The sequence below is a fragment of the Lissotriton vulgaris genome, chromosome 10 (assembly GCF_964263255.1).
Source record: "Lissotriton vulgaris chromosome 10, aLisVul1.2, whole genome shotgun sequence".
In the NCBI taxonomy this organism is placed as follows: Eukaryota; Metazoa; Chordata; class Amphibia; order Caudata; family Salamandridae; genus Lissotriton; species Lissotriton vulgaris.
In genome coordinates, this window is record NC_141698.1 from 679,419,119 (window position 1) to 679,491,207 (window position 72,089).

The window sequence follows — 72,089 nt, forward strand, 5'->3', positions numbered from 1 at the left end:
GTATTGGGACCTGATCCCAAGAATTTAGATCACTTTTGGACAAACAAGAAGAAACCTTTGCTGAGGAGAGGAACCTGAAGAAATTGAGGAGAGACTATCCCTAAGCTGAAGTGCTTCTTGGGGGATTGACCTGCAGTGGTTGCCTGACTGCCAAAGAGAGGAGAAAGGGACTTTGTGTACTTTCATCAACTTGTAAGGATCTCCATGGGCTTGAGAAAAGAGCTTGCCTCCTGCTGAAGTCTCAGGGACAACAGACTTTAATCTCCAGTTCCCCAGAGTTCCCTGGAAAGTGTCTGCTGCTGTTTTGGGCCTTCTGAGGGACTGCGTGTTGCAAGGAGCTGGAAGCGCTACTCAGGAGGAAGAAATGTGTCGACGTCGCTGCTGCTGCTGCTGCTGTCGCTTCTTGGATGTCGCTACTGTAGCTGTCGTATTGCACCACATCGAGAGAAGCGTCTCGCGATGAAAAGGAAGCATGTCGCCGTCGCTGCTGCTGCCGTTGCATCTTGGATGTCGCCTCTGTAGCTGTCGTATTGCACTGCATCAAGAAAAGCGCCTCGCATTCACAGAGAAGCATGCCGCCGTCGGAGCTGTTGTCGTCGCATCACGAAACAAGGGTGTCGCGGCTGCAGTTGTTGCATTGCGCGGAAGCGTCTCACAATGTCGGAGAAGAGTGTCGCGACCAAAGCTGTTGTCGTTGCATCGCGGAACAAGGGTGTCGCCGCTGCAGCTGACACATCGAATCGAGACTTCTCACATCATCAGAGAAGCATTCCTCATCTGGAAGATCTTCACGTCTTTATTTCTTTGCACCGGAACTTTGCCGCATTTCCATCACTACAACACTTTTGTTGTGGAAGCGTAAAGCATAGTAAGGTACATTGACTCAAAGTGTTGCATTTTAATAACTCAAAAGAACTAAGCTAAAACTACCATTTTAAGTACAGTATTGTGGATTTATGTCGTTTATGGTCTTGAGTTAAATTTATATAAAGTATACGTATTTTTGATATAAAACCTGTGTGGTGTCTATCTGTAGTATTGTCACTTGATTACTGTATGTGGTCACACATGCTTTACACACTGCCTCTGAGATAAGCCTGTCTGTTCGTGTCAAGCTACCAAGGGGGTGAGCAGGGGTTATTTTAGGAGTGCACCCCCTTACCCTGACTAGAGGCAAGGGTCCCTATTTGTCACAAGTACCTACCTGTGCCGACTAGAGACCCCCAAATCTAACAGCCACTTAACAACTGCGACCAAAACACTCAATCTGGAAGTAGGCAAAGTATGGACCCAAAGGGCACATACTAACTGCAACCGTAGTAATGTTGTGTACTTGATAACCTGCCCTTGCGGACTGCGTTACGTGGGCATGACAGGGAGGAAAGTGAAACAAAGGATTTGCGAACATCGCAGTACAATCAGGTGCAGGAAAGTCACAAGGAAACTAACTGAACACTTCCTCCAAACCAACCATACCACTAATGACATGAGATGGACAGTGATAGAAGTATTGAAACCTGGCCAAAAAACAACACAAAGGCTGTTTGAAAAGGAACAACGTTAGGTCTATAGGTTAGCCACTAACATCTTTGGCATTAATGATAATATTCCTTGGAACACTGTTAGACAGAGGTGATCACCGTAGGTACACACTTACCTTTCAAACTCCCTGGTACTAACATGTTAGATTGACCTAGGTGCCACTACACCAGTAATCCCGCACTGGCAGTGTAGTGTTTTTTCATTAATTTTACTTAAATTCCAAGATGATCTATCCTCTCCTAGATGAGGCATAAAATTCGGCAAATAGACATACCAATTCACAAACATTCTAGGGAGGCATTGCCAGTGTCTACCTTGATTCTGCCACAAAAACAACACTTTATGCAATGCATCAGAATATCTCTCCTTTTCTTTTCTTTTATATACAGATGTGGTTATCTCCATACAACTTTCATTAAGTATGAGACTGTGTACATGATCCATTCCAAAGTAATTTCCAATTGTCTGACAAAGGCAAACTCTGTCTAATAAAACGTACTGCAGCACTTTCTTTACCAATTCACAGTATTCTATGAAACTCCTCTCTCCTCACCTAAATGGTTAAATAATAGACATGCATTTTACATTTTAAAACAGCGAGAAAGGGTTTGATAAAAGCCTCATGAAGGTAGATCTTAGTATCTTTAAAAATGATGAAAATTAATGTTGGAAACAAAAAATCAACATATGAAATCCAATAAGAAACTCAGTCAGTAGGGCTACACTTGAGAATAGATCTGAAACTGATCTGGAGCATAACCCTTTGTCCTGTGGCCTTGTCTGAGGCCAATTCTACTGATCAGCAAACCAAATAGAGGAAATTGGGGTGTACCCAAGGTCAAACAAAATAAATATAAAATGTCGCTGAACTTTTGTGTATCTATGGACATGCAAATTAATTGAATGAGGGTTTAGTGTTGCATATTCTGCATTCAAACTGCGAAGGCAGCAATGAAAATGCAATGGTGAGAGTCATTTTGGCATCTGAGCAAGACTCCAAATGTGAATGTGGAATTCAACTATGATAATAGTATACCATGTACGAGTAGAGGGTCTTTTAGCATCAAGGGCATCAAAAAACAATATCATATACAGTGATAACATTGCAGCTACCCCCAAATGACCAAGAGAACAACATATGTTAGATACTGATGATAAAGAGAAAACTGTCAATGGAAAACAGTGCACAGAAAACAAAAGTAGAAAATGGAAGACATGATGAATATATAAAGAAAATAAGAGAATTATATAACATTTTGGGAGGTCATCATAGTGAAATATCGGACTCATCTAACATTTCAATCTAAAGCTTCAGAAACCCCACTAAACAAGGTTCTCAGTCAACAATATTGACCGATCAAGTTAAAAAAAAATCCAATTCAGGTTTTGCCCTTAGAACAAGGATGGGTTTTCTGAGGCTTCGCTTAAGACAGCTACCACGACTTTATTCCTGGGATAACAATAGAATTTTTTCTTTTCTTATAATTTTACAACTGTTACAGTTAGTTGGTTACCTAACAAAATAGCAAAATCAATCCGGGTTAAACTACTGTGCATAGAAGCTGCTTTAACATAGGAAATATTTGAAGGAAATGTGCATTCTTTGAAGATACAGATTGTATTTTTTCAAATTTCTGAACCGATGGTTAAACAATAAAAAACCTTTCAGGTGACCAATATATAAACAGGCTGAATTTGATAACACAAAGGCATCCATGACTATGTAGATTAATGAAAAACCACTATGACCACTAAAACTGTTATGAACCTACCTATGTACTTATAGGTTGGTTCATAAAATTCCAAATCAGAGTGCATCGTAATCCAACTTATTTCATTAAAATCATAATTGGTCACAAATTTCGACTCACTCCAATGGAAGTCATCACATTGATGGTGGTCTACTAGGGTCAGCATACAACCTTGTCTGTGGTTGCATTTAAATAAAGTGAACTTTTCTTTCTTAAATGCAGCCCTTTTTGCCTGCTTTACTTGAACAAAACAAGGCAGCATTAAAAAAGCTTTCTTATTTTGTTTTAAAGATGTGACCTGGAAGCAGCCCCCTAGATAGCTGCCTACATCCCTACACATATTTTTATTACATTTACAAGGTGGAAGCAATCCAAACGGGAACGCTTCCGTCCCTTTGAGGATGGGTTATTGCTCTACCCTGGGAGTCAGTAATTTTTCAATACTTTGCAGCCCAATTTGAGCCACAAATCATTGATACATTGCATACTGAATTGTTTTTTAAGTGGGTCCCCAAAACACCCCACTTTCAAATGCCAAATCAGTATCCTTTTGCTATTCCATTGAAGAAACCATTCAAAGTTTTCAGACTCCTGAAATGGGATTTGTAATTTTCAATAATACTTTTGCTGTCGCAAACACATATTTGAGAGTTTGCAATCAAATCAATAGTTGATACATCTGTCCCTTAGCAATACACCCAATGCAAGCATGTGATTACTACATTGAATTAAATGAATGATGAAAATTGTGGCTGCCAAGTACTCGTACACCCTCCCATAGAAAATAATGGAGGCAGGGACTTACATTAAAACGATATAGGTAATAATGTTACATGAATTTAAATTATTGAAAATAGTTTAAAATTAAAAAAATATATATTAAATAGTGGATATTTATTGTTTAATTATACAATATTTATTAATATTTATTAAACTATTTTGAATTTAAAAAGTAATGTCTAACACTAAACGATTATTTTTTATAGCAGGTGGTGTAGTAGTAGTGGTCGGCCATGTGTGTTGCTGGACGTACTACAAATGTACAAGTTATTACAAAATTGTAAGTGACTACAAAAGTGCAGTTTGTGACTACCAAAAAGCAGTCAACTTAATCAAAAGTGAAAATCTTTTCAAACGTGCAGTCCCTGAATCAGGCCTAAAAGTTGGGAAGGGTGATCCATTCAAAAGTTATTTCCCACTGTCTGACAAAGGCAAACTCTGTCTAATAAAACGTACTGCAGCACTTTCTTTACCAATTCACAGTATTCTATGAAACTCCTCTCTCTTCATTTAAATGGTTAAATAATAGACATGCATTTTACATTTAAAAACAGCGAGAAAGGGTTTGATAAAAGCCTCATGAAGGTAGATCTTAGTATATCTAAAAATCATGTAAATTAATGTTGGAAACAAAAAATCAACATATGAAATCCAATAAGAAACTCAGTCAGTAGGGCTACACTTGAGATTAGATCTGAAACTGTCTGAGGGCAATTCTACTGATCTGCAAACCAAATAGAGGAAAGTTGGGGCGTACCCAAGGCCAAACAAAATAAATATAAATTAATGCTGAACTTTTGTGTATCTGTGGACATGCAAATACATTGAATGAGGGTTTAGTATTGCAGATTCTGCATTCAAACTGTGAAGGCAGCAATAGAAATGCAATGGTGAGAGCCATTTTGGCATCTGAGCTAGACTCCAAGTGTGAATCTGGAATTGAACTACAACAATAGTATAACACATAAGAGTAGAGGGTCTTTTAGCATCAAGGGCATCAAAAAACAATATCATATACAGTGATAACATTGCAGCTACCCCCAAATGACCAAGAGAACAACATATGTTAGATACTGATGATAAAGAGAAAACTGTCAATGGAAAACAGTGCACAGAAAACAAAAATAGAAAATGGAAGACATGATGAATATATAAAGAAAATAAGGGCATGATATAACATTTTGGGAGGTCATCAAAGTGAAATATCGGACTCATCTAACATTTCAATCTAAAGCTTCAGAATCCCCACTAAACAAGGTTCTCAGTCAACAATATTGACTGATCAAGTAAAAAAAATAATCCAATTCAGGTTTTGCCCTTAGAACAAGGATGGGTTTTCTGAGGCTTCGCTTAAGACAGCTACCATGACTTTATTCCTGGGATAACAATAGAATTTTCTCTTTTCTTATCATTTTACAACTGTTACAGTAAGTTGGTTACCTAACAAAAAAGCAAAATCAATCCGGGTTAAACTAGTGTGCATAGAAGCTGCTTTAACATAGGAAATATTTGAAGGAAATGTGCATTCTTTGAAGATACAGATTGTATTTTTTCAAATTTCTTAACCGATGGTTAAACAATAAAAAACCTTTCAGGTGACCACTATATAAACAGGTTGAATTTGATAACACAGAGGCATCCTTGACCATTTAGATTAATGAAGCAGAAAAACCACTATGACCACAAAAACTGTTATGAACTGACCTATGTACTTATAGGTTGGTTCATAAAATTCCAAATCAGAGTGCATCATAATCCAACTTACTTCATCAAAATCATAATAGGTCACAAATTTCGACTCACTCCAATTGGAAGTCATCACATTGATGGTGGTCTACTAGGGTCAGCATACAACCTTGTCTGTGGTTAAATTTAAATAAAGTGAACCTTTCTTTCTTAAATGCAGCCCTTTTTGCCTGCTTTACTTGAACAGAACAAGGCAGCATTAAAAAAGCTGTCTTATTTTGTTTTAAAGATGAGACCTGGCAGCAGCCCCTTAGATTGCTGGCTACAGCAACAAATACATTTACAAGGCGGAAGAGGCCCTAACGGGACATCGTATCTTTGTGGATGGGTTATCGCTCTATCCTGGGAGTCAGTAATTTCTTTTTTTATTATTCATACCCAGAAAATACCATTTACAAGAATACAAATCAACTAATCAGATCATATCATAAAACAGCAGTTGATATAGTTCACAAGAATAAATATTGGCTGAACAGATCATAAAACAGTTAATACAGTAGATAACTATTCAGAAAAACAAGAACATCATTTAGCAGCTAATCCATGTTAAGAAAAATTATTAAAATGACATTTGAGCAGTTTTGGAATTCTAAAAGTTAAAACCAAACATAAAAATCATGAAATCTTACAATTAATTCTTACAATACATGACTAATAGAATTGTGCAAAAATGCCATGACAGATACTACCCTTAAAGAAATATACAATTTGCGGTTTCTAAATTCCCCCGGGCAGCCTTTTAGGACCTAAAACTCTTGAAACCCTGTTCTTCTCACTAGGCTGGAACATTCTGACAAGGAAACCTTCCATCTCTTTGCTTACAATCCCCTGGATTCTCTGCAACATTCAGAAATAAATGTCATATGGCTGAGATACCCGCCACCCCCTCTCAACACAATCCCCAAAGGAGGGAAACCGGAAACAGTTCTTGAAGTTTTTGGAAGTGGGAGGGAGTGACCCTCCCGGCCGTATTTATTAAAACAAAAATTATAAACATTTAAACATTAATGTACAATTTCATACCACATTGCGATGTTTGGCTAACCTTAACAGATTCTCTAATACAGAGGTTCTCCTAGCCGAACTATCATCCTACAAAACATTTACTTGAAATATTGAAATTGTACATCCTAACGTTTAAGGGCCAACGGCAAGGTCGTAACCGGTGTCAAGATCCCTAACCAGACATACCCCCCCCCACTTGGAGGGGCGACAGCACTGAGGCGTACTCAAGTGCAACTACTACCAATTTCCCTTGACTTGACGGGGGCACTTATCAACTCGACGCCAGTTAAAGGTCGTTCGAAGACTCGTGTGAGGTATCTAGAAGGTATCGTAGACCTCCCCCCAACCCCACACAACTTACCGCATCTGCCGTCGCAGATGTCACTGGCCCCGGGAAATTCCCCAGGAGGGGGCTGTAACCCCTCCTACACAGGAAGGGGCCTTGACCGCCTTTCCTCTTCTTTCGGCGACCCATCCTTAGAAGGGACCGCCTCCCCGTTGAGGGGCCAAAGGCCACCTCCCCCGAGCTCTCCCATCCGTGTTGGGTGACGCCCACTCATAGGGATCTTCCAATTAGTGCTCACCGATCATGACCTTACCGCCCGACCGAAATAAATACGACAAATGCTAACTAAACGAAACTACATTGGCCACTATGACCGAAAAAACCTGTTTATAAATGGACCTTACATCCGAAGTTCTTTAATCGCAAACTTGTAAAATTAGACCAATCTTTATTACGCATTTCAACATCAACACAACACTACAATAACCTGTAAATGAAATAGAATAATTGATCAAATTTATTAAAACCACTGGCTGTCCTCAGGGGCTGGTGGGTGGGTCAAAATTGGCTCTTCGTTCCGTCTCGAGCTCACGTGCAGCGAGGAGGTGCAGCTTCAGAGCACAGGAACAAGAGGATGTCTTCTGGTCTTGCGTCCCTTTTTATCCATCTTCAGGGCGGGCGTAAACCCGCCCCTGCCTGCCCCGAGGGCGTGGCCAGCCGCGTCAGTGTCTAGGCCAGCCCACTCTAGGGCGGGAAAAAGCGCGCCCCGGCTACGCCGCTTCGGGCATACCAGCCGAGACGCGCCTCCCGCCCAAAATGGCTTCCCGGGGGGATCGAGGCACTCTGCCATACGTTCGGGGGGACCGAGTGGTCGCCCCTTTCCATATGGCTGAGATACCCGCCACCCCCTCTCAACACAATCCCCAAAGGAGGGAAACCGGAAACAGTTCTTGAAGTTTTTGGAAGTGGGAGGGAGTGACCCTCCCGGCCGTATTTATTAAAACAAAAATTATAAACATTTAAACATTAATGTACAATTTCATACCACATTGCGATGTTTGGCTAACCTTAACAGATTCTCTAATACAGAGGTTCTCCTAGCCGAACTATCATCCTACAAAACATTTACTTGAAATATTGAAATTGTACATCCTAACGTTTAAGGGCCAACGGCAAGGTCGTAACCGGTGTCAAGATCCCTAACCAGACATACCCCCCCCCACTTGGAGGGGCGACAGCACTGAGGCGTACTCAAGTGCAACTACTACCAATTTCCCTTGACTTGACGGGGGCACTTATCAACTCGACGCCAGTTAAAGGTCGTTCGAAGACTCGTGTGAGGTATCTAGAAGGTATCGTAGACCTCCCCCCAACCCCACACAACTTACCGCATCTGCAGTCGCAGATGTCACTGGCCCCGGGAAATTCCCCAGGAGGGGGCTGTAACCCCTCCTACACAGGAAGGGGCCTTGACCGCCTTTCCTCTTCTTTCGGCGACCCATCCTTAGAAGGGACCGCCTCCCCGTTGAGGGGCCAAAGGCCACCTCCCCCGAGCGCTCCCATCCGTGTTGGGTGACGCCCACTCATAGGGATCTTCCAATTAGTGCTCACCGATCATGACCTTACCGCCACAGGCCGGATAGTTGACCGGCTATCCGGACCCCCCACACAACTCCTACCTAAAGGTCATGTTTCAACGATTTTAACCATGCTAAGAAGTCTCCTAAGAGTAACTCATTCCCCACCCAAGACAAATGCACACCATCCCCCGAATACATACTGTCATCATTAATACAGCTATGAGAAATAGAATGCAATGCCCTGGAACGGAACAACCTACTCACTTTATTGTTAAGCTTTCTAACAGAATGGTTCAAAGCAGGAATAGAGATAGCCCCCCGCCACACCTTTCGTGGAATCAAATGGGACCATGCAATCGTGCACCCCGGAACTCTCCTCGCCAACCAACTTACGGTGGAAAGCATTGCCTCCAGGAGTAGTCGTCTACCGATGGTGACCAAATCATTACCCCCAACATGCACTATAACTATAGACGGCGGTGACCTTGTCCGCCCTAACAAACCCTCGAAAAATGTTTTAAACTGGTCAATACAGAGACCGCCCCTTCCGTAGAAGGACATCCTGTACCCGTATTCCCCAGCTACGTGAATCATGTCACCTGCTTTGAATACGTCTGCGGCACGCCTCACGTATGAGTGGCCCACGACCCACACCTCCTTTTTCACAGCCGGTGATGTCTGACCGCTGGCCCGGTGTAGGGTCGACTGCATAGTCCGCCCCGCCTCGTAGGCTTGCGTAACTGAAAACCAAACAAAAACAAGAAGCGTGAGTACATTATTACAGCTTCACAACATGTGCAACCGCACGTATCTTTTGTAACAATTGGAGGACCAACGCCCCACTCGTTTCACTTGCTCAACATTAAGACCCCTGGCTGTAGCTTCCGTAGCAGCCCCTATCCGAAAGGAATGGGTCCCAAATTCGCCCGGGTTCAAGCCCGCAGCGGCAATCGACATCGCAAGCACCCGCTGAAACTGAAATTTCGTCAGTGGGGTGGCGTCAGCGTGTCTTAACAAAGTCCCCCCCCATGATGCCACCCTTCGTGCTAGGTAATCCTCTAAACACTGTACCGGACACATGGAGGACCCAGGAATCCTGCGTATGATGACGCAGTCACCCATCCTATCTTGATCAGTCTTGGATTTTACAAAGGAGACAGTCATTGTTTCTCCCCTGATCTGAACGTGTTCCTGGCACAAACCCCCTGCCACATCCAGTTTGTTCCTTGCAACTAGTTCGCTTACCCGCATTGCTCCGTGAAATGCTAGCGTAAAAGCGGCTCGGAACAGCAACGCCTCAAACTGAGATGAACATGTGGCCGGGAGTGTGGCCAACAACTGGGACAATCTATCCAAACCTATCGGGCGCCTTTCATCTACTCTGCGACCCTCAAGGCGTTGCCACCCACGTAGCGCTTTCTGTACAACGAAAGACGCTGTTGGGTCCTGGATAGCGTGTGCTCTGGCAACAAAGGAAATGGCAGCACGATGCCTCTGGGCCGTAGCCACCGATTTCCCAGCCCTACGTAAGGACATCAGGAAATTCACTACCCATTCCTCGTGACCCCAAAGTCGCTCTCCATCACTCCCCAAAAAGGCTAAATAGGCCCGAAACGCCCCTTCGTATGCCTTCCTCGTCCTTGGTGCTAGACTCTCTCCCACGAGGTGACGAAGTTCGGGGCACCGAGAGACCAGAGAGCTTCGGGAAAGGGTGCCGGCTCTGGGTCCGCTGAGGGGAGGAAACCCGAAAAAGCCTGCATTTGAAAACGAGACAGTGCGTCAGCCGCCTGATTCATCACCCCCGGAACATGTTTTGCTCTGAATAGCACGTTCAATTGCATACATAGTAAAACAATTTCCTTAAGCAGTCTCAAAATCAGTTTACAACGTGCTGCCTGACTATTGATGCACTCGACCACGGTCATATTGTCAGACCAAAATATGACAGAGTGATCTTTGAACCCATCGGGCCATGTTCTCAAGGCCACCAAGATGGGAAACAGTTCCAGAAAAGCAATATTACTCGTCAGACCATTCTCATGCCACTATGTCGGCCATCTTTGTGCCGACCATTTCGTGCCGAAAATGGCGCCAAAACCTATGCTTCCTGCTGAATCTGTCCACAGCCCCAGCTCTTCAGAAGACACGGCTGGTTCATTCCAGACGATTCTACCATTGAAGTCCGCCAGAAATGCTAACCAAATACGCATGTCCTGGCGGATCTCGGCCGATAGTCTCGTGCGATGGTGGCACTCTTTAAGGCCGACCATCGCTTGGGCAATTGAACGGGAAAAGGGGCGGGCCATTGGTATTACCCTCAGGGCAAAATTCAACTGTCCCACCAACTGCTGTAATTGTTGCAGCGTAACTTTTGATGCATTCATACACACTTGCAGCGCAGCCCTGAACTTCAACACCTTCTCAGCTGGCAAACGGAAACACCCTTCAATGGAGTCCAACTCGATCCCCAGAAACTCGAGGCAAGTCGTAGGACCCACTGTTTTACCCGGCGCCAATGGCACACCAAACTGTTTCATTAACACACAAAATTCGGCCAAGGCCCGGGCACATTCAAGATCCCCGGCTGCCCCAAGAAACAGAAAATCATCAAGGTAGTGCATTACATCTTGGAAACCTGTTTTCTTTGTGAAGACCCATTGTAGAAAACTACTGAATTTCTCGAAATAAGCACAGGATATAGAGCACCCCATTGGCATACACCTATCCATGTAATAACAACCCTGAAACATGAATCCTAGGAGACGCTGGTCGTCTGGGTGTACCGGGAGCAATCGGAACGCTGACTCGATATCTGACTTCGCCATCAGCGCCCCGGGCCCCAGGCGATTTAAAATGGCTACGGCCTCATCGAAGGATGCGTACCGCACCGAACACACTTCTGGATCGATTGCATCATTTACGGAAAGACCTTGTGGAGCTGATAAATTATGAATCAGTCGGAACTCACCGGGGTCTTTCTTGGGGACTACCCCTAAGGGAGAACAAACAAAATTCTGGACCGGGGGTAAACTAAACGGGCCGGCGACCCGACCTCGAGTCACCTCTTTCCGGATCTTATCCTGTACTACGGTCGTATGCTGCAGGACGGAAAGTTGATTTTTACACTTTTCCACACCCTGAAAGTCCCCTACCGGGATGCGGAAACCATACGAAAAACCGTTCCGCAGCACCCCAGCAGAAGTACGATCCGGGTATTCACTGAGCCAGGGAATCATCGCCAGGGTATCAATTGGGGTAGGTAAAGGCGCCCCTCGGACTATATTAGACCTGTTTGGCACCTCCTCTCCCCCCGTTATCACCCGTTTTGGCTCTGCACGAGGACTCAGGATGGGACGACCCACAACCACTACATTCATGTTTGAATTTACACGATCCCTGGGGTCTAGTACATTTACCTCTGTTGTAATTAAAGCAGAAACCCCTTTTTCCGGTATTGCCGGCAGGTTTCGAGTAATCGTCGGCACCCGTACCTGATCGAAAGGGCGTCCCCGCATATTGCCGGGAGGATTCGCCAACATTACTTCCCACCAACGGCATTTTCAACATTCCTGACTCCTTCATTTTATCCCAAGTCAAGGAATCATAACAATCCCAGGTTAAACTTTTATTATGCTCCTTTTCCTTTCTGAACAGATTATCGTAACAGAACCAATGATTACCCTGGTGCGATGTCGAGTACCCCATGATTCGTGATTGATAGATTGGGAACTCGGAAAGCAACTCAGGTCTACGTTCCCCCAAGATTGATGTAAAGATTCCCCAAGCATTGCCCCAATTGCCGATATTCTCATTCACTTTAAAGGCGGCCATTTTTGCGCGCCAAACACTCGGATGCATGAGATCCTTCTGACTCTTCACATGCTCTACCTCATAATGATCAACAAGCAGTGAGAAAATGTTCACATACTCCCCCGCCCAAATCTTTTCCTTAATTGCCAAAGGAACATGTTGCCCCAACTTTTCTCTCCGAGAGGGTGTTGACTCATCCCTCGCGATCGGCAATGGCCGCTTACCTGCACCTGACGCTGCCTCTGTGGTCGCAATCGTCCCTGGTGTCTTGTCCCCTACTGCAGCCGGCACGGGCACCTTGGCTGCTTCCCGTTTCTCACGCAATTGCTTTATCAGCGCCTGCGCATCGACAGCCGTGGCGCCCTCGTTACCTTTACCCAACCACGCTGCCAATTGTGCCGCCAGCTCGGGCGGCATATCATCCTCGGACACGGGGGTGACCACAACGGGAATTGGATTCCCCTCCTTCGGCACGGGAGTTGGAGCCTCGAGCGGGGCACTGGGACCCGGGATGTCTTCACCCGCTGCCCCCCTCCTGGGCCTCTTGTTTTTCCCTCCCGGGGCTGCTCCCGCCAAAGGACGTTTTGGACCCCCTTCCTCATTCTTGTCCACCCGCTTCTTTAGCTCGGACATCTCCTTCATGAGAACGCGCAGCATCTGGTCAGTAGTCATGCGCTTTCCCACCTTCTTCGGCATTCTCCAACAAAGTAACTGTAAAACAAACAAGAACGATTAAAACGCTCAAAATTGGCTCTTCGTTCCGTCTCGAGCTCACGTGCAGCGAGGAGGTGCAGCTTCAGAGCACAGGAACAAGAGGATGTCTTCTGGTCTTGCGTCCCTTTTTATCCATCTTCAGGGCGGGCGTAAACCCGCCCCTGCCTGCCCCGAGGGCGTGGCCAGCCGCGTCAGTGTCTAGGCCAGCCCACTCTAGGGCGGGAAAAAGCGCGCCCCGGCTACGCCGCTTCGGGCATACCAGCCGAGACGCGCCTCCCGCCCAAAATGGCTTCCCGGGGGGATCGAGGCACTCTGCCATACGTTCGGGGGGACCGAGTGGTCGCCCCTTTCCATTATTTTCCTCCCTCGAATTCTAGCCTGCCAGCCCCTACATGTATACAGAGCCGTCTCTTGATTATATACTCCAAGAAGCCTAGCAAGCCACATCTGGAATGTCAGAGGTTCTACATCCTTCCACCTGGCGGCTAACATAATCCTTATTGTTGCTGTTATCAGAAATAGGCTATATTCTTGTGTGGTATTAAGCTCCAAGGAGCTTTCAAATCCTAAAATCAGCAGTGTAGGGGTCAGTTCAAATCTAATGCGAAACAATTCTTCCCAAAAGCCGAGCAGCTCTTTTTTTAATAGGGCCAGTTTATCACAATCATAAAACATATGAATCAATGTGGCCGGTCCTGCCCCGTATCTGGGACATTTATCATCAGGCCTTTTTCCCCAAATAAATAATTTAGAAGCTGTAAAATATAAATTAAATATCGTTTTATACAATTGTGCCTTTAAACTTGTGGATAGAAGTATTTTAGCAGTTAGAGATATGCTCATTTAAATATCTACATCTGTTATTTAGTTTCATTACCCAGGAGGGCTCAGTTTTTTCTAAATCATCTGGTAGTTTTTCTAATAATAAACTGTAGATGTTCCTAATTGTCCTTGATTTCCTAGAAAAAGCTTCTATCAGTGGTATCTTATCTAATTTAATCGTTGGTCTACATAGAGCAGGAATACTCCTAATCTGCACAAATTTAAAGTATTGATTATCTCGAATTCCAAAGTCCAGCTGGAGCCTGGAAAATTGAGAAGCTTGCTCTCCCCATTAAAAATCTCTGATTGGGCCCACACCTAGTTCTGCCCATCTTTTCCCCTTAACATCATAAACCTGAGGTGGGAATTTTCCAAGAGCTATATATGACTTTGAAACAGACCTTTTTATAATAGCTCTGCTCCATTTGTCTCAATACCAAACCAATCGCTTCCTTCCCTATAGCAAGTGCATATTCTGTAGGTATTCTCATATCCCGATCTGTTTTGCTGTCTCTAGCTACTACAAACAAGGAGATCATCTGGTGGAGATGGGCCGCCCAGTAATGTAATGTAATATTGGGGACTGTGAGCCCGCCTCTATCTTGTGGTAGGGTTAAATATTTTAAAGCCCTCCTCACTTTCCCATACTGCCATATACAATTAGAGAAGATAGAGTCCAAAATCTTCAATAGGTGGTCATCCACCGCAAGCGGAATTGAGCGAAACAGATACAATATTTTAGGTAACATAGTCATTTTCCCTCTCTCAATATAATAGACAGGTGTAGCCCATTTCCTCTCCGTAAATCCGTGGCTATTGACTTAACCAAAGGATCAAAATTACACTTAACAATCTCGTCCACTTTTGGACTAATTCGGACCCTGAGGTAGACTGCCGATTCTGCTAGTCTTGAATCGTTAAAATCAATATTATCTGTGAAAATAACAATTGTCTTCCCTTTATCCAATGCATAGCCTGAAAGGAGCCCAAATCTCTCAGCTATCTGGATAATTTCCTCAATTGCCTCTGTTGGATCAGTAGTTAACACTGCAACATCATCGGCATAAGCCAAAACTTTAATCTCATATCCCCTGGTTACTACTGGCTTAATTTCTAGGACTGCAGAAGCTTCACCAACAGGGGGTTAATATACGTACCAAATAATATGGGGGAACAGGGACGCCCATGCCTAGTCCCCCTAGATATTAAGATGTTGCCATACTCCTGCCCTATCAGTTGTAATTTCCTATTGTCTGACAAGGCATCCAAGATCCTCTGCTGTTCAAGAAAAAAATTAAACCGCTGTCTTTTAACCGGGTAAGTGTGCATTTATCTCCTTTCTGAAGTTAGCGCTGGGACACTCCCGAGTAGCTGTGCGCTCTATAAATTAAATATAACATAACATAACATAACAAGGGCAAACACTGTTTAATAAAATGTACTGCAGCACTTTCTTTACCAATTCACAGAATTCTATTAAACTCCTCCTTCTTCACATAAATGAATAAATAATAGACATTGTTTTACATTTTAATACAGTGAGAAAGGGTTTGATAAAAGCCTCATGAAGAGAGACATTAGTATCTCTCAAAATAATTTTCCATTAAAAGGTCAGCAGAAAGGCAGGTCGGAATGTGACCAGTGGTGTAAGAGCAGGGACTGCCTCCATTGGCCGCCTCTACCTCTCCCATCACCACGGCGTGAGTTGGAATGTTGGAAGTGGTGGAGGTCTTTAAGTGGTCTCCCTCCCTTGCTCATAATCCTGAAGTCTGACCACCAAGGAAGCAGGTGGTTGGACAGCCAAAAAGCAACGGCGGGTCACGAACCGCCAGGGTCATAATCGGGCCCTAAGTACAAAGGTAAAACCTCCAACTGGGTCGCACCTGGTTTCTGTATCAGACCCTCACTCCATTGAGGTCAGCCTTAACTTGCACCTAGCTATGGGTCAAGTGAACCAGATGACCGTGATCGGCACCAAATGCTTTTTTGGCAATATGTTTACATTTTAACTATAAAAATTCATAACTCTGGATTCCCATATTGGATGTTTTTTTCATTTTGCAGGCATTTTATTATTATAATTTACTCTATTTTTCTAAATTGTTTTGGGGGTTTTCTTGTGTTGTGTTTTGACTTTATTGCTGTTTTGGCACTGCAAATATTTAACATATGACCTCTAAATTTAGCCTGTCTGCTCTGCCATATATACCAGGATATTGATCTCAGGTTAATTTAGTGACTTTTGGGGCTTGATTACGAGTCTGGAAGTCCGAGGACCAGCAGTCGTGTGGTGGCGTGGTGCTGGCGGTCCAGCCACTACCGCCCCATTTTGAGTTGGGCGGTCGGACCACCCTAGGACCGCCGACACTGCCAGGGAGCCATCGTTCCCTGAAGGTGGCACAGTGGTCAGAGGCCGCAAAATGCTTGGGGGGACTGCTGCTTTTAAAAGGTTAATAATACATGACTGACTGTGTTCTTCCCTGACTTAAGACCATATTTCTCAGGTGAGAATAGTATTGGGACAAATCAAATGGCAAATTATTTAGCATAAGTGTCCTCATTATTATTCAATCACAAGGTAGACAGGGCTGCAGCTCTAATAAGCAGATGGTCTTCTTCTAGAATACAGCAGTACTGTGAAATGGTTCCATTATGACAGAATTCTATGGCTGCAAACTACATTCTGGAGTGTTTTCAATAATGATGTTTACGTAATATTGAAAAGGGACAGGGGCATATTCTCCTTGAACATTTTTCGAAATTTCAAAAATTACATTTGTGTAGGAACTAAATATCGGCATTTCCAAATGCAGAATGGTAATCTTGTCTTGATTTAGACCACCCAGTGTTAAACCTTTAATGTTTGGAATTCCCTTTGTTTAATATGAACCTCTTGTTATACAGCTGGAATGTCAGTGTCAAATACAGTGGTACTAGTGAAGATATATTTCAATGTTTTCCTCTCTGGAGGTTGCACATGTAGAGGTAAACACCACACACTCAACAGACTTCAACAGATTTGCTAGTGGATGAGATAAATTTAGGGATGTAATCAGCAAGGCAGCCGGCAATACAGTTATGATAGCTGCGATGTGCCTAGTAGTTCACATCAACTGATGAATTCTCTTCATTTAGCATAAACAGCTAAGGCAGCGTAGACAGCTTGGACAAATGGTACATTGCTGAATAGAAATTGCTTCATTGATGATATTTTTGGAGATACAGCTACATCTCGATGTCCATTTAATACCCTTCCATCTTTCCTTCCAAAGTAGAAAAACGCATTGTTGGGACTTGATCATTCCTGACAACTTTGCCATTCTTTACAATTACTCCCTTTGATGACCTTACTGGTGCATGAGTCATATCAGGACTCTCATGGCCTGGAATCCTCCTACTTATACAAATAATCTACTAAATGGTTATAGATTTCCCATTTTCTCTCTAACATCAACCACTCTTAATATGCTGTAATTCTCTGACTTTGTAGGTTATTGTTAGGATCCTGAGTTTCCAAGTGCAATGACATATAAATGTGAATGAGTCATCACACATGGATGAAGACATCACAACGCTATGGGGGCCCAAACTATTTACTCTCACAAGCGTAATTGCATATTCTCAAGCATGTGTTATGACCCTGAAATGGCAATTTTTTCTTAATAATTTCTCATTCAATGATAATGGATGCCCACCGTAGAGCTGATTAAAAAAATATTAAAAGCTTACATAATTTAGAAACGTGTAGCCAGCAGCCTATTGCAGCTGTAGGGCCTTCCAAGCAATAGAGTAAAATAAACATTTTTATAAAAGGAATGAGATGGGTGCAGTAGCAATGGTGGGGCAGATGGGGTAAGTATGAGATAACAACTAAGGGGCCGATTCCAATGTCCGACGGACCGGAGTCCATCCGACATCAGACAGGAAGTGAAACCGAACTACCTCTTGTTATCGAGTCGAGACCTGCAAGTAGGATGCAACCGAACCCTGTCGGAATGGCCGGCACAAAAAGGCAGTGGGAAACTGCCATCATACTCTCTCGGCTGGAAAAATCAGGAATGGGGGAGTACGGAAGGGTTTCTGGATGGTGTACGCGTCAGAACCCATCTGGGAAACCGAGTCGGATTCCTTTCTGACCGAGCCCATCAGAATGGCTCGGTCGGAAAGGAATCCAAACAGCAGATTCCGATGCGGGCAGGAGGGCTCCGACCGACAATCGGAGCCCTTCCTGCCCGCATTGGAATAGGCCCCTAAATGCTGTTGATAGGCAGGAGCAACTTGAAGCAGGGAGGGGCAGGAAAGCCACAGTGGAGCTGGATAATGGGTTAAAAAAGGCAAGCTAGAGAGCAAGGAGCAGGTAAAGCAATGGACGAGCTTAGAGGAGGAGGGGCTTGATATAGAGAGCGCGGGTGATGATTGGGAGAGGAAAGCAACACACACAGTAGAGAGCAAGAAAACCAATTCATTCTTAAGCAATGGGCTGACCGACAGCCCAAAATATTGGTATTGTACACAATCGGTGTTTAACAGCAGACAGCTAGAAGCTGTTGGTAGACAAGCCCTAAAAAAACAAATGGGCACATGCATCATTGTAGGAATTTGCATTTCCTAAATTGCGAAAATTAAGGAATCGCAATTTAGGAATTGCAAAATCCTATGCATCAAGAAATCCTAAATTTTTTTAGGATTTCTTAATTTTCTGAATTTGCGATTCCTTACTTGCGAATCGCAATTAAGGAATGGCATTACATTGATTCCTATGGGCCTAGAGGCCCATAGGAATCAATGCCGTTTTGAATTTCTATTTTTTGGAATTCCCAATTTGTTGATGCATTGCAAGGGTGCAGAGGGGGGTCCAAAGGACCCCCCCCCCCTGCACCCCTGAAATGTATTTTAAAGTGCATGTTTCACACACACACATGTCCTAAGGACATGTGTGTCTGTAACATGACACTTTCCAAAATGCATTTTTGTGCTTTTTTAAAGAATTTAGCAAATTAACACGAGGGTCAACCTCGTGTTAATTTGCACTTCCTATTTATAAATTCGCATTTTTAAAAAAATTGATGCATTGCATTTAAGGAATCACACAAATGCGATTCCTTTAATGCATTCGCATTTTTAGGAAATGCAAAAAAAAGCGAATTTTGTAAAATTGTTTCATGCATCCCAAAAACGTATTTAGGAAGCGCAAACGGCCGAATTTACCGATTCGCACCGTTGGCACTTCCTAAATAGGTTGATGCATGTGCCCCAAAGCTCCTAGAATGAATCAGGCTAATGTAAGAAATCATCCAGTTTTAAAAATTACCACATATCAATATCCACTTAGACAAAGAGGCCTGTATGAACTACCCCAGAAACTGTAGCAAAAGCAGTAAGCTAGCAAAGAATTAATTGCCAAGGCCGATATGTGGAAAGGTAAAATATGGAGATTGTAACCTTTATTACAAAATCGCAATCCCGCTAGACATAACAGAAATGTTCCTCACATTCACTACATGCCTAGACCCCTCTTTAGATATTATTACACTTCAGCTGATGTTAGCACACCACATTTGTGTTTGCATGGTGTATCTTTAGAAGGAATCTCAGAAGCTCTCCGAGTAAGTATCCCAGTTGAAATAAGAGTTTCATTGGGTAGGGAGCTCTCTTTTAACAGCACAAAAGTAGAATACCCGCAAAAAAAAAAGTTGTAAACTGGAAAAAAGCCCGGTGATTTAGATGTAAGCCAAAACATTGTTGTTTTTCTAAGCATTGTCCCAGGATCAGCTGTATTGTTTATGCTTTCTCATAGTTTTTAAGTTGTCTTTTTTAGTACCAGGGCACACTTTGATAAACATGGGCTTATTTTGGAAAAATTACCCCCACATAAAATAACACAGGTTGACTGATCATAACGTACTGTAGTGAAGCATAACCTAACAGAACTAGAGAAAACATAACATGATAAAACATAAAACTACAGTACACAACATAGTACGCATAAACAAAGCACGGAACAACACAACATAAAATAACATCAAATGATACACCATAACTTAGAAGCTTTAAACAAAACTGATGACTTTTTTTCTTTTTGTGGACACAGTAAGGAAGAACAGCTGCAAATTAAACCAGCAGCCATGTGTACATGTTTTTGATGTGAACAAGGTATTATCTTAAGGTATGCTTTTCTAGAATCTTATTCCAATGATTGTTCGCTTATATATTTTATTTTTCCCACTTTCATCTGAGACAACACGTTACCTTCATTGATCCTATACTTCATTTCAAAGTCCACACTTTCCTGCGATTTTCTTCTGGCATTTGGATTAAATGACTGCAATCATTTTGTAAAACCACGGGTCTTGATGCCTTTTGTCTGAGTCCTATTTATTGGTTTAAAGATTAAATTTAGCATTTGTACTTGATAAAAACAAAAGAGCCACCTCTCAGCACTCTGTGAATTTAGTAGATATTTCATTACTTCAGATCAATACGTTCTGCCATGTTCTTTTTCGGGAAATGTCATGTTATGAAATGTATGATTTCCTTTTCCTAGCTTTCAAATTTACGTTTTATTTATGTTAAAAAATCATTAGAAATGTTGAGTTTCATTTCTTTTCTAAAACAAATGTTGTCTAATTCCTACTGAAGAAACTACGACGATGGTGCTGAATCAGATGCAATGCTCAATACTTAGAATAGCTCACCTTTAAACTAATATTATTCCCAGCCCTCTGGGAAGGGAAGAGAGCTGCAACCTTTAGAAATAATATGAACTAGTGGTCTCAAAATCTTTTGTAAATGTCTAATGAAATATGGCTTTTCTTGTCATTTCCTTTAAAGTGAAAACGAATTTACTCACCCCAGTCCATTTTTTAATGCATTTAAAATATTTGCTTAGTCCATTAGAAAAGTAATATTCTAGAAAAAGTTAATAAAAATAGCATCTTATGTGAATTATCTATTGATGGTGTATGTGAGGTTAGCAGACTAATTAGTTCCACTTGCCTAGGTTTTCAATAGCATCAAACCTTTCTCAAACTCCTTTGTTTATTAACGAACACAAATATACTCACTGCATGGGTTTTGGACATACCTAAATGTGGTGCGTCGGGTATGTCCAGACATAGGCCCCAACTCACTGTGCTACAGGATTACAGCCATAAAATCAGCCTTGGGTTGCTTGTTTTCCCATTCAGAGGGGACCTGGCCTGGCAGGTTAGACTGAACTGCTCCACTAGGAGCAGCGCCAAGACTTTTTTTCATATGGCTGGTTTTTGTCTGAGATGGCATGGTGTAGAAAAAGACTATCACTGGAAGAAATTAATTCATGCATCCCACTCACATTCTTTTTGGTTTTCCCCTGTGGTGCAAATAAACAATACCAGCAGTCTTTATTGTGAAGATTATATGCATATAGAAGATGGACATTGAGAAAATCAGCAGCAATCAGGTATTTACATATACAGAATAACATCTTTCTGGTTTGGTTTGGGTTTTGGGCTCTTTCTCTTAACTGATTCGTATGTATTTATTTATTTGTTGACCGTGATGTTATCAGGCTGGCACACATGTCTTTTGAGCCATGGGATCTCTGTTATTGGAATTGGACTTTACGAATGAAATCTCTTAAATGAGTATACTGCATTTAACTTTTGAATGAATTTCCTAAACGCACTACTAATGCACTTTGCGATTGCCAGTGTTATCTGATTAGTCCATACGTTGGATTTGATGAATTATGGTACTATTTTCGCAAAGCTCTGAATGTATCATAATCATGTTGGGACAATCTTAACATAGGACATTAGCCCATCCACAGCTTTATTATTTGTCGCTATTTTCTTGACATATGTAATGAACAGACCCTCTAACCATGAATACGCAGTCCATCACTGGACGTTATCAGTGTTTCATATATATTTTATATATGTAATATGATTTTGGAAACCTATTCCAACATGGCGCTCGTGATGTTATTTGAGGGGTGAGTCCTATGTTTGTTTCCATGTTTTGGTCAAAACTTTATTAACATGCTAAACGTTTGGTGCCACTGACACACTGACGAAGGCAGCATGCCGAAACGCGTCTGTGCAGTTCCCCTAAATAAAACTTTCTGTGGTTTACACAACCCTCCTTGAGTGCTGTGCCTTTTCTGTAAGGATTCAAAAAGTTCGAGCGCAATATATATATATATATATTCCTGAACTCCATTCCCCACACGCTGCAGTTTCCCCAGACGTGGGGCAAGAACAGACACGGACCACAAGGTAGTAGATGCCGGTTTATTTCAGTGCTGTCGCCATAACGTTTCTGCTCTCAACGAGCCTTGATCACATGACAACGTGAAGGTAGTGCTAATTTCCTTTTAAAGTGCTAGTGCCACATTGCAAATACGTCACATGGGCTGGACATAGATAACAGACTAGTAAAACACAAGTAACGTCATTGTAAAAAAGCAATACATACTTTAAAACATGACAGTTGAATAGAGGCTTTTGTGGGGATATAAATATATGTTAAAATGAATTCATACACATATAAATATCTACATTAATTTTCCCTATACATTGCTAAAGATATATATGCAATATAAAGCCAACATGCAAACATAAAATCCTTATGTAAACATTTGAATATCAAGGTATTTAAATTAGTACCATTGAATTACTAGTCCTAAAACCAAATATCAATCACAGGATAAATCCCTATGTATAATTGCCAACCTAAGTAACATATACCCAAACTTGTGCTTAAAGATAAAGTGCATAGTGCTTTGTGCTATAGGGAAAAGACTAAAAATAAAAATGAATCTGGACTTGTTCCTCTGGATCAGACTGAGCCCAGAATTGATCACAGAGGAACCAACCTCACTGCTGGTTTTTATGTCAAATAGCTGTTGATGGTGAGAATTATAAAGGCAAGAGCTAATATTTAAGATTCAGAGACATATGATAGCTTTAACTAGATACCTAAGTGCAAATCACCTAGCAGCCTAAATAGTTCATACAGTGCAGTGAAAACATGTGCAAATTGTTGTTCAAAGTTTTTTAAATATATATATATATATATATATATATTAATTACCTACTGGCGATTGCCAGTAGGTAGTTATAGTTAGGACTTATTATCCATAGGAAATGAGCAAAATTTTATTCCCAAAAACTTTGCTCTGGTCTGCTCCTATCCTGAAAGTTTCGGGATGATTTGTCAAGAGAGGGCAGAGAAAAAAGGGGGGTCCCAAAACGCGTTTTCCCCATGCAATTTCTCATAGGAACTTTAGCCACAGCTACAGCCCGAACTGCTGAACGGAATTACGCCAAATTTGGCAAAGATGTAGTCCTCAGTTCAGACTTGTGCCTTTTGCTTACATGGTGTCAATCTGTTAAGTAGTTCATGAGAAAATTATAGTTAAAAGCATTTATATATATATACATGGGCGCGGGGGATCCGCGCACCCTGAGTACACCCTTCCGATCACGCGCTGAATGCTAATTGGCTGTCAAGTGGTTGTCAAAATTCGAAACCAGGAACTGTTGGCAGCCATTTTGTGCTTTGGTAGAAGTGAGGCTAAAGACGTCAGTGGAACAAGTGTGCAAAATGTATAAAGGGAGCGGGGTAGAAAAATCCTGATCCTGTAGACCTGCTTAGGACTAGAGGATCCCAGAAGGACCCCCAGGGCCCACATTTTTTTTTTAAAAAGACCTAGCAGGTGCGTGTAGGGTGCGCGGACTCTGCCATAAAAAATAAATAAAATAAAACAGAGCTTTTTTTATAATTAGCCCCTGGGGGAGGGGTCAAAAGTCCCCAAAGCTGCAGGGACCTCCACCCCCGGGGCTTTATGTATTGTGGGAAGGGGACTGTGTGGCCCCCTTCCTGGAGCACTGGAGGGCCCCGTCACCCCCCGGGGCTACAAAAAAAATGGTTGGTGGGCTGCAAGGTCTCCAAAGCCCCGGGGAACACCATTCCCCTTTATGTATTGTGGGTGGGCCGGTTCCTGCAGTGACCCGTGGTGTCCATCCTGCCCTCCTATAGCAAGGAAATCTGTTCTCTCTTTCAAAATCTAAATCAGATTGCTTTTTCACATGGGGAGCTGCATGTTAGTAGCTCCCCATGTGGAAAAGCAATGCCGGCTCCCAAAAGCATAGAAGTTGTGCACCACAGGCGCTGGAGTCATGCACCCTACAGATTATGAGTCGTGCATTAAGCGCGTGCATACCAGGGGGCCACACTGAGCGCTGTGCTGGGTGCTCGACTTCCTATTTTACCGTAAAATAAATAGCGCCCCCACGGTCCTGCCGGCTCCCCGTGTCCTGTGGGAGCCGGCATTGTTTTTTCACATAGGGAGATGCTAACTTGCATGTGGGAAAGCAATCTGGTTTGGATTTTGAAAGTGAGAACAGATTTCACTGCTCTGTCTTTCAAAATCTAAACAAAGTTTGCTATGGGAGGGGCTGGAGATGTGAGACTCCCGCCCTCTTATAGCAAACAGCAGTGTCCCAGGGGTGGGCACTTTGGGACACTGAAGGAGCCGGACCTGGGGGTTGCAGTCTCTAGGGGCCCTCAAGGGATCCAGGCGGGGGGCCACGCAGCCTCTTTTCCACAATACAGAAAGCCCCAGGGGGTGGTGGTCTCCGGGGCCTGGGGGGTCGTTAAGGCCTTTAACTTTGCAGGGGGGGCCTTGGAGCCCTACCCCAACCATTTATTTTATAGCCCCGGGGGCTGGCTCTCACTCTTGCATAGCAAACAGCAATGTTCAAAAAATCTTCCGGTAAGATAACAAAGGATTTTGAAGTCTATTTTCGCCATTTTTGTTGTAGTTTGCTGCCGTTAAAGCGGCTACAATTTTAACCTCTTTGTAAATTTGCCCCTACGTTTTGTAATGCCGACAATACCATCTCCCATTTAAATAGGCATGAAATATTTATTGAAGTGCATTGTGAATCGTGAAGCAACGCTGTCTAATTGTGATTGATAAAGAATTGAAAGAGTTGTATACTTCTTTTGCTCGTAATGTGCATGGGGTCAGATTTACAAGTTCCTTGGGGTACTATTGCATCACTTTTAAGATGGGAAAAGTGGCGCGAAAGTGGCGTTAGGGGCTTGTAAATCTGCTACACAGTGTTCTGTGTTACTTTGCTTTCCTTTCTGTCATGTAGAGGGTCCTGGGTAAATATAACGGTTTCTGTACAGCCAGTACCTTTCAACCTTACCCCAAACTGCTTACTGCCTGTTACCATAGTAACAGTTCATGGAACACTTATGTGAGCAGAGGTTAGAAGTTCACCACAGAATGTTGCTAATCAAAACAGTTACTGTGCTTGAGTTGCAAAAGTTTTCCATAGGAACCGTTAGTCGTAGCTATAGACTGTATCTATGGGCGCGGAGTAGGGGGGACATCTGATTGGCTGACTTGTTCCAAGGAGGACTTTTCCAAGCTTAATGTTCATTGGCTGTGAAGCATTAAAAGTTGAAGTTTTGGCAGTCATTCCTTCCTCTTCTGCAGAACAACATGGACATTATTTTGGCTAAAGTGCTTCGAGCACAAGTTTGCTCCTTATTGGGTGGGAACGGTTCACTGTTGTCAGTGATTTTGTAATGCACTTCCAAAGGAGTATGGGAAAAGAAAGTAGTAGAGGGGAGGGTAGGAACACTATTAACTCTGTACAGTGGTTACGAGGTGGTGGACAGGGATTGTGAAGGTAAAAATTGTTTTTATATATGTTTTAAGGGCCATTTATATCATTGCTGTGGGGTGTACAAATCATGGCGGAAAAATGACAGTGTCTTGTAGTGTTTTTCTTTATCAAGTTTGCGGGTGGGATACTTCCCAGGAGCACTATTTACTTATAATGTGGTCTTTACTTTTCTGATGGAGAGGTGTGGTTGCGCAGCAAAAATTTAAGTCTAGGTTTGAAACAGTTTTTATTTAGCAAATACACATACATTTTCTTCGGAAACTGATACTGTATATATGAAAGGAGTGACAAATAAAAATGGAATTTCATAAAATATCAGTTATGCGTGGCCATTCTCTCCTTTTTTCTGCTATAGTTTGTAAAAGTGTTGCCCCATATTCTTGATAATGTAAGAGGGCATCAATTACTTTTAGATGAAGTAGAATAGAAGTGCTACAACAAACTATCCCGCACTATATTATCTGAGGTCAGGAGAACAAGTAAAAACCAGTTAAATACAAGTGACTTTAAATTACATAGAAATGTATGCATTATTATTTTTCACATTTGTATTTTGTACAATTCAGGAACGTTCTGTCGTAGTGCTTAGAGGTCGCACACTGTTTCGCTAGCAAACCACATACTCATTTAAGAATATATAGGATAGTACTATTATAATATACAGTACTGGTCCTATATATTCTTTTGGGAGAAGGTGAATAGGAACCGTAACGGAGAAGAATAGAAATTAGAAACCAACATTCAGAAATGTAGGATTTATCAAATATTTAAATTAACAAAGCATGTATGAAAGCTATATTTTTTATTCTGTAATTTCGTAAAATATGCTCCTTGAAAAAAATATCTAATTAAGTACGTTCTAATGTTTTGTAAGCTGTATTACAGATGGCGCCGAAAAATCTCCTATTCCTCTTCTGTAACAATAGGACAATCTATAATAATATAACGATTGATACCATTGTTACAGTAAAAAGAAAAGGAAAATAATGTTATCTAGTTAACAGAACATACATAACGAAATACTTTCGAGTAGTAATTATTTTCTGAGCTGCTTTTCTCCGGGAGGTAAAAAAGTTTGATCTTCGTGGCGACGGGTCATAAACTCCTATGAGATCATGACTGTGAAAATTAAAATATATATATTCACAGTATATTATCAAAAGGGGGGAACAGACTGAAAACCAGAAGCTGGTGACATTGCTTATATATCTTTGCTCTTTGTGCCGACGGGTCATGAACTCCACTGAGATCAGTATAACTGTCAATATTATCATATACATATTAACAGTATATGATCCATAGGGAAAAAAACTCTAACAACTGGAAGGTGGTGACGTTGATTGCAAATGTTTAGGGTTTGCGCCAATGGGTCACCAACACCTCTGAAGCGAAGTACAGTGTCAATATTATAATATAGGAAGTTACAATATATAAGCTGAAAGGAGTAAGAAAAGGAGCAATGTTTGTTGTAATCTTTCTGTTTTTGAAAACAAGCTGCTGACGTTACAGAGAAAAAGGGAAAAACATGCAATAACTCTTTTTTCTAGATATAAATGTTTAAATATTGACAAATAGCCACAAATTATAATTATCTACTATACCATAATGAAATAACTTACAACTCCGGAATATGTTTGTTTAAGCAAAACAAGAATCCGATGCTAGAAAAGGGAACCTGCATCACAGATTGGCGACACAGAAATAACTTGCGAAAATGAAACTAATCGCACAATAGGTGTGGTTTATATAGTTGTTGGTTGTTTAGTAGTCTATGGAAGGAAGATCCGGCTCCGCCTATGTAGATGTCACGTTTTACAGTTTACACGAGCTCATGTTTTAACTGTTTTACTTGCGCACATGTTGGGAAAAGTTACAAACTGTGAAGCTGTAAAGGTTTCGATTTCCATAGTAACACGTCTAAGGTCATTTTTATTATCTACATATGTTCGAGAGTTTAAAAAGTGTCCCTTGTATTCTCATGATTAAAAACATCTAAATTGAAGACATAAAAAAATATTGTTTGCAATAGAAGAAAAAAAACGTGTTAATATTTGTTATCACTATGCTGTTAAATTAAAAAAATGCCAGCATTTGTAAAGTGTAAAGCTACCCCCAGAAAGGTGTGCCGGCTCTTGGGGCATTGGGAAGATTAAGCAAAGTGTTACCTACAGTGAGATAGTGGTGGGCTAAGATGCTGATGGACTTTGGAATCGAACTGTGAACGCTGTTGTTCGAAGTCAGCTATTATAGGTGTTGCGCCATACTTTTAGCACACTTATATGTTAATTACTGCTAATATAATTGAAAACATTCTTAAATTATAACTTTTCTGTTTTTACTGATTTTTACAGGTAAATACAGACAGAAAAGTATTTATTTTCCTCTGTATTTATTTTAAAGTGTGGATAAATACAGAAATTGGGTTATTTTTTGAGCGATTGTAAATGCTGTCAATGATGAGTACTAGGCCAATAGGCCTGTTGTTCTAAAAGTAAAAGGGTAAAAACAATAAAAGACTTTTAGTAAAGAGCCTTAAAGAGCAATATATATGCTCGTATAAGAAAACTTGAACATTTTAATATGAAGGTTGCGTATAGTTTATCATCTGAGAGTGTTTACATGAGTCGAAATGGTCAGTCTTTCAGTCATGAGTGCATATTTATCAGTAAAATAAATGTGGAAATATACTAATTTTAGATTCATTTTTTTACAAAACCTGAAATATATATGGGTAAATACAGATACAATTATATGAGTAAAAATATGGATAAATACAGATGGAAAAGTCCCAAAAATAAATACCATAAAACCAGGAGGTATAATTATTAGTTATAAAACAATACTGTTAAGTTTGTTTTTAATATAAAAAGTATACATGTGTTTTTAAAATGTACTTAAAAAACACTATAGGTTATAGGGATATTGTAATTAGATATTGGCATTTAAAAAAAAACTTAGAAATTCACTGAAAAAAACATAGGTTTCAGGCAGGTTATAGTTAGGATTTATCATTTTAAAAACCTTAGAAATTCACTGAAAAAACATAGGTTTCAGGGGTGTTATAGTTAGCTCGACATTTCACTCATACAAAACCATTGAAATTCCTCAGCTATAGTTAGTTGTACTAACTGTAACTCCACTGGTAATGATGTCACATATTACATCATTCATGACATGGTCAGTAACATCACTGATTACATCACTGATGACATCTCAAATGACACCACTCATGACATCACTGATGGCATCATCCACGTGACAATCAGATGCACCTCATCATGCACTACTATAACCTTTTACCATTCACTGAAAAATACAGAGTATCATATTTGAATCCATTGACACACCAATACAAGTATCTAAAAACCTACTCAGTGATTTCTAGATCTACACACACATCTAATCAATTACCTATAGATTCACTCATACATGCTGTCAATAATCAATAGAACACTTTCAAATATACTTATACACCTATATTGATATTACACACTAGCACACATCCTGTTCACTTATGCAGTCATCCTACTCACTTTTGGAAATAATGTATCATATTTACATTTACTCAGCTACACACTTATACTAATAGCACTTCATTTACTTAGTGTGTTATGAAATGAAATGAATGAAACTTATATAGCGCACGACTTAACCTGGGGCATCTCAGCGCTTGCTTAGGGAACCCGTCCTGGTATTCCCCTGTGAGATAACCCTGGCAGGGTATCCACAATGTGAAAGCCAGGCATCCCACCGCGAGGGGCCGATGTGGAGATTAAGCAAGCTATTGCCCAGAGTCACAGAGTGTGAACCCGTGAGTCGAGAAGGCACCGGAGGGAGAATTAACGAGTCCGTGGAATTTTTGAGCCCAACACCCGCCGAGGCGGGGAATTGAACCCTGGTCCAGGGCCGAACTCAAGCTCCAGGTCTGCCGCCTCTAACCCCTGAGCCACACTTCTCCTAATCACTATTACAATTATACAGTTATTTATACAGTCACTCATGCAATAATGAGTTATATGTATAGTTATTTATATACAATGACTGTCATATAGACTGCCTTTTATTTTTTGTACTTTGTTGGACATGCACCATTGAGAAATATATTTGCTCATCACCACACCCATAAAGATATTCACTCACCCAAACAACTATTATAAGAAATAATCTTAACCTTGTATACCTATTAAATTAACTATTAACATATCTTTAGGCAGTCACAGATCCCCCACCGAACCACACAGATTCACTCTCCCATACAAATAATCAGTTAACTAACCAATAACTTATGTAGACTTTCAAATAGCTAGTAACTAACTGGTGCAGCAGTTTACAAAACAACTGATAAAATAATACAGACATTCACACCGTTTAGTCACTATCCAATATATTTAGTGAGACACTATAAATTAGTCAAGTAAACAGTCAATCACACTGCTGCTAAATCCTCTCTCAAGATAGGAACATATTCACTGATTTTTAAATACAGATTGCTATTTATATAATAATACATATTTAAATATCAAACCAAACCACATTCTGTATGGGTGGATGATGTCATCAGTGATGTCATCAGTGATGTCTTTTGAGATGTTATCAGTGATGTCACTGACCATGTCATGAATGATGTAATATGTGACATCATCACCAGTGGATTGCGGGCGCGAGAGTTACAGTTAGTACAACTAACTATAACGGAGGAATTTCAATGGTTTTGTATGAGTAAAATGTCAAGCTAACTATAACACCCCTCTAACCTATGGTTTTATCAGTAAAAATATATATGTATATGTGTGTATATATATCTATATTGATTACCTCGAAATATTGATACCTCGAAAATAGGTTATTGAGGTGAGGGTGTACTGCAACAAGGAATGAGGTTCCCAACGCATCATTCCCCTACGGGGAGGAAGGAGGAGCGAACTACAAAAACCAGCGTGCCTCATTGTCTCCACCAATGGCAGTTCCAGTCATTTCATGACGTCCATCGTGGGATTGAAAAAAGCACACAATGAGCCACAAACACTGCACGCCTCTCCGCCCAGCTGATGCGACCAGCCCCCTTGAGAAAGGTCTGCTCACAGACCGAAATGCATTGGGTAAAATGACGGCTGTTACTTTGCAAGTGGAATAAAAGCTTTTTGGAATTCACCCCCAGTGTGCGACTCACCTTCTTTCTGAGAAAGAACTTTGCTGTGATATTAAGCGGCTGGTCCGGCCGCAGAGGACGCACCGCCACAAAGGAGCTTCCCACGTCTGCCCATGATGGGACCAAAACCTTTGCCTGCGAGAGCAAATTCAGGGCAGGGGAAGCCGCCAGGGACCAGACCCAGGAATTGGCCCTTGATACCTCGAAAATAGGTTATTGAGGTGAGGGTGTTCTGCAACAAGGAACAAGGTTCCCAACGCATCATTCCTCTACAGGGAGGAAGGAGGAGCGAACTACAAAAACCAGCGTGCCTCATTGTCTCCACCAATGGCAGTTCCAGTCATTTCATGACGCCCATCGCAGGATTGAAAAAAGCACACAATGAGCCACAAACACTGCACGCCTCTGCGCCCAGCTGATGCGACCAGCCCCCTTGAGAAAGGTCTGCTCACAGACCGAAATGCATTGGGTAAAATGACGGCTGTTACTTTGCAAGCGGAACAAAAGCTTTTCGGAATTCACCCCCAGTGTGCGACTCACCTTCTTTCTGAGAAAGAACTTTGCTGTGATATATATATATATATGTATATATATATATATAATATATATATATGTGTGTGTGTGTGTATATATATTAATAAAATAGATATATAATTTAATGAATATATATATATATATATATATTCACTTAAAAAACCATAGGTTTCAGGCCTTATATAGTTAGTAATTAGCATTTTAAAAACCTTGCAAATTCACTTAAAAAACCATAGGTTTCAGGCCTTATATAGTTAGGAATTAGCATTTAAAAAACCATTGAAATTTCTCCGATATAGTTAGTTGTACTAACTATATTTCGCGCACCCGCAATCCACTGCTGATGATGTCACATATTACATCATTCATGACATGGTCAGTGTCATCACTGATGACATCACTGATGACATCTCAAATGACATCACTGATGACATATCATTTGACATCACTGATCACATCACTGATGATATCATTCATGTGATAATACGATGCACCTCCTCACACTCCAGAAACACGCAAAGGAACTAGAGGTCTGTCTCCGAGAGAAGAAATATCCTAAAAAGCTGATTAAAGATTCTAAGAAACGAGCCTCGAACAACAATCGAGAATCACTACTAGAACTCACCCTCCCGAAACAGAAAAATGAAAGGATAGCTTTTGTGAACACCTTTAATACAAGGTCAAAAGCCATCCAGAAGATCGTGCGGCAACATTGGAAGATACTCAATACTGGCCCAGACACCCTTCCAGAACCACTCTTTGCCTACAAAAGGGGAACCAGTATAAGAGATCGGCTAGTACATACATGACCAGGCCCCCAGAATGTCCATCAAGTGGGGACCCTGTGGGATCTACCTCCAGTTGTGGGACACCATCCTTGTGGACAGTGTGCTGCTTGCCCACAGACTAGTCGTTCGACGAGTTTAGACATTGGAACATCCCGGCGGTGGGAACAGAAACAGTTTACTAACTGTAACAGTACCAATCTTATCTATTTGATTACATGTCCCTGCCCTCTACAATACGTCGGCATGACAACGCGGAAAATCAAGGTGAGGATTTCCGAGCACAAGAGCACAATCGGGTGCAAGAAGCAAGCAACCCGCCTCACGAACCACTTCTTAGAGGTAGGACACAAGCCAACAGATTTCACTTGGACCGTTTTAGAACAACCATGTATTCCACCTCATATCACTGACATTAACAAGCATCTATTCAAATTGGAGCAGAAATGGGTGTACCGCTTGAACACTGACAAAAATGGCTTAAATTAAGACATCCCGTGGACGGCGATATAAAAACCTAGTCTTTGGACTTCCAGGGTTTGTTTTCTCAAACAGTTATGTGTCAGCGACCTGAGTGCCAGGCATCATGATGATGCACATGCACCAATCATGTGTACCAAATACAATAATAATAATATAGCTTGTTATAACTTAGCAGACAGAGATACAGTATGAACACGCACTAACAGGGCCTGAATAGACTACTGGACAACGAAGTCAAAGTAACATTAGCGTGCAATGATTGATTATCCTGTCTTTATTGGGTAATTATATTATCAATATAGAAATTTTGCATTTCATAAGTAATATGCCCACTATATCTCTAATAAACAGCATACTTTGCATTTTTGTGGCAGGAGACGAATTCTTGGCTCTCCTTGCCTGTCCTCCTATTTCCTGTATACCTCGTGCCTCTGTCTCGCACAGCTAACATTGATGTGCCTGAGACGAGGTATTCGCACATACTCACATTAACCATCGCACTAGGCAAAACATCAACTCCAGTCTCGACGACCCCCGATGTCCTTATGTGCAAAAGATGTTTCTCCTTTGAAGATCGTAAATAGTTGATTTTCAGCCATTATATAAAAAGGACGACTGGATCTATATTCAGTAGACCGAGTATAAGCGGTCTTTAAACTACATTTCCCATGTCCCCCTGGGCGCAGACTGATGACACCACGGGCCGTGGCCAATGGATTAGCATGCCGCGTAATGACGTGTAACAGCGACATTCTTGGCCATCAACTTCATAACACGGAAATACATGCCCCTCGGTGCCTCCCCGAACAGCGCAGATGCCTGATCGGAGCACCGACGGATAGGTATGTGCACTTTGCATGGGGTACTGTTGATTGAACGAGGTGAGGGCGGGACGCTGAACGAGTTGGGTCACTCCCGCGGCTCGCGTTATTGAAAAGCCTCATTACGTTTTGCGGCTAACAGACAAGCTACTCAGAGCATGAATCCCCAATCACCAGGGCGGGACGCTGAACGAGTTGGGTCACTCCCTCGGCTCGCGTTATTGTAAAGCCTCCCTTCTTTTTGCGGCTAAAAGACATGCCATTCAGAGCACGAATCCCCGATCACCAACTACAGGGGTTTAAGGGCTCACATTCTTAATAACTTCATCACGGAGTTGTGTGAAGATGTCGAGTGGGTTATGTCTGTGTAGCACCACATGGGGCTTCGATTGGTACAGATATTACCCACCACATGGTATTACACACTACCTTATAAACTCAATAATAACTTTGATCAGATCTGGAACGACAGCTTACAAGTGGGGTTTACTCATTTTTCGTTTTTATGATTTTAATTAGAGCGGTGCGCCCAATTCCTGAGCAGTAGCCAGGTGAGGAGTGGCGCTGGTCCCTCAATCTCCAGGTGAGTGAGAGGAGTGTCCAATTAATAATTGGTTGGGTAATGTGTTTTGTATACAGTACAAACTCACAAGTTATCAGACTTTTTTTTAAAACTAAGGAGAAATAACTTTATTAATAATATGTTATCATATTGTCTCTGTTTTCTTCTATATGTGTCTTCAACACCTGTGCATCACTCTAACAGAACAGTGAGAAGACTTATTCAGGTGATATCCAATTTAATTCCTTTTCTTTTTGAGCACTCACTCACTTTAGAAGCAGTCACAAAGTAAATTTTTGGTCCTGAGGAAGCAGGAGACCCCGGTTGGGTCTATTCACTGCAGAAACATGTCGACCTTCAATAACATGCAGTAGATATTTGTTACAGACTACTGTTACTTTGCACCTATTTGGTTTTTAATCTTGGAAGCGGTTGCCTTCTCATTAAAATTATTCTGCGCATCCACTATCCATTTTTATCCTTACACTTTCACTTACACACATATTATTTTGAGCACTGCTTCCGATTACCACTGTGTGTTGACTAGTGGTATGTGCAATATGGACATACCACTTTGTGAAATCGCCCAAATGATGACAACAGGGCGTTTCAGAGTGCGTACCTGATGGGTACATACATCACAATGTGATTAGTCCCTTTTGTACTTCACAATATGGTTGACACTTTTTTGAATACAGAGACCTTAGTTTCACGTAGACCCACAGTTATTCTCTTAGGTTCTCCCAAGCTTGAGTTTGGAGAACGCACTTCCTTTGCTTAACAGCCCGCTTATAATTTATCCTGCACTGCATGACCCTGTATTTGTCCCTTGGGGTGAGTTGTAGGGCACCTCTAAGCTTCTTCTGGGCAAGGGAACATGCCTTATCGAACCATCTAGGGTCATTTTTGGGCTTGCCCTGTCCTGGTGTTTTTAAAAGGCCATCAATTAGCCGACTAGGGGACAGATATAGGTGGCCCAATACCGGTCGGTAAAGGCCGAAATTACCGAATTTCGGCCGTTACCGACCGGTATTGGGCATTTGGGATGTAGGGGATCAAAAAGCAGCTGAATTGGTAAATTTACCGAATCGGTAAAGTTTCTGAATCTGTAACTTTACAGAATCGAAAAATTTACTGAATCGGTACATTTACCGATTCTGTAAAGTTTACGAATCTGAAACTTTACAGAATCGGTTAATTTACCGATTTGGTAAAGTTACCGATTCGGTAAATATACCGAATCGGTAATTAAGAAATGGAAAAAATGAATTTCGAGATGTAGGTACCCTTTTAAATACCGAATTTGCATGAAAATCGGTATTTAAGAGTCGGTATTTACCGTGGATTGAAATCAGGTGGTAACCAGGTGCAGGCTATAAAAAAGGCCCCAAAAGGCACCACTTTCACCAGAATGCTGGCATTCTATGTGACTTGCGAGGCGGCTACGGCTCCAGGCAGAAGGAGAGAGGGTTTGGAGGAGGGAGGAGCAGGTGTACAGGCAGAGGATCACTTTATTCCAGCTTACTGAGATTCTACAGAGGTACAGGCTGGCCCCAAAAACTAGCCTGGACCTTATCAGGGATCTCCACCCCCTGTTGGACCATCCAACCCCAAGGGTGCACGCCATCCCACCCCATGTGCAGATGCTGTGCAGCCTACACCTGCTTGCATCTGGGAGTTACCAGAGTGTGGTTGCTGTGGTAGGTGGGGTGTCCCAGAGCTGTCTGTCCCGTTTCTTAAAAAAATTCCTTGACGCCATGTTGCAGAGAATGCATCACTACATCTGCTTCCTTGCAACGCATGCAGAACTGCTCAGGACAAAGACAGACTTTTATCAGATGGCGCATTTCCCAAACATCATTGGCAGCATTGATGGTACCCACATACCAATATGCCCACCTGCTGCCACTGAGTACATTTATCGGAATAGGAACACCATAAATGTACAGGTGATCTGTGATTCCAGTACATGATCCCTGACATAGTAGCCAAATTCCCAGGGAGTACCCACAACTCCTACATCTTCCAAAACAGTGGGATCTATGCACGCCTGACAGCGGGGGAATTTGGAGAAGGATACTTGCTAGGTAACACACTGTGTGAAACTTCCTTGATACATATTGCAGGTGGATGTGTGTGTGTGCATGTGAGTAATGTTTTTTCTTCTTACAATTAGGGGACAGTGCATATGCCCTCCGGTCCTTCATCCTCACACCCTACCTCACCCTACAACACCAAGTCAGAGGAGATTCAACAGGGCACACAAAACACCCCGAAACATTGTGGAGCGCACCTTTGGTATGTGGAAGAGCAGGTTTCGCTGCCTCCATAAGAGTGGAGGGGCCCGCCAGTACACACCAATCACCTGCTGCAAGATGATTGCAGCCTGTGCAATGCTGCACAAACTTGCGGTCAAGAAGGGCACAGAAGTGGATATCTCTGATTATGAGGATCATGATGACGGGGAAGCAGTGCCTGAACCACACACATCTGTAGTTGCAACACCAACTGATGGCAGACACAGACGGGAAGAGGTCACACGCAACTTCTTTTAAGTAAGTAAAGAGACACAGACAGGTGGAGTATGCACCCAATGTAGTTTAATAGTGTAATGACGTAGGTTTCAAAAGCACAAACAAATGTGCAAAAAAAGTATTTAACTTGAATGATGTCAGTCCTGGTTAACTTCACCATGAACTGTAATAGTCATTTCCGTCCACGCTTCCCAGTGCCACTTGTATGTTGCTCACCGTGCTCACTGTCTTGCTGGCCTGTGGCCTCAGCGTGGCGCCTGCTCCTCCTCGTCTCTGGGACAAGGGAGCTTGCAATGCTGCTCCTGCTTGTGCTCTCCTCACTTACAGGCACATCCAGAGCAGCTGTTTGTGCAGTCTGGGCATTTAAAGAGCACCTCAAGAGCACTGGTCATCCTGCCCAACCCCCTAGTGACCTCATTGGTGTTTTGGGTCATAGTCTCCTGCATGTTACTGCTTCTCCTGCATAGCAGGGATGTGGCAGTGGCCAGGCGGTTGATCTCTTTATTTTGGCCATGAGCACATTGCCTTTCCTTGCGCCTTGCCGCAGATTCAGTGTCTAGTTTGGTGCATAGCTTCTGCACCGATTGGCTAATTTCGCGCATCCCTGCTGCCATCTCTTTGTTCACTTGTACAAGCTCATTGATGCCCTTCCCTATTTCTCCTATGTTATTTTTCAGGGAACTCATTTGGCGTTGGCATGCCTGGATGGCTCTTCCCTGCATCCTATGTATTCTCACCATGCTCCCCTCAAGACCACGGAACACACTTGGACCCTCCACTGGTGCATCTGCTGGCCTTTCATGGACTCTGCTGCGTCTTGTACCGCTATGGCTCACCCCTGCACTTGAGTGCATTGTACCAGAGCTGACATCTACAGGCAAGTTTTGTGTTTCGTCCCCCTCCATGTCAGCTGCTGATGACTCCATTTCTAGAAGTGGGGCCACAACATGCCTCCTGCTTGGTTGTGATGCAGGTGTTGTATCATGCTGTGATGCTGGCATTTCAGGGGATGACAGCAACAGAGGGGATTGAGATCTTCGAGGGGACGCATGCAGCTCTGGAGCCAATTCTGATTCTTGTGCAGGAGGATGGGTACTTGGTGCACCTGTGTCCTGTGGTATGTTATGGGTAGTTGGACCTGGCTCCTGACTCTCCTCCCTCTCTGGTGGTGTTCCTTCAGTCTCCTGCGAATGCTTGCAAGACGTTTTACCTGTGGACATATGAGTGTACATTAGCTAAGCGCTACTGTCTCACAGAGACTACAATTATATATTTCTCACATTAGCTTTATTCTCTGTTTTTGATGCCTGCTTGTGGTGTTCAGCCAATTTCTTTTTGGTTTGGCTCCTGAGGTCGTAGAAGCGTTTTTTCAGGTCCTCTGTGTCTCTGGTAGTCATCCCAACAGCATTAACTTTGTCCAGTATATCCAGCCAGAGTTTCCTTTTGGCAGATTCTGCCACAGTGAGGGACTGCCTGCCAAAGAGTTTTTGGTGCACCCTCACCACCTCCTCAACAAGGACCTGCAGCTCCATGCTGCTGAATTTGAGTTTCTTCCTCCTCTCAGGCTGCTCATTTTCTTAGCTGCTTGCCATTTTGCAGTTTTGAAAGTGCACAAAACCCTTTTTGCTGCTCAGGGACTCAGCTCAGCTTCAACTACCTTTCCAGTACCTTCTAATTAGTTGCAGCTGCCTGTGTACCCCCCTCCTGATAGGGAGGGGGAGGGTGGTAGCACCTGATTGGCTGCCTACTTCAGTTTCAGTTTTGTTTGCTTTCCGATTCGGTATTTACCGAATCGGTACTTACGGAATCGGTATTTCCTATTCATTCCTATGGACCAAAAGGCCCATAGGAATGAATGGAGAATACCGATTCGGTAAATACCTTTTCGGTAAATACCGAATCAGTAATTTCCGATTGTCCGATTCCGAATTTTACCGAATCGGTATTTTTTACTGATTTTTTATTTACATACCATTTTCCAATTCTAAAATAGCGAATCAATAAAATTCAGTATTTTAGAATCGGTAAAATCGGATTACCTACATCTGGGCCTTAATCCTTCAAATAACTCCACCAGGTGTGTCCCTTCCATTGATAAATCTAAGCAGTCCTCCAAAAGATGTTTACCCTCTGCTACCAATGACCTATAAACGTTTTCTCCATTAATTCGAATCCATATTAGTCGCCTGCCCTGATCAGTGGCCTTTTCTAAATTTGCCTCACTCCCCTTTTTCTTGGTTTTATTTGGTGTTGGGTCTGCTAGTGACAGTGTTAAGGGGTTGTGGTCACTAAAACCACTCATTTCAATTGAAAAGCCACGTAATCTCATCTTGAGCTATTGGGACACTAGGATAAAATCAGTAAAAGAACTACAGTCCTATCCTTTGAAGGTTGGGGTGACCAATTTGTTTGGGTTAACCACCAATAAATCCATTGTGTGTTCCAGATTGTGGATTTTCATCAACCTAGTCAACTCCCTGCCCTCCGATGTATGCTCAAAGTGTGGACCCTCATCTGAACTACAGGAGGTCCAATCTTCCTTGATGGGTAGTAAATTAGGGCACAAGTGACAATTGAAATCCCCCACAATTAAAGCAGGGGTGCTATTGGCCCCTGCCTCTGCTCAGTTAGGGCACATAATCTGTCCTCGAGCTCCTTTGCTTCCTGCCCCCCCCCCCGAGTTGTAAAAGTTCACCAAAATTATGTGTAGACCCCTCATTCTGAGACCGAGGCCTATCATGTTTTCCGAATTCCATTTCAGATCAACCCAGCTCCCTTCTATACATAAATCTACAAGTACTAGGAGACCTCCCCTTGGTCTTCCGGCTGTGGATTTGCTTGCCGGGATTCCAAATGATTTATACTCCACAAGATGAAAGTTAGAATGGTCTACCTCCCAGGTTTCCTGAACACAAATTATTTTAAATTTACTGACATATTCTAACCATTCCTGGTTCTGGAACTTGGTTGATAGACCTGTTACATTCCAGGATAAAAATTTGATGGTACTCACTGGAACATGACCATCCAAACCTTGGGCTACTTCGGTTCTCGGGGGTATTATCTTATCTCGGACTGACTGGTACCCCTGCATGGCACTTCCTTTGTCTGCTCCTCCCCTCTTGATTTTAAATTCAATGGGGCCGCCCTCAGAACTTGTTCTTGTCCAGTGTTCTTACCCAGTATTCAGTCCACTTCACTGAGGTGTCTTCCCCAGTGGGGTGGTACGTCTCTACTGTATTGTGAGAATGCCGGCCCTGCCCCCTCTCTCAGTGATATCAGCTGTTGCCCATACATATTTCCTCCCCTTGATATCGCCGACAATTGCACGGTCCTTGCCTCCATTGCCCCCATTCTTAACCTTCCCGGATGGCCATACCTATCCTCGTCATCTTGCGAGTAATCTCTATTTACTAAATAGTTTAGGACCCTATAAAAATAACTTCGATCTTGTACCTGAATGTGAGATCGTGATTGTGTCCAGATACCCCTACAGATATAATCTACCACCTTAGGGTCGTTTAAATTAATAAAAAAGCAATCTCCTGCTAAGTTTTTAGTCCTGCCACCTACCCAATTCACTCGCCTTACATGCAGAATTTGACATTTTTCGTCCCGGGGCAGTGGTCTATTAATATTTAGCCAGTGAATTGCCGTGTTTTTCAGCTGATCATAGGATTCAGTCTTACTGTCTTCCAATACCGGAACACTGGTCAAAATAGCCACATATGGTGTACAGTCTGGGGGTAAATCTAGACAAGGACCCAAATTCCTTACTATATTCTTGTCCCTGCCCCTGTCATTGCTACTACTAACTCAGCCTGTCTCAGTTGGGGGGACATTTCCACCACTCATTGTCCCACCCCTTGTATCTTCTGAGTGCATTGGGTGCACGTTTGTGACCACAATTGATGACACATTGGTATTTGGACATACAGACCAATCCCTTCCTCCCACCCTCCTTGCTTCCTTTACAGGGCCAGTACTTGCTATTTTATTTTCAATACCACCCAAAGTGGACATTATCAGACTCTCTGTTTCCACAAGTCTATTTTCAATTAGTGAAAGTCTTTTAATTAGTGGCTCCAGTGAGGCTTCTTTCCCCTAAGCTGGATTCCTCCTCGCATGCCTCCTCTTTTCCTTTTAGATGACCCCCTCCCCCCTGTATATGATTTGTAAGATTGGAGGGATCGGTGGGCTGCTCATAAATTTCTGCCACACACATAACCATTTTCTTCGGCAAGTCATGCCAGTTGCTACATAGTGACATGGCTGGATCTGGGGACTCTCGAACTCTGGTGGATGATACCTGGATTTGCTGTGCACTTGTAGTGGTGGGTTGGGGACCCGTATCGGATGCAGATTGACAATGACTTTCCGGTGAGCGTGCATTTATAATGCCCCCCAGGGATGATCGTTTTGCAAACATGGGTTCAATCGAAAGGCGCCGCTCCGTGACTGCAATCTCGTGAGTGAGTACTGATGATGCCCTAGTCACTGGTCAAGGGTCCCCGGAACATACCCGACACCCGTTACTTTCCTCCCCCTTCCTTCCCGTGTGGCCATTATAGATAGATATTGATAGATAAATTCAATCACAGTTGCAAATTTTCAGGGATAATTTACAAAGTCAAAATTGACTCTAGTACTGTTCTTGGGTCCACTTACTGGCTGCTGGTCTGCTTGCCCAGTTCTGTTGGGGCCTTAGGGGGCATTAGGGGGGTGGCCCAGCCCAGCCTCTCCAGTCTCCAACGGGCTTAAACGGGCCCGCCCTTGGCCCGGCGCATGCCTGTGCGCGTCCCGCGGGGCGGGAGAAACTAGTCATTTAAATCCTCCCAGGTAAGGTAGCAGGAGAGGCAGCAACTCGTGACTGGCCCCCTGCTGACTCCTGGGGCGTGTGGTCTGTGCAGTCCTTCTCCTCGGCAGCCCCGCTATACAAACAAAGCGTCTTTTTACTGAATTTACGTGAATTTACTTAGTCACTGTGGTTGCTGGAATTAATGGGACTGCTGGATTGCTGGGGGTAGCACTTTGGGGCAGTTCTGGCAATGCTGGAAATGCTGGCTGTGCTAGCTGGTAATTTTTACTCAAATTTTATGTGAGTGCTGGTGTTGACGGGGTTAATGCGATCGCTGGTGTGCTGTGGGTAGGTGGGGATTGCTGCAGGATGATTGAACCCACCCGCTCTCCCCCACTGCTCACAGCTCACCTCTGCTCCCTGTTGCTTGTTGTTGCTCGTTGCTACTCGTTGCTCTATTTGCTCTGAGGTCGTGGCTCACGGGTCACACGGTTCTCGTGACTCTCTCCCTCAAACTAGGATCACAAGTCACCGCCGCTGCTGCCTGTTTTAGCCGCCGGGCCGCGGAGCAGCTGATCCACCGCCGCTATGCTGCTACTGTTTCGCCCGTCGTGCTCCAGGCTCACAAGGCCACTGAGCCAAGTCACCACCTTCCTTCTCCTCTCCTCTGTCCTCCCGGTTGTAAAAAGGGACGGTCTCCCCCCACTTTGCTTCTCCCGGCCCGTAGGCGACTTTCCAGGGATTTTTTTTCGGATAGCTTGACTCCAGTGGCTTAGTGAGCAAGGATGCTTGATTCCGGTCCAGGAAAGACATGGCTTGGCAGTTCGGGCTGCACTGTTCCCATGAGGCACAGTGTCAAGACTGATTTGCATAAGGCCTGAACTGGGGTGGCATGGTGAGCAAAATAATGATGGATTAAACCCAGATCTGTGACTGGGATGAATGTTTTGCCATTGTGCAACATTCCGTCCAGGTTGTATACATGAGTGAATAGCTGGGTAAGTGGTTGTATGGTTGAATAAGTGGGATTGTGAGTAGCTGTATGGGTGAGTGAGTCGTTGTGTGGGTCTGTAAATGGGTATGTGAGTGGTTCTGTGGGTGTGTGAGTGGGTGCTTGAGAGGTTGTGTGGGGATGTGGGTAGGTGTGTTAGTGGTTGGTGGATGATGTCATCAGTGATGCCATTTGTGACATCATCAGTAATGTCAGAGACCATTTCATGAGTGATCTAATATGTGAGGTCATAAGCAGTGCATTGCAGGGGTGTAAGTTATGGTTAGCTCAGGTAACTATAACTGCTGAATTTCACTGGTTTTGTATGAGTGAAATCTGAGGCTAACTATAATGTCCCTGTAACATTTGTTTTTTCTGTGAATTTCTAAGGTTTATTTAATTTAATTTCCTAACTATAATGTCCCTGTAACCTTTAGTTTCCTAAGTGAATTTCTAAAGCTTTTTTAATGCTTGTTCCTAATTATAACGTCCCTGTAACCTTTGGTCTTCTCTGTGGATATATATATATGCATGGGGGAAAACTCCTCCACGCTCTGCGGAGAATCCTCTAGCAGCAAAGTCTGTTAAGTTGTGCTGCTCGTACTGATTTTTATCGCCAAGAGTAGGGGCTGCGGTATAAAATAAGCACAAACTATGCGTTATACCAGGGGGTGCTGCTGCTTTCTGCTGCTCAAGAAGATAATTCTACTCGAGCGGCAGCTTCCTCAAATCGAGCAGCAGTTTTCTCAGCACGAGTGGCCAGTCCTGCCACGACCACCCTCATTGTGAAATATCACTGGGAAGAGATCTAGCATGTGCTTTTTTATCGCAAGCGCTCGTCAACTTATCCTTGGTGAGCGGTTCGAGAGAAAAAACTCAGCTCCACATCACTTTGAGAAGTTTTACAGAACTCTGTGCTCCATGCAGAGTGGGAAAAACTCTCTGTATCCGGCCAGCGAAGCAGAATCTTTGCATACAACAAGCAATTTATTGCAGATGCATAAGATATGATTTGAAGATTAGGGAGCTAATGTACAGAGCCTACACTCTGAGTGGGAGTTTTCCCTTACTCTCCCATACCACTATGCATTTAGTGGCATATGGGCAGATCTTAACCACATCGGGAGTCTTTTTGTTGGAGAGCAACAGGTAGCTTGAGATGTATGGAAATGTTCAGTTGATCATATAACTTTGCCTTGATTGGCTTGAGCTTCGTTGCTAGGATCCTCCATATCTAAAACTGCAGATAGAAGTTTGACTTGTTTTAATAGGTTTGCTATTTGGTTGCTTGGGAGTGCAGTTTCCGATATCTCTTTTGCTTCCAGTTCAATTTCTCGAGGTAAAATTTCCATGGGGAACACTCTTTAGTTATCAAGTGACACAAACAGGTATTCAGGATGTTTGGAGCTACTTCCTTTAGCTTTAAACAGTAAGGCAAACACATTTCACTAAGCATTAGGTATTGTATTGTTAGGCTGAATTTCAGGTGAAGTTTTGATTGAGCGGTGGTATCTGGGAGGTGAAAGAAGAGTTGCTAGATTTAGCACTGTGCTTTATCGAGCTATTTAATGAGTCTATTTCTAAACAAGACCATTCCATATGATAATGTCAACATTAGTTTGCTACTATAACTTGCATAGTGCAGAAATGTCAGGGCACATCAGGCTCTTCAGTAACCATGAAAAGGCACAGTTTAATACTTGACCTACATTTTTTAATGCTTTCAAATGTGACCGACTGTTTCCTCTTCCTTCGAACTAAGCTTCTAAGTATTTACAAGATGTTTCTTACTCTATTTTTACCTTTTCAGGGTACCAACTGCCTTTTTTATATAATTTCCATCAAAGATTATAATATTTAATGTTGGTATATTTATGTATTTTGATGCAGTGGTATTGCAATATGTAGCTAAACATCCAATTATCTTTGTAAGGCAATTGGCATTTCAATCAATCAATGATCTTTATTTCGGCACTACATGGCCATAAAAGATTTTCACAGCAAACACATTTCATTTATAAAATACATGTCAAACCCCATTTTTAAAACAACTGACAATTATGGCTGATAAAATCAATACAGTTTAAAAAAGACAAGTGTAAATGTAGCAGCATACCTAGGTAGTGGATCATTTGGACAAGGAGCGGAAAGATTAACCATAAAAATACACACAATCAAACCACTAAACAAATAAAACCAAGTGAACAAGTGGTATACAACTTTGTCCTTATAGCTTTAGGCCTTTTTTCCTATTGGCATTTGGTCTAATATGATTGTATTATGGGCACATTTTTTTCTAACAACTTTATTTTAGGTTTCAGCATTTGTAAAGACACACACACTGAGATTGCTGGGATTTTCAATGTACAGGTTATGTGCATGTACCCCACAATGGCCCAACATAACATTGTTCAGTGATGAGGAAGGTCAGGTGGAATCAGCATGTCCTGGCCCTGTCAGGAGTTTTCAGCAGTGATAGTGGCATTTTAGTCCAGGTGTGATGTTTGGAAGGACTGGCTTTAGGCGTCGGAGGTGATCATTTAGAGGGCCTATTGTGTAATAGTGCAGTGGGTTACTCCATTACGTATTTGACTATATCTTCCCCCACCACATATTGAGTTTGGGTGTTTTTTGTTATTTCCACATCTGGGCTATGCTCAAGCATGCAGCTAAAGGAAAGCTGGAAAACAATGTCTCTGTTGGCGTTGTGGGATGAAGGGCATTGTTACAACTTTGGCGGTCCTCCTACGGCACCGCCAGGGGCGGCCTTAGGCATGTGCAAACTGTGCACCTGCACAGGGCCGCCAAACCTCAGGGGCCACCTGGCCCCCACGCCAATATATATCCTTAATATAATAATCCTCTGAGGATGGATACATATTTGCATGGCAGCCCCTGGCAGGGATTTGGCAGCCTTAACATGACCGGCTCTGTTCCACTTCCAAACACCATGACACCCCCCCCCCCCTTTCACTGGCTTCCGCACCTGCGTTTCTCCGGGGGGGCCCCCTACCTACGCTCCCTGCCCAGGGCCGCCATGAGCCTAGGGCCGCCCCTGGCACCGCCACCGTTCCGTTTGTAGGAGGACTGCCAAGGCTTTGGTGCGGCTGCCCGTCATCTTTAGAGTAGAATCCAGGTCGGGCAGGCAGTGTTGCTGCGGTCTCACGGCAGGGGGCTGTTAGGCTATAGGAAAGCTTAACATGCAGCCCGTCGCTATGACCGCACTGAATGCACGTTCCTGCATGGAACATATCATTCGCACAAACCATATAGTATGGCAGGCGTGACCACATAGGATTTAGATCCACTGGAGACTTGAGCTCTAGCAATTCTCCTTTATTCCTATTCTATTACGACCTAAAGAGAAACTAAATCATAATAAAAAAAGAATAACAGAATATAATTTTAGCCCTCCTCAAGCAAAAGTTAAGGTGAAATATCATTTATGAAAACATTTCTTAACATGACCAGGGTCAAGGATGCAGTTTTCATTTTGCCCAATTAAAGTACAAAATGTTAATTGGGACAAGCCTCCTCTCTTCATACAGAAATGAGATCAGATTATCGCATTTAATTTTTGATTATTTAAAGGGCAAAAATGGCAACCTTCATTTCAGCTGCCTTAATAACACACCGGATTAGGCACATAATCACTGCAACTCGAGCCACTGCTCATTACAGAGAAGCACGCCTTGAAATCGGCAGGAGGAGCCCAGGGACTTCTGAGCGTGTCTATGATTGTCATCTGGAAAATGTGAATTTAGAGACTTCAGTGTCATTACCGTGAAGCATGTGCTACATAGAGTGAGTTTAAAAAAACGAAAGACGCGTTCAATGTGATGTTTTAGATCACATTCAATCATTTATCTGAAGCTACAAGTTAAGTTTACAGCCTGCAATAATAACTTTGTTGTTCTGTTTTAGGATTGTTGCAGCGGACACACAAAAAATGACCAAAGGTCTACTGGATGTCAGTGGGGTATTTCACCTTCAGTCTATGCCACCAACTGTGAGTGACCTGAAATGGGGGGAGATATTTTAATCCTCAGCAAAAATACCATTATTTTGGTTTATGGAATTTACCGTCTTCAGTAAACATCTCCTATTCTGAGCTGTGTTCTCTCCCTCCTTTTTCCTTTATCCATTGCTTTGCTCCCACCATTAATCTTGCTCAAACAATCGTTTTCCCCACTGTTGCTATTATCCTTGTTGTAATATTTTTATCTGGGCATTTCTTTGCCCACGCGCTATTTCTCACCCTACCACCACTTCTCCCGCTCGCTTGACAGCTTTTGCTAACCCCGCCCAGCACCACTTCCTCTCCCAGGACCTAATTAATAAAGGCTGTGATTTGGCTGCTCAGCGGACCTGCCGCCGGCACACCAAAGGATAGCCTGTCTGCACCCTTTGACACCTGGACCGCGCCCAGCGTGAGGAACTCTGATTCTTCCATTCTGCACAGCAACACCACAACATACCTCCAAACCCTGGATCCTGGGTGCGTCAACAATAACTGCTGCCGCACATCTCCATGCACCACCAGAGGACCATTCTCCTGCCAGCACTGTCACTTCACCTGTAACACCAAAGCAACCAACAACTCTGGAGACACCACAAACACAACTGCATCCACCATGCTGACAGAGACTGGCATGGCACTACTCAAATTCTACTCCATGCATGATCGCTCCGCAAACATGCAACAGACATCTGGGAACAATCTCATCCCTCATGCCAGACATTATCTTCATCACAGAGACCTGGATGACCCCAACCTCAGTGCGGGACATCACCATTACCACTCCCCAAAGGCTACAAGCTAACACACCAGGACTGAACCAACAAACACAGAGGAGTAAATGCAAGGACACCATTCACTGTATAACCTCCTAAGATGACTCAGACAGATAATTGAGCATCTCAACCTCCAACTTCACACAGATGGAAAAAAAAACATTAGAGGCACCCTTGCCTACTACAGACCACCAGGACCACTCCCCAGCTTCTACAATACCATTCCTGACCTCATCACCCAGATCGCCATCGATCCAGAGCACTACATCTACCTAGGGGATTTTAAATTCCACCTCAATTAACCAGGTGACACCAACACAGCACACCTCCTGGAAAGCATGAACAACATCAGCCTCAAGCAACTTGTCACCAACACTGCTGGATCCCATTTTCACTTACAGCAACTGAGCCAAGGACAACCGCATCTCACAGCTCAACGTGGACCAATCACTGCAGCATCTACTTCACCATCACAGTACCTGCCTTAACTGCCACCAATCCTCACAGCCCCATTCTCAAAAACTGGAAAAAGATAGCAGAATACCAGTGGAACAATGCTCTCAACTCCCACCTCAAGACACAACATGTAACCCAGACAGGCTGCAAAGAACGTCTCCCAGTGCATCACAGAAGAGGTCGCAATAATTGCCCCCACCAAGCCAGAAGAGCTGGCTGGTTCACCACAGAGCTGAAATCCACCAAATGAAACTGCTGGCAATTAGAAACTAAGTGGCGCACCAGCAAAGAGACAGGGGACCGTACCACCTTCAAGAGATCACTCAACCAGTAACACCACCTCCTAAAAGAAAGAAAGAAGAGCAAGCGAATGGACAGCATACAACCCAGCAGAAACTGCAGCAAGGATCTCTTCGCCATCATGAAGGAATTCTGAAATTCTGCAGCCGCAGAGAACAACATCACCCTCTCCCAAGAGCGGTGTGCCACCCTGGTGGAATTCTTCCACTACATGTTCTCAGTCATCTATAAAAACTTCAAAACCCAACCTTTTGCCGCTAACAGCACCGGGCTGCTCACACCCACAACACAAACCCAGAGCACCGGCTCATCCATTGGGACCCTTTCACAATTGAAGCCACAATCTCCATCATGAACTCCGTGCACTCAGGAGCACCCATGGACCCTTGTCCCCACCATATTTTCAGCCTCAGGAGCAAGATGATTGGCGATGAGCTCAAGAAAGTCTTGAACACCTCCATCACCTGAGCCTCCTTCCTTGAAGACTGGAAATACGCTGAAGTGAGGCCCCTCTCAATGAAACCATTCATCGACCTAACAGAAACAAAGAACTACTGGCTCATCTCCATGTTCCCTTATCCAGTGAAGATTCTCAAGAAGGCAATCAACCAGCATATTCCCATTTCCAGTGAAGGTTCTCAAGAAGGCAATCAACCAGCAACTCACTGATCATCTGGAACTCAATAACCTAATATACTCCTCTCAATCCTGATTCCACGTCAACCACAGCATCAACACAGCCCTGATCACAGCCACTGACGACATCAGGGCCCTCCTGGACAACAGCAACATGGTAGCCCTCCTCCACCTGGACCTGTCAGCTGCTTTTGACACTGTTTACCACCTCACCTTGATCAACACCCTCCACCACATCAGAATCAGAATCCAGGGAGATGCCCTGCAAGTGGATCACCTTATACTTCACTGGAGAACCAAGAGGACCCGTCTCCCACTATTCACGGAACCCAAAAGATCATCTGCGTAGTCCCCCAAAGATCATCCCTCAACGTCACCATCTCCGACATGTACATGAACCCCTTTGGCCAACACCATAAGATCTCACAGACTCAACATCATGTCCTCTGCAGACGACATTCAGCTCCACCACCAGAGCCAACTTACACAGATGTATGAAGAATGTCGCCGATGGAATGAAGGACAACTGTCTCAAGCTAAAGACAGAAAAGACTGAAGTCCCCATCTTTGGGAACAACACCTCACTGTGGAACGATGCATGGTGGCATGCTGAACTCTGCCCACATGCCTCCCTGACAGATCACGGGTGTAACCTCGGCATCTTCATGGACAACAAGCTATCTATGAAGAGGCAGGTAAACAAAGTTCCATACGTCTGCTTCCACACCCTACGCATGCGCTGCAAGATCTTTAGATTGCTCCTAGTCAACGCCAGAATGGCGGTCATGCAGGCCCTCGTCACCAGCAGACTGAACTACGGGAACACACTCTACATTGAAATCACCGCACGCCTTCTGAAGAGACTACAGACAATACGAAACTCATGAGCAAGACTCATCCTTAACCTCCTCAGACAGACCCCCATCACACCACACCTCAAGAAGATACACTGGCTCCTGATACAAAGCCCTGCACAACAAGGGTTTAGCATAGATCCCCAAATGTATGATGTTGCACCAATCGACCAGACACCTATGATCCACCTCCTTCTTCCTCGCAGGCAATCCCTGATCCACTGAGGCAGCAGCAGAGGATGCGCCTTCTCACACCTGGGGGCCAAAGCTTGGAATGACCTTCCCATTCACCTTAGAACTGCCTCATCATCATGCCACGAATTTAGGAGAGGACTCAAAACCCGGCTGTTCAAATGAACAGATCATTATGAAGTAGTTAGCAACCCCAGCCGCTTGAGATCCTCATTGGTGATTTGTCATGCCTAATAAATCCTTGATTGAATAATTGATTGAGGTCCTCATTAAAAGTCCATGCCTATATTTCAATCCCTGTTGTGTGAAAATGATCAAATCCTCACAGGTTCCCCTAATAGATTGGAGCAGGACAAACCTGCCTCATTTGTAAGGGGGTAAAAAGGACAATAAAAAAGAAAAAATATGTGGAATTTAGTGTGTTAAATAGTGATTCAAAAAGTTATGCCTCATTTCAAGTTAAAAACTAGGAGGCGTTTACCAAATGTGGCAAATATATCACCCTGGGATAACGGCACTTGCCCTGTGCACTATATATCTCACCCTATACCATTTAACTTCTAGGGAGGGCTTATGTGTTAATTGTGGGGATCCGGTGTGGGACTTGGACTCCAAATATGTGTGGCAAAAGGAAATAACACACATATCGGAATTAGACCCCTTACTCCTGGTGGAGCTATAATCGTACCTTGCTTCTCACCTCCACGTTCTATTCAATTACAGGTCATATGTAAATACCTGTAAACTTCTTAGTACTGTTCTTTGCCAAAAAAGCACATTATTTAACTGACTCCATGACATGCACAACACATTTCAAGAGGTTTTACTTTTGACAAATATGGCTTACCTAATTATGGGTTCACCTAATTACATTACTTTCATGTTGCCCGTGCTTAGCACATCCGTTGTGGCAGCAGCGACATCAAATCTATATCTTCCCCGTTTCACATGCTTGAGAGTACAAAAATTGGATTTGCCTCTCCGAGGCCACAAAGCGTGGACAGAATCGATTTTATTTAACATTTTCCTCGCTGAACCTGTGGAGAGATATTACCTTTTTGAGTACAAGCCAGGGGTCACACAGCTAATACCGACCTCTGTCAGCTGCGACACATTGTGTGGAAAGAAATGACAATTATTGCTCAGCTGTGTTTTACAAGACACCAGGGGTCACGGCAGTGGAATTGTTATGTCATAGGGAACAATCATTCATAGCTTGTTTTCTTGGGTTGGATTTGAGCAAGCCACAAAGTTCAAACATAGTTATGCTCCAATCGAAACTAAAATATTAAGGACAGGTTTCATTGTTTGCTTTGACTTTTCAGGGAAAAGCCAGCGGATTCTGCTGTGAACTTTGGTGTGGTCTTTTCTTTCAACAGTATTGGGCAATCAAGGAAAAATATATTGCAAAAATGTGTAAAGGCTATGATGCGTGTTTTTTTATTAGTATGCCGCACAACAAAGATTGCACCAATGATGGTTACAAGGTCGTCTACGCCTGCAACACACTTCTGATATCAGTAAAAGTATGTCATGAATATCCTTCTGTGTCACTTACATTGTCCGTTCTTAATGCTAATGCCAGTAACACCCAAGCAAGAAAGGGTGATTAGCACTTTATTTGCAATGCTGATCAAATATGTTCTTTGAAAGTAATAAGTACGATGACAGTGCTGGTCCAATATAATGATGCACCCATTTATTGTCTGTGCGCTATGTTTTGTACTTAGGCTGAAATTTTGTTACATGATTTGGCAGCTCTCGCAGATATGGCTCAGGATCCAAAGTATGTAGTTTAAAGCTTGACCAAGACGCAGGAGGGTGATTATAACTGTAGTCTGGACGGAGTGCTTTGAAGACCAAAACAGGGTATCCCCTAGACCAGGGCACAAGTCCTGAAAAATGAAGTGGGGGGACGCTGTCACCGGAAGTGATGTCACGACAGGAAGTGACGTCACGAAAGGTGCCGAGCTCCTCGTCCCAGAGGGGCCAAAGAGTGAAGTCCAGCTGTTTGGCAGGGGGGATGGCATTCCCCCGGTAAAATAAGTGGGGGGACGCCGTCCACTCGCGTGCCCTAGACTTATTATGTTGTACTAGAAGGGTTTCAGGGCCTGGCTGGGGAACCAAAATCAGCCCTGGCAAAAATGGTTAACCCAGCTCTGCTCCCTTAATTCCCTTGTGCTCTCTCTCTTTCCATCCATCCGTTCTCTATATCCTTCTCTCTTCCATATCTTCTCTGATTGTTTTCTCTCTGCCTTCCCCCTCCCTCCCTCATGTCCCTCTCTCATGAAGCCTCCTTAACCAAAGGAGCTGGGGAAAAAGACAGGGGCTCCAGGAGCGGCCCTTGTCTTTCATAACTTTCCTCCATGGGCTTCAGCCTACCGGGGAAATGTCAAGTGGAATTGGAGGCCTGTCCCACCTTGAAGAGATGCTTCCACTACAAAACCTATGCTAGACAGCACATACATAACAGCACCATGTTGAAAAAATGTGCATGACGTTGTCCTCTTGTTTATGCACTTGTGAAGGAGTGAGCAGCAGCTGGTAATGTTTAATAAATATGGCTCTGCGCTGCTTTTTTTCCCTTGTGCAATGCAGCGCCACAACTTTGGTTGCTGCGGTGCTCTGCATTGTGCTAAACAATAATACATCTATCCCATAATGTTTCACGATTATTACAGACTATAAGTACCTATAAAAACAGGTTATTCTCATGGAACTTAATGATGAATATTTTATCAACAATGGAAATATTAAAGACTAACCAGAGCCCAGCTCTGTACTCAGACGCATGTTTTTGAGGTCACGGTCCTAATAGCTAAAAACATAATAAATGTAGAAAAGTAGAACAGTGAAGGAAGAAGGGCTTTTGCATTGATTTGACAGATTTTCATTTGATAAATAGTTTTAAAAAGGTGGGCTTTTGAAGAATGCTCTGCTTTATTTTGTATTTTTTTTATTATTATTATAGTTCTATCACAAGAAAGATTTGGAAACATTTGGACCAAGTTGTGTATTTAAAATCTAAGTGGAGGGAGTGCAATGGTGAAAACTAGGTTAAAGTTTACAGTTGAATGGTGGACAGGTTATTCCTCAAAAGAATATCTCAGACACTTGTGGCAAATTGTCTATTTATTTTATTTATTTGAATTTTATATAGCAGGAACTTGACCCAAGAGCATCAGAGCACTTCACATGGATTCCTAATTGAAGAGGCATTACAAAAATGTGAAGAAGAGAGTCACTCAATAAAGAGCTTCACAAGTATTACATATGTATAATTTACAGGAGATATATGTATCATTTACAAGAGGTGTAACTAATGTGTGAAGGAAGGATTCATACATTATTGGCCTTTTTCAAGGATTTGTACATACAACGTTCACTGGAGGTATTACAGAATAATATAGACTTAAAGCAAGCAGAAGCTAAACTGGGGTCATTTTTAGGAGATATATATATGTGGGAGGGATATATTAATAGGGTATGAGGTAGGGATGTACGGTATGAGGTAAGTGTGGGGTTTACAGAGGGGGGTTGTGGTGGGGGTCAGGGTAAGTAGTGAAATTGTTGGACCTTGTTAATTGTACGAACAACAACAGCCACTTAGAAAGATAAGTTTAGGATGTTATTGAGAAGGGACAGTTTTACATTTTAAAGTGAAGGTAGAATTGGTTGTCACAAAGTTCCCGAGGGAGGGCATTCCAAATGCTAGGGGAGTTCCCTGAGAAGGAATGGGTGAGGAATTTGGTTGTCTTGAATTTGGGAGGGATGACAAGAAGAGTGTAGGAGCTTCATAGAGGTATTTTTTGTCACGCTTTTTTGAGTTTGTTTGCAAGATAGGTTGTTTTTCCTGATTAGAGGGCTTTGTGTGCTATGCAAGCCGTTTTAAATATACTTCTCACAGTGCAGTTTTGAATATACTTCTCACAGTTACATTTTTGGAGAGTGGGAGTGATGTGATTGAAGCGTCTTCCTCCAGAGATCAGTCTAGCCGCAGTGTTGAATATTACTTCATTGGCAGGAGGTGGATTTTTGGAGTGCCAGTAAGAGTAGCTTTGACGTGGAACAGTTTGGAGAGAACAAAGGACTGTTTTCTGGTTTTTAATTCTTGGTAGGGGATACATTGTCTTCTTTTTTTAATGTTTTTTTGTGTGTATAGAAGGCACATTTTGATGAGGAGTTCAGGTTGAGGCTTTTGTCTAGCTGGTAATCCTGAGAGATTTAACAGAGTTGGATAGAGATAGTGTACAGTTTGTGTGGTTAGACTGTTGAGCTAGATGTGGATGGGTTGGGGATTTTTTTCCGGCTCGATGAGGAAGAGTTCATTCTTCTGGGGGATTGTTGTTGAGGTGATGGATATGTTTGAATGAAGAGAATGGTGTAATCTGTATAGAGATGGTAGGCAATTTAGGCTTGTTTGAAGATGAGTGCAAGGGGTTCCTTGTAGAGGTTGAAGAGGACAGGGATATGATAGAACCTTGGGGTGTTCCTTGATAGATTAATGTTGCTGCTGATGTAGATTTGCTAAGTTGATTAGTTTGGATCTTCCATTCAGGTATGAAGAGAACCATTGTAGGACGGTACCGCTGATGCCAGCCCTTTGAGAGCGGATGTTAAGAAGAAAGTTGTGGTTGACAGTATTAAAAGCTGCCCTAGTTTATAAATTATTATTGTCGAATGCTCAGGTTAGACCTAAATCTCTTACTGAAAGTGCTTGGGAACTTGACTTATCTATTTCTCTACCTATTGATATATGGGACCGTTTATGGAGTAAATTGTTTAAGATTTCAGTTGCTGCTCGTATTACACAATCGTTATTTTTAATCTACCATAGAGTTGTTCTTACTCCTGTGAGTATTGCTAAGTTCTCTCCATCATCCAGTGATCTTTGTTGGTCCTGTGCTTTGCAACCTGGTACACTCAAACATCAACTGTTTGATTGCCCCTCAGTTTTACATTTTTGGAAATCTGTTTGGAATATTTGCATGCGCATGTTTCATTTTTCTGTTCCATTATCGTTTGCTACTGTATTTTTAGGCTCTGACTCCGATGACCTTGATATTGTTCCATCAAGTGCAAAATTACTTGACTTGTTCATTGCTCTTGCTCTCAAAGTTATTCTGTCTTGTTGGAAAGATAACTCCAAACTGTCTGTTCACACTTGGTGGAATTTCATATGTGATGAACATCGAATTGCCATTGCCTCCTCTTCTTCTTCTGTACCCTTGAAAATTAAATCTGATCTTCTCTGGCTTCCCCTATCTAACTATTTATCTTCTCTTTTCTCCGTTTAATTATTGTATCCTCTTCTCTTCTTCTCTTTCTTTCTCCCTTTTCCTTCTCCTATCTTCCTACTTCTATCTTTCTTTTCTAGCTTTCTTTTCTACCTTCCTTTCTCCCTTCCCCCCTCACTCATAATTGATTTAATATTCATAGTCATTCTATATCATCTTTATTGCTCTATTTGAATGATTTATATGACTTGTTATAATTATCTTGTATGTTCTTAAAACAAAAAAAAATTCTTAAACTGAAAAAAAAAAAAAGCTGCTGAGAGGTCCAAGAGGATTAAGAGACAGGCATCTCCCTTGTTGAGGTATCTATGTAGGTTGTCCGTGATGTTTAGGATTGTACTCTCTGTGCTACAGCCTTTCCAAAATCTCGATTGGAATGTATCGAGTAGATAGAATTTCTCAATGTGATTGTTTGATTGAGAGAGAATACATTTTCCGATGGCTTAGCAAGGAAGGGGAAGTTGGCAATGGGTCTGTAATTATCAAGGTTGCTTGTAAGCATGGGCGAATTTTGCGAATCTGGCGTTCGCGAATTTAGCGAATTTGCAAACTCGCAATCTGCAAAATCCACGAATTCCCGCAAATTTGCTGATTCTTTTTGTTTGTTTTGTGTTCGCAAGTGTTTCTGCCATTTCGCGAGGATTTGGTACTAGTTCGCAATTGCGAACTTACTTGTCGGCTCGCAACGGTCGCGACTATGTTGTTTCTACGTCTGGTTCATCATCACAGCCTCCCAGCACCCTCTGTTTCACCACTGCCACCCTCTCTTTGACCCATGCCACCCTCTGTTACATCAATGCCACCCTCTGGTTCATCATCACTGTAGAAGATGGGGGGGGAAAAGCAAGCACACCTGCCCTGCTTCAACTGTCATGAATTAATTTGGGGTTAGTTTATTAACAACACCTGCCCTGCCCCAACTGACAATAATGAATTAGGGGCTAATTAATGTGTCACTGAATTTGAAGTTCTAGCCTGGCACCTGCTTGTCTGCTCCCTTAGCTGTAAATCAGGACCATTGTGGCATACAGTTACGGTCAGAGCAGGGTAACACAATAGTTGCAAGCAGGCAACCGAATTCTGGAGGGCCCCCTCAGGAAGCACAACAGGGAATCGTTACAAATCATGAGATTGACCTTTTGCACATTTGTTTTGCTTTTGCAAAAATCGTTTTTCGGTAATTTCGCGCTATTTGCGAGGCTTTGCTTCTTATCTATCTATCCCTCTCTTTTCCTAGCTGTATATTTTTGTCTTTTCTGCTATTTTTGTTTACTATTAAACTACTTTTTAAACTCTTTTCTTTTCTTCTTCCCTATCCTATTCCTTCTTAATTTTCTACTTCCTACCTTACCTGCCCAGACCATGGTGAAGCCAGGCGCCGTGAAGCTGCCCAGGCACTTGAGGGACGCAGCGGCGGCGGGGAGGAGGAGTCCTGGACCCCTTGCCAGGACAGCATGCGGGCGATTGAGGGGGGAGCAGGTGACGCGACAGGAGATCTTCAGCCCGGAGGAAGTGGGCGTGCTGGTCTACTTCGTCCAGCGCCGCCTGCCCAGGACCATCGCGGGAGGCGACAGGATCGCGGCCGGCGGCTACAACATCCGGGAGCGCCGGAAGCGGTGGCAGAAGGTGTGCTGGGCCATGTCCCAACTCTCCGGGGTCCAGCGCACCTACAGCCAGGTCACCCACCGCTGGACGGACGTCCTGGACCGGGAGCGCGACCTGCTGGACCAGCTCGGCTTGGAGATCCCCGGGCTTGGTGAGTAGTAGTAGCTATTTCATCACTCACTACTATGTTTTCTCCTGCTCTGTGTTGTTGTATTGCAAATATTTGTTTTTTACATGGAGCAAGCCAATATTGCTGCTGACGATTACATTGTAGTTAAATAATAATCCAAAATCTTCTGTGCATTTCGGGTGCACTGTTCTCCTTCTCAGTGGCGTTGCTACTATGCTTATTTGTTTTCTATTTTGTGGTCTCATTGGCCTGAGTAACTATAATGTATGAGTGTACTTTACAGAACTGCGTAATGCTAGACACTAGGGGGCAGATTACATTTACAAGCCCCTTGCGCCACGTTTACGTTGCCTTGCGTGACGCAACAGCGGCGTAAACGTGGCGCATCCCTGCGAGTCATTTACAGCGTGACGCATCTAGGGAGATGCGTCACGTTATAAAGCCATGGGCCTGCGCCACAATGGGTGCGTTCCTAGTACGCAGGGTGGGCGGTCCTGCGGCTGTGCGCCTCGCAAAAGTGCCTGCGTGAAATCTACAAGATTTAACGCAGGCACTTCTGCGACGCTGCTACGTCAATTCAATTTCTTATGCCTGCTTGAAGCAGGTGTAAGGACTGACACAGCATGTTAAGTATTGGGTGGCCCTGAGCATTACTGGAGTTGCATTGTGTTGGCGACGTGACTCCAGCGATGCTCCGCTCTTACGTGACGAGATGCGTCACGCAAGTGCCTACCCTTGCGCCAGGGCGCGCCGCATTGTAAATGAGGCGCATCTGCCGTGTCGCAAGGGTAGTTTTGCGTGACGCATTTGATCTGGCGTATCTCTGGAGATGCGCCAGAATGCGTAAGTAAGTATGCCCCTAAGGGGCAGAATTGCAATTACCGTCGCATCCCTGCAAAGTAGCAGGGATGCGCCAGTAATTGTGCGGCCCGCTACCACCACCAAACATGGTGCGCCGTATTTGCAATGCGGCGCACCATGGGCCCAAAACGTCACCGAAGCTTTACTGCTGGAGTTGCGTCACAACAATGGCGCAGCTCCAGCAATGCTCTGGGGTACCCTATCTCCCCAATGCTGGGTCAAGCCATACGTCTGCTTCAAGCAGGTGCAGGGTTTGTGTGACGTATCATTGTCCTAAAGGTGACTGATTGAAATTTTGTTGATTTCCCTCAGCCACTTTTAGGATGTGTTCCAGCGCAGGAATGCCCTCCCTTGCGCCGGAACGCCCCCTGATGGCGCAGGGCTTTATAACGGGATGCATCTCCCAAATGGGTCACGTTGTTATAATATTATACGCCGCACCATGGCGCCTCTTTTGTTTAGCTGCTGCGTCACAAAAGTCACGCAAGATCGGAGCAAAAGAGCCGCAAGGGGCTTAAATCTGCCCCTTCCTTTGTACCCCTGACAATAAGAAAAATAGTGGCGGTGGATTGATAGTTTGACTATTTAAATGACTGGTTATGTAGCAGGCAACTGTTAGTGTTGTCACTGATCTGACTGAAATCACAATGGAGTTTGTCTGTCACTTTGCGTCTTGCCTGCGGACTGCTGCCTGCCAGTCCTAGGTGAACCTTTCAGTACTTTGTTTAGTGAGTTACATGACTTTCGAAGTCGCAGGTCCGCAAATCAATGAAAACTAACCCTAATCAATATAATTTCGCAGAAATATTTTGTTATTGTTGTTTTGAAATGTTTGATTTGGTTGACATTGACAAGCAACAATCATCCATGTTTTCTGTTCTTTCTTTCATGTTGTACGTCAGCTCCCCCAAGGGGCGAGGGGACACAGGAGCAGCAGGAGGCGGATGCTGTTGAACAGGGCCAGGATCGGGCAGGCGAGGGCTCCTTTGCTGGCCCCAGTAAGTTTTCATTTTAGACTAGTACCTATTTTTCCTAGCGTTCCTCATTTGATTTTTTCAAAATCGTCTTTGATCTTCTTGTAAACTGTATCTAAATTCTTATCCTGCCTCTACTATGACTCCCTGTGGTATTACTAGATTATTCTTATTAGTCTGTCTGTGTAGCTAACTAAGATTGCACGGTTGGCGAAACTCCCATTCTAGTCAGCAATAGCTCTATCAACTTAGTGCAGTGCAGTCCTCTGGGATTGTCCATAATGTCTTTTGAAGTGTTCTATCTGCTTTGAAAATTCCCAACTATAAAATGTGAATGACCACCAAGAAAGAATAAGATACTACCTTTTGGTTTGGATAGGAGGACAATCCATACCACTACTGTTGCGGGGACAATTCTTCTGCAGAAACAGAACTATGGACAATAAATAGTGCATTGCTTAGCAATTATAATAGGCGCTGTTAGAGTTTCCACATACCTCTGTGATAACAGACTTTGAACCCCCAATGTCCTTACTGACTGACTACATAGTGTGGCACAGTCATTTACCTCCCGAATTCATCGATGATTGATCCCCAATCATGATTATCCAACGTAGCTCAAGAGTACGGACTCGGAGTCAGAGTCAAGAAGTGTCAGAGGCACGGACTCATGCTTGCAAAAATTGCAAAACCTTTCGCTCAGTCACTCTAGTCTGGACCGAAAAACACAGAGTCTATTTAAGTTTAAAAGCTTTATTAAAAGTAAACACATTTATTAAAATGAAGTCATAATAAAAAAACTAAATGTTTAACTGAGAATGGAAAAGTGGTTAGTGCTGACGATTAATTGGAGACATTTCTTGTGGTCGGGCCGAGCTCTCACCTGGTTTCAACTTGATCTTGTTGTTAGAAGTCCATCTTCTGTCTGTGTGGAGAAAAATGGTGCGTGTTAAAAAGCCAGCCTTCATCAGTTGCACCAAAAAGTGCAGCAAGACAACACCCTTCCCTGGAAAAAGGGATTTTTTTTTTTACTTTCGAGTAGACAGTCACAAATTACATTGTTTTCACATGTCTTCATTCCTAGACCAAATACTAGTGAGTGGTTTATTCTAACATTCTTAAATGTACTTTGTAGGTGGAACATCTGGTGGCGGGGCCAGCGTGGAGGTGGTGGTGCTCGACACGGAGGCGGAGGGCAATTCTTCAGGTGAGGAGGCGGCGGCTCCAGTGCCGGCTGTGAGAGTTGAGACGGTGGTGGTGGTGGGCAGAGGTAAGCTCTTATATATTCCTTACTTATTGAGATTGAAGACGTGGCTGGGAAGGAAAGAATATGAGATGCATGGCTGGGTGAATGATGAAGCAATGATTGGTGGAAGGACAACAGCCTGGGTGGGTGACACAGAAACTGTATGTGTCCATAATATACCTGGATCATGCTACTATCTGCCTCTTAGATAGCATATGTGTATCTAGAGCAGGGGTACTCATAGTACGGCCCACAGGCCGGTGGCGGCCCGGCAAGCCTTCCTTGGCGGTGCGCAGACCTTGCAGACAATCACTGCTCCCCCGGCCCCCACAGAGCAGAGGCTTTGTTGTATTTCACCTGTTAGCGCTCCTACATCTCCACTCTGATAGTCACTGCTCCCCCGGCCCCCGAGAGCAGAGTGGAGATGCAGGGCCACAAAGAGGTGAAATAGAACAAAGCCTCTGCTCTGTGGGGCCGGGCAAGCAGTGATTGTCAGGGTGGAGATGCAGGGGCGCTACAACAAACAAAGCCTCAATAATATGTTAATGGTCTTTTAAAGACCTTTTAAGTACTTTGGTGTGGCTGTCTGTGTGTGCGCGTTGAGGAAGTTGTCTCAGCCCGGGCTGAAGGCTGACACAGACAGACACACACACACACAGTGAGATGACAGAGGGGGAGGGAGAGGGAGGGCAGGAGGGAGAGAGAGATGGAGAGGGAGGGCAGGAGGGAGAGCAGGAGGGAGAGAGATGTATGTAAATGCTGGGTCTGGTGGCTCAGTGGATGAAGGCATCTGCTGCAGGGACCTGTGTGCAACCTCATGGTCACAAGTGTTCGTTTTGCTTTAGCCCCGCCCCCTCTGACTCCGCCCCCACCAGTGCGGCCCTCGGCCACAAACTACACTGTAAATTTAGCCCCTGAGAGAAAGTTTGTGAGTACCCATGATCTAGAGAGAGTAGACGGTCAGTGGATGAACTAAGTGTAACTTTGAAGAGCATGTAACACTGCACCCGCACGTCCGTTCCAGTGTAGGAAAGGCAAGGAAAAGAAGTTGTAATTTTGTCCAAATACTACCATCAATAGTAGCAGTAGTTTGTATTGCAAGCACAGCATAGATCCGGTTATTACGGTGGCCACTCCCTACCTCTCTTAATAAGTTTAGTAGTACTCAGTCATTCATGTGTGGATGTATCACTGGTCACTCCATAAAAAGCAAAGCACCTAAAGTCATCCCATATGTAAGCAAAATCAACCCATGTGAAGTGATAGATAATCAGATTATTTATCTTCTTCATTTTTCCATTTCTAGTACTCATTTGCACTGTAGGGTGAAAGTTAAATTAATTAAGCAGTAGCCCTTGTAACAGAGTATTCTCAGTGCCACCCGTAATAGAAAAGTAAGAGCTTCACCACCTGCATGTACTGGACCGGTACAGTTACGCAAGTCTAGGTCACTCATCATGGCGTGCATCTCTTTTTCTCGGGTGCAAGTTCACTGCGCTGGCATTATGCCGGCTTGCAGAAGATAACGTACCAATTTTCCTAAACAAGAGACAAGAAGAAGAATAAGACTGGTGTACTTTCATAGTCGACTCCAATGGAAGTCCATAGTGCTCGTAGAATTTGTTCCTTAAACTCCCACTAATGTTAGAGCAAGGATGAAGAAGTTGGAGGTTAGATAGATACTGGCCTCAATAGTTATGTAATGCGCTTGCAAGTTGCTAGTTGTACTGCAACACAAATTTCTGCTGAATGATTGAGTTAATCTTAAAGAGCATTGGTTACAGACTATGTCTTTCTTTCTTCATATAGATGCTCCATCCAAACCAACAAGGAGGAAGGAGCTGGCTAGAGCGGCCCGGCAACAGAGGATCGATGCCACTGTTGCAGAATATCGGCGGCTGGTGGCCCTGGAGGACGACGAAAGTTTGCAGTCGACCACAACAACAACGTCGTCTGCATCGGCCTCCGTGCCCCCACGGGCTGCCACCCAGCACAGTGCTCCAGCCAGACTGAGCCGGGCTGCCAAAGCCAAACGCTGACGCCGAGCAGCAAGGACAACAACTGCCTCTCCCAGCCATTGCAACTGCAAGGCACGCCTGCGCCGCAGTACCCTGAGGGTGTCCCGCCTTCAGCAGGAGCTCCACCACTTTACAAATGTTTTGGAGGCGCTCCGCGTAGAGCACGCCTTGCTCCGCCAGGAGTATGATGCCCTGGCCCAAAAAGTAAACAGCATCCACCCATAGTGTCCCTCGCCCCTTTTTTAGAGACTTTTGGGGGGTGGGAATCGGGAGTTGGGTTTGGGACTTTTAAAGGACAACCGTTGGGGTTAGGGAGGGTCATGCGGGAGATTATTTTGTTAGGGATATAAATATACTTTTTCAAACTTTATCTGAGCATACCTGTTTTTTACTGCTTGCCTGGTGGGTGGGGGTTTAACAGTAACTTTGTTTTCCTGAAAGTTTAGTTCCATTTTCTTCCTTTAAGTGTAAATGCCCAAATGTTTTCAACACTAAGTGCCTCTCACAGAGTAAGTGAAGTGAATTCAAGAGTCCTAGGACTTTAGTAGTACTACCGTCAGTCTCTCGTCTCTCCTAATACTCCATTATACTCCCTCCCACCAAACGCTTATCTTACCTGTTATTTGTGTTTGAAAGTAGGGCTAGACCCAGGGCTGGCTCCACGGGAAACAGCGAATAAGGTTGGCAATCCTGGGCGGATAAAATTTCCTCATAGCGGTGGTACTAGTGGTGTGACACAGTGGCAGTTGCATGCCTATGAAAAAAAAGGAAATTAAATCTGGTTAGACCTCCTGAGCAATACAACGGTCCAATAGAGAATATAGCAGGTGACAGTACACTAGAACAGTGCCAGATTGTAGCTTAACAAATGGTAAAGTATAACTACTAATTCGGTTGAAGTTCTTTGACATTAGCCATGGGTCTTTGTCAAGCAGAGTAAGAATATATCCTCTGATTTCTTCAACAGCCTGTTGCTATCACCTTATCCTCCCCAGCAAGTGTGTGGATTTATTGCTGTAATTTAGTCACACATCAATCAAAACCACACAGCCCGGGGGAAGAGGGTTAGGGTTTGAAAAATGGATGGGTACGGGGGTTTTTGGGAAAGGTTTTGGGAGACAAGAAAAAATAGCACAGCATGGACAAACAATTGTGAACATAAACAAATCTTTAGGTACAAACCTATCCATCAATCTTTGAAAGTGCATGCACTACTGCATGCATGTCAGTGAAAAGTAAGTAGTACTTTCGACAACTGTGGAAGAAAGAATGCGACAGTACAGGGCGTGTGTGGAAATATTGATAACTATATTCAACATAAGGTCTCTGTTGCCAGATACCTGAGAGCCTTGCTGGTCACTATAAATCCATTCACAACACTCAATGGGGTTGGTCTGGAAGGTATAGTAGATAGAAAAGGAGAAATTGCTCTTTTTCTAGGTGTCCCCTCACTCACCAGGGTTGCCCCTTGGTGACATGCTTCATCATTGGGGCCATCCCAGTCCTCTACGGGCTGGGGCGTGCTGCGACTTGCGAATTACGTAGGAGCACTTACAAATGACTATGTGTGGTGCAGATGTGATAGTGGAGTGGACTAAGTGATGTGTTAAGGGATCAATTTAGAAGCAGAGAGAGATCCAAGAAATGCAGTCACAGTCATAAAAAGAAACAATGGATACTGTATCTGTATGTTGTTGTAGTTGTCCTGTTGAAATTGGTAAGTAAGTTGCATGCAGAAAAAAATTCCTCTTATTAGCGGCACTCCTCCATTGCAGCTGACGCTTCGTCCATCAATGTTGGTCACCAGAAGACACCCTGTAAAAAAAGCACAGCATGGACAAACAATTGAACATAAACAAATCTTTGGGTACAAACCTATCTATCAATCTTTGAAAGTGCATACACTACTGCATGCATGTCAGTGAAAAGTAAGTAGTACTTTCGACAACTGTGGAAGAAAGAATGCGACAGTACAGGGCGTGTGTGGAAATATTGATAACTATATTCATCATAAGGTCTCTGTTGCCAGATACCTGAGAGCCTTGCTGGTCACTATAAATCCATTCACAACACTCAATGGGGTTGGTCTCGAAGGTATAGTAGCACCTTGGCTGCTAGGGGGTTTTCCCGCTGGGTGCGGAGGATCCTTGATACCCATTGTTCATGACAAGGTCAACTCGTCATAAGCACAGGGCAGGTAAAACCCATGACGAGTTGACCTTGTCATGAGCACTGAAGGGGGTAGATAGAAAAGGAGAAATTGCTCTTTTTCTAGGTGTCCCCTCACTCACCAGGGTTGCCCCTTGGTGACATGCTTCATCATTGGGGCCATCCCAGTCCTCTACGAGCTGGGGCGTGCTGCGACTTGCGAATTACGTAGGAGCACTTACAAATGACTATGTGTGGTGCAGATGTGATAGTGGAGTGGACTAAGTGATGTGTTAAGGGATCAATTTAGAAGCAGAGAGAGATCCAAGAAATGCAGTCACAGTCATAGAAAGAAACAATGGATACTGTATCTGTATGTTGTTGTAGTTGTCCTGTTGAAATTGGTAAGCAAGTTGCATTCAGAAAAAAATTCCTCTTACTAGCGGCACTCCATCTGACGCTTTGTCCATCAATGTTGGTGACTAGAAGACACCCTGTCCACTGCCTGCCTGGCGGATGCTGAATTGCGGCTCGCTAATGTGAAGCCTGACTCCATCCTTTTTTCCCCATTGCACAGACTGAAACCCGGCCTGTAATTATTCAACGAAAAACAGGAAGTGATATAATATTACAACACCACTGATAAATAAATATAAGGTATGTAGGCTGTGGAGTGCAAAAAGTCACACTTTGATTTTCCTAGTAGACAGTACAATATTTTTGAAAGTGCGTACTCTGTCTCAAGCTAGGTGTACTGTAAACTGTGTTTTAGAACAAAATTAGATCTTCCCAGCAGTGCTCCTACCCAGACCCTTACTAAAGCCAGTTGCAAAAATGTAGAAGACCCCCAATCAAATCTCAAAAAACGAGGCCTAGCAGAAAACTGGTGACAAAACGTACTTTGAAAGTAAAAGTAGGCCCAAATACCCCCTTACCCACCGTGGATTGTATTCAAACCACTTGCAAGCAATCATGCAAAAGTATCCATAGCCAGCATCGCTCCAAGACTCGAAAACCCCCCCACCCAAACACATGCAATAGAAATACTGCTAACCCTAACGAACCCTAAGTTAAGAATAGTGGCAAAGGCTTTCTTTAACTATGCCAAATCCCCCCTTTCCCACCATGGATTTTCTTCAAATGACTTGCAACCAAAATTACACATTCTCACGAGTGCTTTAAGACCCCAGAACTCAGTTGCAAAAATCTAGAACACCCCGAAACACATGCAATCCTGCTGCTAGGGCTAACCCTAACGAACCCTAAGTTACAAAAAGTGCCAAAAGGCTTTTCCGCGTGGATTTTGTCCCAACCACTTCTACCCAGTATTAGACCTTCCCAGGAATGCCCCAAGACCCGCCAACCCACCCGCCAAAAAGCATAACACCCCCAAACAGGCCAAAAGCAAAATCTCCTACTTACAATATTTCTCGGCCTTCGGTCCAAACGCGCTGTGTAGCTAGGCCATAAGTCCTGTTTACCACCACGGATTTCCTGAAAAGCAAATGCAATCAAGATTAAAGTGTCCCAGCAGTGCTCCCAGAACCCGAAACTCACCCACAAACAGCCGGAACCCCCCAAAGAGCACCTCAAAGGCAAGCAAGTCAGCAAATACACCAAAAAATTTCCGCCTCGGATTTGGTCCAAACCACTTTTATCCGGTATTAGAACTTCCCAGCAATGGCCCCAGAGCCGTCAACCCAGGAGAAAACGAGTAGAAGACCCCCAAACAGCCAAAGAGCAAAAGTACAAAAATGGGGACTTAGTCATTTTTTTGCAAATTTCCCAAATCACTCCGCGCGCTCTCTGCAGCTAGGCCCTAACTCCCCTCTGCCACCATGGATTTGCTTCAAACATCTTGCAAAGTAAAGTATCCATAGCCAGCAGTGCTCCCAGACCCCGAAACCCACCCACAAACACCAGGAAGCCCCCCAACAGGCCCTCGAAAACGCTACATTGAGCAAAATGTCAGAAATAGCAAAAACAAAAATCGGCGTGGATTTTGTCCCAACCACTTCTATCCGGTATTAGACCTTCCCAGGAATGCCCCAAGACCAGCCAACCCACCCGCCAAAAAGCATAACACCCCCAAACAGGCCAAATGCAAAATCTCCTACTTACAATATTTCTCGGCCTTCGGTCCAAACGCGCTGTGTAGCTAGGCCATAAGTCCGGTTTACCACCACGGATTTCCTGAAAAGCAAATACAATCAAGATTAGAGTGTCCCAGCAGTGCTCCCAGACCCCGAAACTCACCCACAAACACCAGGAGGCCCCCAAACAGGCCCCCGAAAATGCTACATTGAGCAAAATGTCCGAAATAGCAAAAAAAAATTGGCGTGGATTTTGTCCCAACCACTTCTATCCGGTATTAGACCTTCCCAGGAATGCCCCAACACCGCCCACCCACCGGCCAAAAAGCATAACACCCCCAATCAGGCCAAAAGCAAAATCTCCTACTTACAATATTTCTCGGCCTTCGGTCCAAACGCCCTGTGTAGCTAGGCCATAAGTCCGGTTTACCAGCACGGATTTCCTGAAAAGCAAATGCAATCAAGATTAGAGTGTCCCAGCAGTGCTCCCAGACCCCGAAACTCACCCACAAACAGCCGGAACCCCCCCAAAGAGCACCTCAAAGGCAAGCAAGTCAGCAAAAACACCAAAAAATGTCCGCCTCGGATTTGGTCCAAACCACTTTTATCCGGTATTAGAACTTCCCAGCAATGGCCCCAGAGCCGTCAACCCAGGAGAAAACGAGTAGAAGACCCCCAAACAGCCAAAGAGCAAAAGTACAAAAATGGGGACTTAGTCATTTTTTTGCAAATTTCCCAAATCAATCCGCGCGCGCTCTGCAGCTAGGCCCTAACTCCCCTCTGCCACCATGGATTTGCTTCAAACCTCTTGCAAAGTAAAGTATCTGTAGCCAGCAGTGCTCCCAGACCCCGAAACCCACCCACAAACACCAGGAAGCCCCCCAAACAGGCCCCCGAAAACGATACATTGAGCAAAATGGCAGAAATAGCTAAATAAAAATCGCCGTGGATTTTGTCCCAACCACTTCTATCCGGTATTAGACCTTCCCAGGAATGCCCCAACACCCGCCAACCCACCGGCCAAAAAGCATAACACCCCCAAACAGGCCAAAAGCAAAATCTCCTACTTACAATATTTCTCGGCCTTCGGTCCAAAAGCGCTGTGTAGCTAGGCCATAAGTCCGGTTTACCACCACGGATTTCCTGAAAAGCAAATGCAATCAAGATTAGAGTGTCCCAGCAGTGCTCCCAGACCCCGAAACTCACCCACAAACAGCCGGAACCCCCCCAAAGAGCACCTCAAAGGCAAGCAAGTCAGCAAAAACACCAAAAAATGTCCGCCTCGGATTTGGTCCAAACCACTTTTATCCGGTATTAGAACTTCCCAGCAATGGCCCCAGAGCCGTCAACCCAGGAGAAAACGAGTAGAAGACCCCCAAACAGCCAAAGAGCAAAAGTACAAAAATGGGGACTTAGTCATTTTTTTGCAAATTTCCCAAATCAATCCGCGCGCGCTCTGCAGCTAGGCCCTAACTCCCCTCTGCCACCATGGATTTGCTTCAAACCTCTTGCAAAGTAAAGTATCTGTAGCCAGCAGTGCTCCCAGACCCCGAAACCCACCCACAAACACCAGGAAGCCCCCCAAACAGGCCCCCGAAAACGATACATTGAGCAAAATGGCAGAAATAGCTAAATAAAAATCGCCGTGGATTTTGTCCCAACCACTTCTATCCGGTATTAGACCTTCCCAGGAATGCCCCAACACCCGCCAACCCACCGGCCAAAAAGCATAACACCCCCAAACAGGCCAAAAGCAAAATCTCCTACTTACAATATTTCTCGGCCTTCGGTCCAAAAGCGCTGTGTAGCTAGGCCATAAGTCCGGTTTACCACCACGGATTTCCTGAAAAGCAAATGCAATCAAGATTAGAGTGTCCCAGCAGTGCTCCCAGACCCCGAAACTCACCCACAAACACCAGGAAGCCCCCCAAACAGGCCCCCGAAAACGCTACATTGAGCAAAATGTCAGAAATAGCAACAACAAAAATCGGCCTGGATTTTGTCCCAACCACTTCTATCCGGTATTAGACCTTCCCAGGAATGCCCTAAGACCCGCCAACCCACCGCCAAAAAGCATAACACCCCCAAACAGGCCAAAAGCAAAATCTCCTACTTACAATATTTCTCGGCCTTCGGTCCAAACGCGCTGTGTAGCTAGGCCATAAGTCCGGTTTACCACCACGGATTACCTGAAAAGCAAATGCAATCAAGATTAGAGTGTCCCAGCAGTGCTCCCAGACCCCGAAACTCACCCACAAACAGCCGGAACCCCCCCAAAGAGCACCTCAAAGGCAAGAGAGTCAGCAAAAACACCAAAAAATTTCTGCCTCGGATTTGGTCCAAACCACACTTTTATCCGGTATTAGAACTTCCCAGCAATGGCTCCAGAGCCGTCAACCCAGGAGAAAACGAGTAGAAGACCCCCAAACAGCCAAAGAGCAAAAGTCCAAAAATGGGGACTTAGTCATTTTTTTGCAAATTTCCCAAATCACTCCGCGCGCGCTCTGCAGCTAGGCCCTAACTCCCCTCTGCCACCATGGATTTGCTTCAAACCTCTTGCAAAGTAAAGTATCGGTAGCCAGCAGTGCTCCCAGACCCCGAAACCCACCCACAAACACCAGGAAGCCCCCCAAACAGGCCCCCGAAAACGCTACATTGAGCAAAATGTCAGAAATAGCAAAAACAAAAATCGGCGTGGATTTTGTCCCAACCACTTCTATCCGGTATTAGACCTTCCCAGGAATGCCCTAAGACCCGCCAACCCACCCGCCAAAAAGCATAACACCCCCAAACAGGCCGAAAGCAAAATCTCCTACTTACAATATTTCTCGGCCTTCGGTCCAAACGTGCTGTGTAGCTAGGCCATAAGTCCGGTTTACCAGCACGGATTTCCTGAAAAGCAAATGCAATCAAGATTAGAGTGTCCCAGCAGTGCTCCCAGACCCCGAAACTCACCCACAAACAGCCGGAACCCCCCCAAAGAGCACCTCAAAGGCAAGAGAGTCAGCAAAAACACCAAAAAATTTCCGCCTCGGATTTGGTCCAAACCACACTTTTATCCGGTATTAGAACTTCCCAGCAATGGCCCCAGAGCCGTCAACCCAGGAGAAAACGAGTAGAAGACCCCCAAACAGCCAAAGAGCAAAAGTCCAAAAATGGGAACTTAGTCATTTTTTTGCAAATTTCCCAAATCACTCCGCGCGCGCTCTGCAGCTAGGCCCTAACTCCCCTCTGCCACCATGGATTTGCTTCAAACCTCTTGCAAAGTAAAGTATCGGTAGCCAGCAGTGCTCCCAGACCCCGAAACCCACCCACAAACACCAGGAAGCCCCCCAAACAGGCCCCCGAAAACGCTACATTGAGCAAAATGTCAGAAATAGCAAAAAAAATCGGCGTGGATTTTGTCCCAATCACTTCTATCCGGTATTAGACCTTCCCAGGAATGCCCTAAGACCCGCCAACCCACCCGCCAAAAAGCATAACACCCCCAAACAGGCCAAAAGCAAAATCTCCTACTTGCAATATTTCTCGGCCTTTGGTGCAAACGCGCTGTGTAGCTAGGCCATAAGTCCGGTTTACCACCACGGATTTCCTGAAAAGCAAATGCAATCAAGATTAAAGTGTCCCAGCAGTGCACCCAGACCCCAAAACTCACCCACAAACAGCCGGAACCCCCCCAAAGAGCACCTCAAAGGCAAGCAAGTCAGCAAAAACACCAAAAAATTTCCACCTCGGATTTGGTCCAAACCACTTTTATCCGGTATTAGAACTTCCCAGCAATGGCCCCAGAGCCGTCAACCCAGGAGAAAACGAGTAGAAGACCCCCAAACAGCCAAAGAGCAAAAGTACAAAAATGGGGACTTAGTCATTTTTTTGCAAATTTCCCAAATCACTCCGCGCGCGCTCTGCAGCTAGGCCCTAACTCCCCTCTGCCACCATGGATTTGCTTCAAACCTCTTGCAAAGTAAAGTATCCATAGCCTGCAGTGCTCCCAGACCCCGAAACCCACCCACAAACACCAGGAAGCCCCCCAAACAGGCCCCCGAAAATGCTACATTGAGCAAAATCTATCCGGTATTAGACCTTCCCAGGAATGCCCCAAGACCCGCCAACCCACCCGCCAAAAAGCATAACACCCCCAAATAGGCCGAAAGCAAAATCTCCTACTTACAATATTTCTCGGCCTTCGGTCCAAACGCGCTGTGTAGCTAGGCCATAAGTCCAGTTTACCACCACGGATTTCCTGAAAAGCAAATGCAATCAAGATTAGAGTGTCCCAGCAGTGCTCCCAAGCCCTGAAACTGTATGTATGTATGTATGTAAATGTATAGGCATTTATATAGCGCACTACTTACCCGGAGGGTCCCAAGGCGCTTCGACCGCTGCGAAACCCTTCCTGGCTTCCCTGAGAGATGGTTTCTTAATGGGTATCTCCAGGGTGAGACCATGCATCCCCGGCGGTCTGGTGGGGCCGTTAGTGAAGATGAGGCAACCTAATGCCCAGAGTTGCCGAGTGTGATCGCTGATCAGAGTGGGCACCGAGGCGAGAGAATTATCGAGTCCCTCTGACCCTGGTCCAGAAACCTGCCGCGCCGGGAATCGAACCCTGGTCCCGGGCCGTCCTCTGCTCTCGGGTCTGCCACCTCTAACCAGTGAGCCACACTACTTCACTCAACCACAAACACCAGGAAGCCCCCAAACAGGCCCCCGAAAACGCTACATTGAGCAAAATGTCAGAAATAGCAACAAAAAAAATCGGCGTGGATTTTGTCCCAACCACTTCTATCCGGTATTAGACCTTCCCAGGAATGCCCTAAGACCCGCCAACCCACCCGCCAAAAAGCATAACACCCCCAAACAGGCCAAAAGCAAAATCTCCTACTTACAATATTTCTCGGCCTTCGGTCCAAATGCGCTGTGTAGCTAGGCCATAAGTCCGGTTTACCACCACGGATTTCCTGAAAAGCAAATGCAATCAAGATTAGAGTGTCCCAACAGTGCTCCCAGACCCCGAAACTCACCCACAAACAGCCGGAACCCCCCCAAAGAGCACCTCAAAGGCAAGCAAGTCAGCAAAAACACCAAAAAATATCCGCCTCGGATTTGGTCCAAACCACTTTTATCCGGTATTAGAGCTTCCCAGCAATGGCCCCAGAGCCGTCAACTCACCCGCAAATAGGTAAAACAACACCCCCACAAGTGCTGAGTCTTTCTTCATTCGGCGTAAACCAGCCCCCTGCTTTGATGGAAATAGGAGTCTGGAGGAGGAGGATAGAGGAGCATGTTCTTCTGAACTTGTGAACCTGAGGAATGCAGACTGGGGCACCTTCAAATCAATAAGCAAACAAGTGAAGACAGTTCTGCTGATGGGCTTGTTTTTGTGATTAGGTGATTAAAGTTTGAATTATATTAACTGTGCACAACAAAGAAAGACAGACACACAGGAATAAAAGTGAATAAGGACGAAAAAGAAAGTTATTGATTCATTGTCTCATTTTCAGGGCTCGGTATCACGGTCCATGAATAAGAATAAGGCTTCGTCATCATACTCTGCGAATTCAGGCAGGGTGAGCTCAGTGTCACCTGACAGAGAAGAAATTCCCTCATCTATGTTGCTGTCCACCTCGTCTTCAACCGGCGTGCTTTCTCGTACTCTGTAATCTGGTGGTATGAGGTGCTGATTCATCTTGATCATTGTTAACCTCTCCACATTTTTGGGCGAGAGGCGGCTCCGTTTGGAAGTTACAATGCCACCAGCAGCACTGAAAACACGTTCAGAAGACACGCTTGCGAGTGGGCAAGACAAGTAGTTTAAACCCTGGTTGGAGAGCTGTGGCCACAATTCTTTTTTCCCATGCCAATACGCCAATGTGTTAAGAAATAGTGATCGAGTACCGTATACTGCTCATACAGACTCTCAAGCATGTAGAAGGTTGAGTTCCGACGTGTTGCCACCTCCTGGATGAGTGCTTTCACTGGCATTTGACGTTCATATAAGCATGGGCGAATTTTGCGAATCTCGCGTTCGCGAATTTTGCGGATTTACGAACTTGCAATTCGCAAAATCCGTGAATTCTCGCGAATTTGCAGATTTTTTTTTTTGTG